Source organism: Hakea prostrata, chromosome 6 (genome assembly GCF_041222555.1).
Source record: "Hakea prostrata isolate BN-2017 chromosome 6, UWA_Hpros_2, whole genome shotgun sequence".
Taxonomy (NCBI): Eukaryota; Viridiplantae; Streptophyta; class Magnoliopsida; order Proteales; family Proteaceae; genus Hakea; species Hakea prostrata.
Genome location: NC_142605.1, coordinates 17,227,242 through 17,299,330, shown reverse-complemented (window position 1 = coordinate 17,299,330; position 72,089 = coordinate 17,227,242). Strand labels below are relative to the sequence as shown.

At 38.4% G+C, this 72,089-nt stretch overlaps 3 protein-coding genes and 1 pseudogene across 14 annotated transcripts; 1 reads left to right on the top strand and 3 right to left on the bottom strand.

The window, feature by feature from the left end:
• Positions 1–667: 667 nt before the first annotated feature.
• LOC149012397 (uncharacterized) lies at positions 668–4,838 on the bottom strand. Its single transcript, XM_089157595.1, has 4 exons — positions 3,117–4,838; positions 2,622–2,683; positions 849–2,454; positions 668–694 (listed from the first exon to the last, which is right to left on the bottom strand). Exons 1-4 carry the CDS (start codon positions 4,836–4,838, stop codon positions 668–670), a joined length of 3,417 nt encoding a protein of 1,138 aa, XP_089013721.1.
• Positions 4,839–30,869: 26,031 nt separating this feature from the next.
• Positions 30,870–55,065, bottom strand: LOC149012396 (uncharacterized). 12 transcript variants are annotated; one of them, XM_089159924.1, is made up of 9 exons: positions 36,634–40,124; positions 35,937–36,366; positions 35,789–35,845; positions 34,388–34,504; positions 32,190–32,335; positions 31,991–32,072; positions 31,826–31,904; positions 31,642–31,723; positions 30,870–31,540 (listed from the first exon to the last, which is right to left on the bottom strand). In XM_089159924.1, exons 1-2 carry the CDS (start codon positions 40,067–40,069, stop codon positions 36,005–36,007), a joined length of 3,798 nt encoding a protein of 1,265 aa, XP_089016050.1. In that variant the 5' UTR covers positions 40,070–40,124; the 3' UTR covers positions 30,870–31,540; positions 31,642–31,723; positions 31,826–31,904; positions 31,991–32,072; positions 32,190–32,335; positions 34,388–34,504; positions 35,789–35,845; positions 35,937–36,004. The 12 variants fall into 12 exon arrangements, 11 of the variants coding, with proteins under 11 accessions (XP_089016050.1, XP_089016046.1, XP_089016043.1 ...); XR_016174087.1 differs by lacking the exons at positions 35,789–35,845; positions 35,937–36,366; positions 36,634–40,124 and adding an exon at positions 55,027–55,065 and having other exon boundaries at positions 32,190–33,334; positions 33,625–35,583; XM_089159920.1 differs by lacking the exons at positions 30,870–31,540; positions 31,642–31,723; positions 31,826–31,904; positions 31,991–32,072; positions 32,190–32,335 and adding exons at positions 33,054–33,334; positions 33,625–33,701.
• Positions 55,066–55,418: 353 nt separating this feature from the next.
• LOC149012395 (uncharacterized) lies at positions 55,419–58,131 on the bottom strand (annotated as a pseudogene).
• Positions 58,132–68,730: 10,599 nt separating this feature from the next.
• LOC149012394 (putative peroxidase 61) lies at positions 68,731–70,470 on the top strand. The gene is made up of 4 exons (XM_089159358.1): positions 68,731–69,125; positions 69,246–69,425; positions 69,530–69,689; positions 69,817–70,470. The coding sequence occupies exons 1-4, from the start codon at positions 68,847–68,849 to the stop codon at positions 70,239–70,241; spliced, it is 1,044 nt and encodes a 347-aa protein (XP_089015484.1). The 5' UTR covers positions 68,731–68,846; the 3' UTR covers positions 70,242–70,470.
• Positions 70,471–72,089: the final 1,619 nt, after the last annotated feature.

The window sequence follows — 72,089 nt, the reverse complement described above, 5'->3', positions numbered from 1 at the left end:
AAGATTTGATCTGGTAAAATGTGAAGTCACAAACGGAATTGACCCGATGTCTATAGTGGTTATTGGTAGAACTTCTTCAAATTTGTGGAATGCCATGAACGATCAATCGGGCTTCCGTCTTCTATTCTCTTCAGTCGATATGATCCCGGCCTTGTTTCTTTTTCCACCAGGTAAGGCCCTTCCCATGTTGGAGCTAGCTTTCCTTGATTTCTTGGGTCTGAAGCCCCTGTTCGTCTTAAAACCAGATCTCCCGATCTATATCTTCGGTTGTTAACCCGAGAGTTGTAGTGTTGTGCCGCTCTCCTTTGATACAATAGATTCTTCTGTTGTGCCTTTGTCCGGGATTCTTGCAAAAGATCTAAATTCTCCCTGAGCCCTTGATCATTTTGTTGTTCGTTAAACGTATCATAACGTAATGATCCAGCCAATACTTCCACGGGAGCTAGGGCTTCAGTCCCATAAGCTAAACAAAAAGGGGTTTCACCAGTTGGGGTTCGCACCGTAGTTTTGTATGACCAGAGGACACTCGGGAGTTCCTCGACCCACATTGCCCGATTATCTTCCAACCTTTTTTTGATCCCATCGAGAAGTGTCCTGTTGGTGACCTCAACTTGCCCATTGCTCTGGGGGTAGGCAACCGAAGCGAATCGATGTTCAATATGGTACCTCATACAAAAGGATTTGAACCCGGCGCCTTCAAATTGTTTGCCATTGTCCGTCACTAATATCCGGGGTATCCCGAACCTATATATTATCTTCTCTTGAAAAAACTTTTCCATCTGTTTCTCCGTGATGGAAGATAATGGCTCAGCCTCGACCCACTTTGTGAAGTAATCTATTGCAACCACCATGTACTCCCGATTCTTAGGAGCTTTTGGTAGTTTCCCGACAAGGTCCATTCCCCACATCGCAAATGGCGTCGGGTTGGAGACGGATACCATGGGGACCGCTGGTAACTTTGGGACATTAGCGTGTTTCTGGCATCGTTCGCACTTACGGACATATTCAATCGCGTCCTTTTGTATTGTAGGCCAGAATATTTCCGACCTTAATATTTTTTGTGCCAACGCCTTCCCACCCATATGTGCACCACATATGCCTTCGTGGATTTCAGCTAGGGCGTAACTCGCTCGGGATGGCCCAACACATCTCAAGAGAGGATTCGTGAAGGACCTCCTATACAGGTGCTCCCCGACCATGGTGAACCGAGCGGCTTGATTCCGGACTCTTTTTGCTTCCTTTGGATCAGTCGGGAGAATGTCATCCCGAATATATGCAATCAGAGGTGTGGTCCAGTCTGGTTCCTTGCTGATCTCAAAGGTCTCTACTTCTTGGATACTCGGGCTATTTAATTCTTCAATGTAAACCGCCGAGTCCAAGTTTTTGTAACTTGCCATTGACAGTCGGGAGAGTTCATCTGCATTTTCATTCTCCTTTCTTGGTATCTGTCGGTATGTTACCCGTTCAAAGAAGGTTTGAAACTGTCCAACCTTGACCAAATATTTAGCCATTCTTTCATCCTTTGCTTCATACTCCCCCCTGATTTGGTTGACAACCACTTGAGAATCACTTCTTACTTCCAGTTCCCGAACCCTGAGGGCTCGGGCCACTCGCAAGCCTGCTATGACAGCCTCATACTCTGCTTCATTGTTTGAGGCTGGGAATTTGAATCTTATTGCATAGCTGATAGTGAAGTTCTCGGGACTACAGAGGGTCAAGCCTGCTCCCGATCCTGAAACACTACTCGAACCATCAACATGTAGAATCCACAACTCGGATACTCCATCCGTAGGCATTTGGTCATTCTTCTGTGGTATAGTGCTTTCGACGACAAAGTCGGCCAATACCTGGGCTTTTATGACTGTCCTCGGCCTGAGCTCAATCTGGTACTCGCTAAGTTCCATAGACCACCCGACCATCCTCCCTGCTACATCAGGTCTTTGGAGTATTTTCTTTAATGGGAAGTTAGTCGGGACTATTATCGGGTGCGACTGGAAGTAAGGCCTTAGTTTTCGTGATGCCACGAGAAGTGCCAACGCCTGCTTATCGATGTCCGGGTACCGCTTTTCAGCATCTATAAGCACATGGCTCACATAGTAGATCGGATTCTGAACGGTATCACCCCGAACCAAAACTGCACTGACCGCCGTTGGCGAGATTGCCAGATAGATCGTAAGAGCCTCTCCAGACAGAGGTCGGGCCAAAACAGGTGTTGTCCCGAGATATGTTACGAGATGATCGAAGGCCTCTTGGCATTCTGGTGTCCAAGTGACTGTTCCCGAGCTTGACGTAGTCTTCAAGGCTTTGAAGAACGTGTTACACTTTTCCCCAGCTCGGGATATGAACCGATTCAAAGCGGCCACCCTCCCGGTTAAACACTGGATTTCTTTTATGGTAACTGGTGGTGTCATTTCGATCAGTGCTTGAATCTTTTCTGGATTAGCCTCGATTCCTCTTTGGGAAACCATGAACCCAAGAAACTTTCCCGAGGAAACCCCGAAGGCGCATTTTTCAGGGTTCAGGCGCATTCAGTATGTCCTGAGAACATCAAATGTCTCTTCCAAGTCAGCCAAATGTCCTGCCCGAACCAAGCTTTTTACAAGCATGTCGTCTACATATACCTCCATGTTCCGCCCGATTTGCCTTTGAAAAATCCTATTGACAGCTCTTTGATAAGTTGCCCCTGCATTTTTTAACCCGAACGGCATTACTCGGTAGTAATAACTCTCCCGATCAGTCATAAAGGAAGTGTGTTTCTCGTCCTCCCGACTCATCAAGATCTGGTTATATCCCGAGTATGCGTCCATGAAACTAAGGACTTCGTGTCCAGCAGTGGCATCGATCAGAAGATCAATCCTCGGGAGAGGGTAGCAATCCTTAGGGCAGGCTTTGTTCAGGTCAGTGTAGTCGGTACACATTCTCCATTTCCCATTTGCTTTCTTAACCATAACTACATTGGCAAGCCAGGTCGGGCATTCGATTGGTTCTATGAAACCCGACCTCTCCAATTTTTCAACTTCGACCCTGATTGCCTCATGCTTTTCAATCGCAAAATTTCTTCGTCTTTGGATGACCGGGGTTGCATCCTTCTGTATCCAGAGTTTGTGCTCTGCTACCTGTCTGTCTATCCCGGGCATATCATTTGCTGACCATGCGAAGATATCCGCATTATCACACAAGAACCGGGTAAGTTCCTTCTTGAAATCGTCTGGCTGCTCTGAGCCAATAAACGTTCCTCGGTCAGGAAAGGATTGACTAAGTTGGATCCTTTCCAGCTTTTCCACGGGTTTCGCCCGTTGCATGCTTTCTTCATCACGATCATCCCGAACCTCGACGTTCATGGCCGTTCCCGAGCTTTCTGGCTTACGCTTTTCCTTCAAGTAGTTTGTATAACATTGTCGGGAAGCCGATTGATCTGAGCAACATTCCCCGACTCCTGATTCGGTTGGGAACTTTAACTTCATATGCCTGGGAGACACCACTGCTTCAAGTGCGTTCAATGTTGGTCGTCCCAGAATGACGTTATATGCCGATAGCTCCCTGACCACCATGAAGTTCACCCGAACCAAAGTATCTCGGGGTGACTTTCCAACTTTGAGATCCAGATGGATCGTTCCTTCTGCCACTGTAGATGATCCTGCGAAACCGTATAGTGGCGTTGATGATGGTGTTAACAAATCATCAGCCAACTTCAATCTTCTGAAGGCATCATATGAGATGAGGTCGACAGAGGATCCTGTGTCCACCAGAACTCGGTGAACCTCCCGGTTTGCTATTTTGACTTTGATGATAATTGCGTCATCATGTGGTGACGTGACACCATCTAAGTCCGCGTCCGTAAAAGTTATGGGCTCGGGACATACCGGATTTTGCCTTTTCTTAGGAAAATGAACAACCCCTACGAACCGAGCCTTTTGCTTTGCCTTTCTGATTGACTCCACAGTTGGTCCCCCCATAATGACGTACACAGGTGTTTCTTCCCGATCAACCTTCTCCTTTCCCTTGTCCGCTTTTTTGACAAGCTCCTTTGGACTTGGGGATCGGCCTCTTTTCTTTGGCGCAGGTGAATATACTCGACTCTTACCCGACTGACTTACATATTGACCCAACTTTCCCTGTTGAATCAATTTCTCTATTTCAAACTTTAGATTCCGACAAGCATCCGTATGGTGACCGTAATCTTGGTGGAACCGGCAATATTTTGTCATATCCCGATCCTCTGGAGGTGCACGTATCTTTCCGGGCCATTTCAACTCCTTTTTATCCCGAATACTCATCAGAATTTCTGACGGCTTTGAGTTTAAAAGAGTATAGTTTACTTGTTCACGCTTCCAGTTACTTTTTGGCCTCTGATGTTTGTCACTCGGGGATGGTTTTTCCACGTCCCGATCTGATCTTCTGTCCCAATCAGCCTTAACTCGGGCATCTATTACTTCATAAACACTGGCTTGCTTTTGACACCTGCGTAACAGCATTCCGTACGTTCTTGGCTTGTCCGTCAGCAAGACTTCCAGAAGCCTTTGGTGAGTAATGCCGCTCCAAAGTGCACTGTATGCTACTTGATCATCGAGCTCCTCGATCTCGATGGCAACTTCGTCGAATCTTTTCAGATAGTCCCGAATAGACTCATTTCGGCCTTGCCGTATGCCAAAGAGACTGTCAGACGTCTTTTTACTCCCGATCGCGCTTCGGAATCGGGCTATGAATTTCTGGGCCAACTCCCGGAAATTATTTATTGACGCCGGTCGCAGACTACTAAACCATTTAATAACCGGGCCCTTGAGTGACGCTGGAAAAGTTCTGCAAAGTAATTCATCCTCCCGACCTAGCACAGTCATCACTGATTTAAAGTAGCTGATATGCTCCTTTGGGTTTGTTTTTCCTTCAAAAGGGGTGAAGGTAGGCATGATGAAATTTCTAGGGAGAGGCATGTTCATGATTTCGTCTGAGAAAGGCTCCCGATCTACTACGTCAAGATCCTCGTCATGATCCCGATCTTCCAGCTTTCGTTCGACCTCGGCCACTCGCCTTCGTAGCCGGTTTTCCCTTGTACCATCCTCATCGGACTCGACACGTTCCCCCCTTGATCGAGGGGTTGTAGTCTCCTTCCTTTGGGATGGTGCCCGAGAGGTCGAAATTCTCGACCTTGAAGGTGGGGGTTGGCTTTCCCCCTCACCCTCCTTATCCATGATCTCCTCGACCTTTTCCCGACGGTCCCTAGGAGGCAATGATCCTGCTTTAGACGGCAACGAAATGCGCTCTAAAGCACTGATCCTTGTCCCATTAGGCGTGGTTTGGCGCTTGCTGCGATCGGGTTGTGTTTCCCTTTGTTCCCGAGTATTTCTGGTTCTCGGGGTACGCCTTGGATGTCGGGCTCCTCGTACCGTCCTGGAGGCTTTTATTAGCCTTCCGGACTGGGTATTACGCCTTGGCCCTTGTTCGACCCCAATTTGATGCACCAAACCACGTAATACCCCTTGCATTTCGAGCATACCTTTGCGTATCTCGTCCATATCTGCCATAATGGCCTGGTCCCGGGGACCTCGCGATGTTCCTTCTTCATTCGGATCTTCCAGAACCATGTTGTCTGGAAGTACATGTTCCTCATGAACCGACGGATTAATCATTTCTTCGGGAATGACCCGATCATCCCCGGTACTTTCTTGTCGGGAACGTCCGTTAGTTCGTCGCACCATGACTTTGTAGCTTTGTCGTTCCCACAGACGGCGCCAAACTGATGCAGATCAATTATACTTCTGGATCCGACTGAGCCTCCTCTCGTATCCGGGACAATGAATCCTGCAAGAAAGGTCAGATGCGGGCCGGCTGGTGTGCCGGGCAGCCGCCTCCGATGGCTAAGTCAGATAATGAGCAGAGCAAGGACTCGTGCAAAAGCTACACAAGATTATGCTCAAAGTGTATTGGTTCCTTACCGGAGGGGTAGATCTGTGCATTTATAGTGTGGGTGTTACCTTTTATGTATTTGGTAAGTTAGCCAAACAAGGGCTGATGTTTCTCCTCGGATCATGCTCCCTTGTCGTTGGTCCCATTCCATCAGCTGCTGAGTTGACCTTCTATAACAAGGATGATTGCTATATATGTGGCGTGTGTTACGCTTTTGGTCATGGATGATCGGCATCATTCCCGATTAACTAGCATGTGGAGCCCCATTCGGTATGGACCCGACCACATTTCGTCCTGCTAGAACCGGGTGTGACCCGCCTAATATGACAAGGTATTATATTCGGGTTGTACCCGTTTGGTTCTCAGCTTTCCGTATCAGGGTGCAAGAGTTAATACTAGAGTGGGTGCTCTATGTTTTGAACTAATTGAGAGTGGGTGCTCTCTGATCATTGTAGTGAAAAGTTTCACCTTCAAGTAGTTGCTTGTTAGGGTTGAATTGTTTGAGGTTGACGGCTTATATTTTTGTGGGTGCAAGAGTTAATACTAGAGTGGGTGCTCTATATTTTGAATTAATTGAGAGTGGGTGCTCTCTAATCATTGTAGTGATCAAAATTTTAGTTGGAAAGTATTGAGTAAATACGAAACTCTATTTAGGGCATTACTCCGTGGATGTAGGTATTTTGGCTTAACCACATAAATTTGGTGTCCTGCGTTTCTAGTTTATTTTTCATTGCATGTATTGGAGTGCTTTGATTGCAGAGTGGTGGTGCACTGCCTAGTAGACTCAGCTACATTGTGGTGTGTGGTGGACGTGCCCTTGTGTAATTGATAACTGCAGGATTATCTTGGCCAATGTTATCTTGACTTAAAGAACCGTCACATCAAAGAGAATTCTAGAAGACACTGATTCACCCCCCCCTCTCAGTGTCAATTGGGAATAACACTATTGTTAATCAGCATGTTATCATTTTTTTTTTAATTGAATTATACCTAATCAATAGTTAGGCCCCAAAGGTTCAAAAGTGATATTGGATAAATAAATACATTATCCTCGGATGGAGATTGAGGCATTACAGTGTTTTTCCTCCTTGTTTTGAAGAAAGTTGGAATTAAGTCAATTTGGTGCTTTTGTGGTTTCCGAAGGTTGAAAACATTGGATATTCTCAAGCTCTTTTTTTGTGATTGAGAGATCTCAACAGCTGCCACTGAGAAATTCTTTGTTCAATTCCAAATCTTAAGTTGAAACTGGGAAGTGTGGGAACCCCTCGAATCCATGGCCCATCCTTGGATGATTACCTCACCTAGTTATGAATGATCTTCCCACTTAGTCTTGTAATGAAACGTAGGAGGCCTTCGCTGTGGATTTTGAAGAGTAACATCCAAAGGCGTGTGGTCCTTGCCAATTTATGGCTATGATTTTGGACAATTTCAAAACTCACCACCTCTTGTTTAACCGCGAGTATCTGGGACCTAAGCATTCTAATTCATGCAAAGCACAATGGTATTACTGTAGCATATACTTAAGTATTTGCTACAGTAACCAATTACTGTGGCTAAAGAAAATAGAACCAATACTCACCAATCTCCGTTGCAAACCTTTACAACGGCTTTCTAACCAATGGAAAGTTACCGTCGGGTCAAACCATTTGCTACGGTAATTTTTCCTGGGAAATGCCCTTAATTGTTGTAGTGGAAGGACCTGATAAATCAAATTTATATAGAGAGAGTTCTATATAGATCAACATTTGTATCTCATACATTCTATGCTTTTTGGCCAATTGATTAACAATAGTAGTTCGAACTCCACCTATTGCATTGAAACAAGCTCTTTGACTCGTACTTCATTTCTTTTCTTGTGCTCTTGATGATCTGGATTAGAACACCCAGAATTTCGTTGTCATCTTCTCATAGTGTAGCAAAGCTAATGATATTAACTTGGAAAATGTGAACTCCAAACTTCGCAAATTTGTGGTTGTTTCTCTATGGTAATCTTTCATTGCCTTATCAGAGACACTCTAGTGGATTTTGATCAACAAAAAGTTTATAGATTGATGTAAGATATGTTTTTTTTTTTTTCAATAGAAGGATCAGACTAAAAGGATTACACACACTTAGGAACCACACACTCAACTTTTTAACAATAGTTGCCCCAGATACACCAAAACTCACTGGATCCTTTATCTGCGATAAAGCATGAAAGAAAGACCAACATAACACTAATTAACTAAACCTAAACCTTGGGAGTTGCATGGTGTCCCACTCCAACTCCCTCAGAATATGATTATGCCACTCTCTTATCGGAGTGTAAGTTTGATCCTTCACTTCAGATTTTGCATACTAGAGATAACAAACTTCACCAGCTCCACCCTTGCTGCTTGTGAGGGTAAATGACCTCTCCACCCTTGCAGATGAACTTTGATGCGGTCCATCATAGGTAGGAATGTATCTCTTATCATCCTCCCTGTACAAAGCTCCACTTCCAATTATTTTGTCGGCAAGGAAGTCTCTATTTGTAGCACCTTCTTCAGGCGCTTTTTTTTTTTACTTAAAGCAAGTTTCCTAAAGAAAACCTTGCTCTCTCCAAATTGATATATTAGAATGCAAAAAGTTGGTACTTCCAAGGAAAGACTACAAGTTTTTAACATACTTATTGAGGGCACCATTACAAAAAAATAAAAATGTCATCAACAAATAATAAAAAGGAAGGGACAATCACCCCCTAGGCCCTATAAAAGTCAAGCCTTGTTAATTATAAATCCCTCAATGAAAAGGTGAGCTTATTTGGTGTGGAAAGGGGGTTGAGACAGGAGCTTAAAGAATAACAAAATGATCTGTTTTACTTTACCAAACGCTCATCACATGTTCTTCCCTTCTCAGAGAACATAAAAATGCCAGAGAAGTTCTCTGAGCAGGCAAGAACATTATCAAAGGATGCACCGGCAACACCCTGGCTGCAGTGGCTTTTGCTTTTTTGTTGTCACTTTCCTACAAATGCACTAGCAAGTATTTGCTTGAAAGAGCATGAGATCATGTAGTTATGTAAAGTACTGAACCAAAATGAATCCCCTCATCCATACCTTCTAAAGGGTAGTTGTCCTTGCTTTCCGCTACTGCTACACCCATACCTTTTCATTTGATGGCTACCCTCCTATATCATGTTAAAGAAAGCACTAAACCTCCTCCATAACCCTTTTGCAAAGTCGCACTCTACAAAAACATGATAGAAAGTTTTCTGCGCTTTCTCACATAGATTACACTGTGATGCAACAATGATTCCTTGTCATTTCACTTCAGCGTCCACTAGTGATCTATATATAATTATTGTTGTCCCCTTGTACTATAGTTTTATTATTAATAGAGCCCTGCTCTTTATTAAATTACTATTGCCTCCTCCCTTTCAATGATGTTAAGAGGCTGTAAAGGTTGAATGTGTTGTTGAGTGCTTTTTCCTTCTTTGGTGGTGAGTGATGTATGCCATTGGGTGGGGATCCTAATGGGGGTTATCTTTAAAGTCGGCGTGGGAATCAAGTAGATAAAAGGCTGTTAAGGTTAGTTGGAGTTAGACAATTTGGGATTTTTACTTGCTGCTCAGGCAATCTCTTTTTGGATGGAAGTTGATGCACGAAGGGTAGCAGTTGATTCACTTTTGCAGTCCAAAGGACCATGATGGGCCCCCATTCTGACCTTGTTGCCAAGATTCTAAAGATCTAACACATTTGCTGCTGAAATGTTCATTTTCACGTGACATTGGACTCATTTGGCTAACAACTTTGGCATTCGGTCAGAGGTAAGAAATTCTATAAGAGAGGTGTTGAGATGGTGGTTGCAACGATCAAAGAGCTCAGACTCAGGCGCTGCTTGGCTGAATGGTTCTAGGTAATGCCATAGTGTAGGTAATACGTCAAAAGTAATTCAATTCAATTAATTGATGGGGAAAAAATTCCTTACCTGAATTCGCTTTCCCTTACTTGAAGTATTCACAGCGGAAGTTTAGATCCACGTTCTCGTTCCACCACCAAAGGTTTACCGGCGAGATTCCTCAATCACAGGGAAAGGGAATAATATCCACAACCCAAATGCCGTGGATTAATGGAATGGAGATCAAATACTAGCAAAGAAGAAAATCTAAGCCTGCGATTCTAAGAGAGAGGGAGAGAGAGATGGAGCCGTCCGGAGATTCGCCGGCGAATGAATTACCCGTACTTACCACAATGCGGTGGTTACTAAAATATATAACCTATTTTGTAACCGCCTAATAGTGAGTTTCAATATTGCCCTTGGGCATTAATTTATTAATCAAATTAATAAATTCCAACAGCCCCACGCACAAGGGCAAGTGTTAATCTCAATGTGTCCCAGACACACTTGTATATCCGGATATACACATCAACTCTTGCTATGTATCCGATACAAGACCTCTTGTGTCCGCGACACACATGCATATCACAGATATACATATATATTGATCTCTTCACTATGTATCCCAGATACATAGACCACTGTGCCGGACACAATATCCACAAGTCATACTGGCAAAATGGGTTGTGCGACCGGTGATATAACCCGCACGCGTGAGCCCCAAACTAGAAACCTTCCGAAGGCCGAATGGCACATCACCATAGAAACAAATCAAATAAGCATTAGTATAACACGTGTCCTAGGTTTATTCAAACTCACCGGACTAAAGGTATCCGATCCCCCGAGAGATCACCTTCTTGTCCTTAAAATGTTCACTACCGAACACAACAGTGGCGCCAAGCAAACACTTTTAGGGTGCAGTTGAATCAAACCTTTCCTTTCGCCGCACCACACTACACTTAGGATTGACTCCTTTCCGGAGTGCCCCTTTAGGTCGAATCTATCATGACCATAGGTAACACCCCAAAGTAGCCACATCAACCCTCGCTTCATGATGTCGTCGAAAGTCACTAAGAACACTAATGGACCATAAGGTCCAGGACTCACACAATGAGAGGAGCAGGGATCCATCCTCTCATTTCCAATGATCGCTAAGCACACATAGTATGATATATGTGCTATGGTGGAGCATTCATATACAATAGAATGTATGTCCATCCAACACCATACAGGTCTTAGTCCAGGCAACCCCGCGCCTAACCCGAGTTACTTTATTGTCGCCACCCTAGCGCCACATAAAGTACTCGCACTGCTCCTATAGGCAACATGAATAGTGGGAACATTCATGTCGATTCTCTTCACAATAGAGAAACTCATCTTGATTCCAAATCAAGGCGACATCATGATTATGAATTGACTTACACAAAGTCATCACAACCGCCTCATCTCTCGTCGCCTCCAAGGCGCGGAGGCGAATGCTCGTGTGAGTGAGCCATTCTCTTGCCTATTGACATATGTTGTTTTATGCTAGAAGAAACACAATCACACGAAAGTGAATAAGAATAAATGCTGGAATGAACTCATATTACTCATTAATAAGAAAGTCTCAAGACAAAAATAAGTCACAACTACGCAAGCCCAAGGATTTTACATGAGAAATAAAAACATCCTTGGCTATAGGTTTGGTAAGAGGGTCAGCTACCATCAAACAGTAGATATGTGCTTAAGTACAACTTTCTTTCTTGATGTAATGTCTCTAACAAAGTGATATCTCAACTGTATATGTTTGGTCTTCCCATGATACTTGGGGTCCTTGACATAGCTAAGAGCTGCCGACTATCACAAGAGACAAGGGCAGCCTCTTTGGATGTCATCACAATCCCAAGATGTCGAAGGAATCTCCTCAACCAAACAGCCTCTTGAACCGCAGCTGAGCATGCCACATACTCGCTCCATGGTCGAGAGGGATATACAAGCCGCTTTGCTACACCACGAAATGGCCCGCATTCAGAAGAAAGCATATCAGAGGTTGATTTGCGCCATCGATGTCTCCAGCAGTCGGCATCACTATAGCAACTAACCGCAAATCCGATCCTTGGTAACACAACATGTAGTTACTGCTCCTCCGAGATATCTCAATATCCTCTTGATCGTTTCGGTGCTCTATGCCCGGGTTTGATTGGTATCGACTAACCAAACCCACCGCATAACAAATATCCGGCCTAGTACACATCATAGCGACATAAGGTTACCCACCGCACCGGAATATGGAACTCTTTCCATCTTGGTTTTCTCCTCCGGAGTCTTAGGACCCATATCAAGGCTCAAATGCAAACCCTTCTCCACGGAGTATCAATTGGTTTGCAGTTGTGATTTGGTATCTCGTCAAGACATTGTCAATATAGGTCTCTTGAGATAAACCCAAGAATCTCTTTTGCCTATTTTCGACAATCTTGACACCAAGCACATAGCTTGCTTCACCCATGTCCTTCATATCAAATACGGAGGACAACCATTTCGAATGGTTTCCAATAGCTCCTTGCTATTGCTAGCCATAAGTATGTCATCTACGACAAAGTGTCGAATGACATAATTATTATCGCATCTCTTGGTGTAAACACAAGTGGTCTTCCTCAAGCATGGAAAAACCATTTTCCATCATAGCTTGGTGGAAGCGACATTCCACTGCCTAGATGCTTGCTTTAAGCCATATATGGACTTCTTAAGCTTGCACACTTTGCGCTCAAGTCCATGTGCTTCAAAGCCTTGAGGTTGATCCATATAGATCTCTTCCTCAAGTTCTCCATTGAGAAAAGCAGCTTTTACATCCATCCGATAAAGCTCCAAGTCCAACCGAGCAACAATGGCTAGTATGAGGCGAATTGAGGCAAACCAACCACAGGGGAAAAGTTTCCTCATAATCAACGCCTCTCGTTGGGGAGCAGAAAAAGGAAAAAGAAGGACGAGAAAGAGGAAGAACAAGGAAGAAAGAAACCGAACGAGGAAGAGAGGGAGCAGAGAAAAGGACAGAGAAGAGGACCAGGAAGGAGAGGAATAGCACAGGGAAGGATGGATGCTACCGGGAGCAACAGACCCACACAGAGAGAACCGAACAAGAGGAAGAAAGACAGAAGGATAACGAAAGAGATGGAAAATCATCCAAGAAGTGCATCCCAGACAGGCACACAGAAGAAGAAGGCTTGAGGGGAAATCCAAAAGAAACCCCGGGCAAGTAAGGTGAGAAGTAGAGGAAAAGGAAGAAAAGCGAAAAAGGGGAAGGAAGATGGTTGGAACGGAGGAAAGGGAGAGAAAGCATCCCAAAGAGTGGGTAGATTTGGGCACATGGATCCACCATGTCTAGCAAGGTCATCCCCCGAACCCCAGGGGAGTCTGGAAAGTAAGTTGTCAGATATCCCCTACACATAACCGAACAATCGAGAGAACACCACGCAAGAGTTTAAACAACGATCAACCAAGCCAGAATCTAAAACACGAGCTCGACTATGAGAAATTAGATAAATGTGACCAACCTGTATAGTCATCTATGAATGTGATGAAAATGACTGCCTTTTCTAGTATGCACATTCATGGGTCACACACACGAATGGATAAGTTCTAAAGGAAGAGAGGCTCAAAGCCTTTAAATGGTTTCAGTTGCTCGAGACATGACCACAAAGTTGGCAAATGATAGTGAACCTGGCCTAAGAGACCTTCGCCAATGTTCATCCACTAAGCAAAGTCCTAGTCTAGCATGCACAAATAAGAATCAATACACACAGATTTTGGCAAACAAAAGCATTACTAGAATTAAATGAATAATCAATTGTATCCAAACAATGAAACATTATCAAGAAAACAAACCAAAACGATCACCCAGATACAAAACCAAAGAATTGTTTTCAAAACAATCTAAAACCATGCTAAAAGATAAAAAGAAACAAGATTGGAAGCGAGCAAAGACATCATGGAGTAAAAGGGCCACCTCGAAAACAATTGCAGGAGCAGAACCCACGCAGGCCACGTTATCCGTCCTCTGAAACGACGGTATCCACGAAGCTCGAGCGTTCCCTTGTTATGTGTTCGTGACGAATCAACAATCCACAAAGGATTTAGTTCAGAAGCATAGTAGAACTTGTTACAAACAAGATGAGGTATAAACACAAGACAACCTCGCCGGGAACAGAGCAAAATGAAGCGCACGAAGCAAATCAAAGCTGATTTCTTCTGCGAAGTCCCCTGAACGCGGGCCCACTCTGTTTTGTTCCCACCGGTTACGCGGACCGCGAGGTTGAGCTGGCGAAGGACCTACAGTGCAGCAGAGAAACACACGTTTGAGGGGTAGGCAACATCGATCCCACAAGCTCAAGGTGCTTGGCAGCTGATCGAAAGTCTTGACCCACGATGAGTCAAGAAGATCTTATATGCCCAAGCTTTGGCAAGACTGATGACTGGGAGACGCCCCAGCGGCGCCACAGCGCCAACCACAATCAGTAGACATGATGGTAAGCGCCCATGGTGTGACGGGATCATAAGTCAAAAGTGAGTCGAGTGGCGGCCTCTTGTGGTGGAAGTCCCTCCAAGGAACCACAGCCCCAAAAGACGAGCAGCTCATAACGAAGCACGGTCATCCTCATGGAGCTCGGGATTGTAAGGCACGGTCTTCCCTCCAAGCAGATAACAAGGTCCGCGAGGGCAGGGTACCTTCCCAGTGGGCATGGTCTGGTTTATGGTCTCTAGCATACCCGCTCTTCCAGAGATATTGCACCCGGTGCAGAGGTCATAACCTCCATTCAGCTTATCTCCTTAGTGAGGTCAGAACAATGCTCTTGGAAGCAGCCATTTTTCTAGAGATATTACATACAAGAATGAGTTCAATAAATCTAGCATAAAATACAACTCATGCAACAAAAATCACACTAGCATAGTCAACCTATGGGATAAGCACTTAAACCAAAAGAGATGCTAAAAAAACATTCAATCAAATTCTCATGCAAACCCACAAGACTTATACACTAACTTCATTCGTGCAAGAAACATGATTGATAGACCCATAAATAAAAAAATAGTTTTATCAAAATAAAACATGCAATCATGTTAAAGCATGAGGTGGTTCAACGAACACTTCTACCTCATTAGCTCCCACTAGGCCCCATAGGCCCTTAATGCTCAAACATCACATAGATTGTGAGCAAGATGTCCAAAAATAGAAACACATTCAAAATGGACAAAAAATCAGAGGACGAGACGGACAGTGACAACCGTCGAAAGATTCAAGAGGCTCTCCATGGAACCACAGGAGGAGGCGCCACCGAGGAGTTGAGAGGAGAGACGGGACGGAGAGGGGAAACGGATCGAGAGGGCACCACCGAGAGTCGGGGACCAAACGGATTGAGATGGCTCACCCCGAGATCCGGCGGACCAAACGGATTCGAGATGGCGCACCATCCGAGAGTCCGTGCCGTGACCAAACGGATTCGAGATGGCTCACCTTCGATCCGTCGGTACACGACGTCAATTCCCCATTTAACGATTTTTTTTTCTTTGAACGAAATTTTTTCAAAAAAACGGAAAATCACGTTTTTTTTTTCTTACAAAAATTCATCCAAAAACACATGAAAAAAATCCAACAATAATTATTAACAAAAATTATCATCATGGATTATCAATTCATGCAAATCTTCATTAGGAGAATTCACGAGGATCCTCCCACTGGATCCGAATCAAAATTAAAGGTTTCCAAAAACCCTATCAATTCTCCCATGGGTTTCAGATAAACCCTTGATCCTCCCATTGGATCCATACAATAAAATTAAACAATGGGGAGGAACAATAAACGTGGGAACCAATGGCTCGATGCCAATGTAGGTAATACGTCAAAAGTAATTCAATTCAATTAATTGATGGGGAAAAATTCCTTACCGAATCGCTTTCCTTACTTGAAGTATTCACAGCGGAAGTTTAGATCCACGTTCTGCTCCACCACCAAAGGTTTACCGGCGAGATTCCTCAATCACAGGGAAAGGGAATAATATCCACAACCCAAATGCCGTGGATTAATGGAATGAAGATCAAATACTAGCAAAGAAGAAAATCTAAGCCTGCGATTCTAAGAGAGAGGGAGAGAGAGATGGAGCCACCGCTTTGGAGATTCGCTCGTGCGAATGAATTACTCGTACTTACTCACTAATGCGGTGGTTACTAAAATATATAACCTATTTTGTAACCGCCCTAATAGTGAGTTTCCAATATTGCCCTTGGGCATTTAATTTATTAATCAAATTAATAAATTCCAAACATAGAGTTGAAGGCGGACGAAAAGACAGAGAAGGCCCGGGGGGGGGGGGGGGGGAGGGGGGGGGGGGGGGGGGGGGGGGGGGGGGGGGGGGGGGGGGGGGGGGGGGGGGGGGGGGGGGGGGCAGCGGAAGGGGGGGGGGGGGGGGGGGGGGGGGGGGGGGGGGGGGGGGGGGGGGGGGGGGGGGGGGGGGGGGGGGGGGGGGGGGGGGGGGGGGGGGGGGGGGGGGGGGGGGGGGGGGGGCCTAGAATATAAGAGCTAGCAGGGGCTGGTAGTTTGTTTTGAGATGATATGGAAAAGGTTCTTTGGTCCTTCAAAGTGTACTAAGGGGTGCAAAAAAACTTAAAGTGGAGTTTGAAGCACTAATGCATGAGCTTGAATGGGCACAAAGGTTAAATATTCAAAGGCTCTGGGCTGAATGTTATTCGTGTTAGGGATAATGGATGCACAACCACGAACAGAGAAGAACACAAGCAAATCACTCAGGGAATTTAACGTGTTTCGGCAAAACCTTGCCACGTCCACCTGAGAGAAAAAGAAGTTCCACTATTTAAGAAAACCTCACACCACTGTCACACCCACAAAGCTTGCCCCCAATCTTATCCTCAGGATGGGTTCCCCAATCCCCTACAGAGATTGATTCCTATAGGTTATCCCATAAAGACTATTTATAGGGAAACCTAAAACCCTAATCTCAATGTAATTACAATTTTACCCCAGTATTAGTAATTGACCCAAACCCTATTTCAATTATAAATACAACCAAAACCATAATTACATGGACCCAATGAATACAAGACACCTAAACCCAACAATCTCCACCTTGGCTTGAATTCTGCAAACCACCTTGAAGAAAACCCTTGATGATGTCTCTTTGCAATCACTCGTCTCTGTGTATACCACACCTTACCGCATGCCCCACATCCCCTCAAGGGATGCTTTTGTTATCGCCATCACTAAACGAGCATGGCACACCCCCCCACCTGGGGTGTCCCGTACAGCTCATCACCACTATACACGCATGACCCACATCCCCTCCAGGAATGCTTTTGTTACCGCCATCACTAAACCAGCATGGCACACACCCCCCCACCTGGGGCGTCCCGTATTGCTCATCATCGCTATATGACGTGACGTGGCTCCATCTCTCCTGTCACAGCCGGCTCTGAGAGATCACTGCCACTCACCAAATCCAAAGCGAAAGTCACTCGCTTCTTTTCAAATTTGCCCTTGTTTTGCGCATGAACAACCTGCAAATTATGTTTACCTGTACCCCTTGCCAAAGTGTCAACTGGAGCTCCACCTGTTTCAACACTCACTGCAAGCCTATACAGTTTACCTAATATGTAGCTTTCGTACCCATCAATCAACTGAAAGAACCTCACCATTGATCTCCATACGAACTCACAAAATCAATACCAACGGAGTGAAATCTCCTCGATCCATCAGTTCCATTGAGTTCGAAACGCCTAAAAACCTTAGGAACACTTAACTCCGTACAAAAAACCTTCACACAAAATCCTGTGGAAACAACTTATACGGTACGATCCGATAACACAAAAACACAAAAAAACACAAAAAAAATTTCGTCTTTTTCACCACCGAATCTCTTCCACTTCACCTTTTTGTTTTTTGTTTTTTTCTCTACGGTTCCACTTTTCACGCCAAACTCAGATTCTCAACTTCTTTTTTTCTTTTTCAATATTACATTCAAACCACTTTAAAGAAAAAAGTTCAAAAAAAAGTTCAAAAGACCCACGGACAAACACCGTTCCTGACGGTCCAAAATCGGATCGCTCAAAACTTCTCTTTTTTTTTTTTTTTTTTCCCAACCAATCTAATTCAATCAAACTACAAGAAAAAAAAGATAAAAAAAAAACTTCAAGATTCTAATCGTACCTTCGAACAATTCGTCGAAGCCTTCTCAGTTCTCCTGGCACCTATCCTCTCCTTTCTGGATCTTTGCACACTTCCGACGACGATCCACCGAACTTTGCTCTAATACCACTTGTTAGGGATAATGGATGCACAACCACGAATAGAGAAGAACTACAAGCAAATCACACAAGGGGAATTTAACGTGGTTCGGCAAAATCCTGCCTATGTCCACCCGAGAGGAAAAGAAGTTCCACTATTTCAGAAAACCTCCTACCACTCTCACACCCACAAAGTGCTACCCTTTGCTTGCCCCCAATCCTTATCCTTAGGATGGGTTCCCTAATTCCCTACAGGGATTGATTCCCCAATCCCCTATAGGGATTGATTCCCCAATCTCTGTAGGAGATTGATTCCTATAGGTTATTCCACAGAGACTATTTATAGGGAAACCTAAAACCCTAATTCCAATGTAATTACAATTTTACCCCAATATTAGTAATTGACCCAAACCCTGTTTCAATTACAAATACAACCAAACCATAATCACATGGACTCACAGAATACAAGACACCCAAACCCAACAATTCGGCCACTATGGTTTCTCTTGTACAACAAAGGCATACCCACTGGTGCATACTATAGAGATGGAGAGGTATTGACACTTTCTTGAGGGACATTGAGTGGTCGACATCGCACTATTATAGAGCGATAAATGTAGCAACGGATCTTTTGGCTAGATTAGTAGTAACATCTAAAAGTTCAGACGCTAATCCACCTTGCTCACCTATGATATTGAAAATGTTGAACTAGGATGCTTCTGGCTATCCAAGGTTTTGATTCTAATTGAAATATGTGGAAGTTCTTTTTTTCCAAATTTTATTTTGTGTGCTTGGACAAGTTCTACACCTTAAAGTAACCAATGATTTTGGGTGTACTTGGGGCAACTAATGTTGTAGGGTTGAGTGGTATGGTTCCCTTGAACCGGTGTAATGATACTGCTATTGTATCTCTTTTTCACTCTTAATACAAATGACCTTTTAGTGAAACAAAAGAAAAGGATGGATGTGTATGTCCATTTTGCCTTCATTATAATTGAGAAGCCAAAAGACAAAATTTCCCTCCTTTAGAAAAGCCATATGAAATGCCGATTGTTGCCCTTGTATTCTTGTCATTTTGCTTTCAAAGAGTTGGATCTGAATTGATGAGACGAATAAATTGTAAAAAACCTTTATTGCAGGTTTTCAAAAAAATCCAGAGATGCCACATGATCAGTTGAAGAACAGAGGTTAATTGTAGGGACATCAATAATTTTAGGCAAAGTCTATGGTTAGATAAGTAATTTCGAAAACTGCAGTGGATAATCTAATAATTAAGCTATAGTTTTCTTTTCCTTGGGGGGGGGCATTAGTAATTATCCCTTGTAAAACCTTTACTATTTTTAGCAACAATGCAGGAGTTGAATCATGTATGAAGGAAATTTAAGTGGAACATAATCCCTTTCTGTTTCCAATGCGAGTTGCATTTTGATTTTGAAAATGGCAAAGCATGTCAAAGATGTTTTGCAAAAAACATTCTCAACCAAGAAAATTGGACCGGTTCGTTTTCTAAGAAAGATAGAACAATCTGATTTGCAAAATGCATTTTGGTCACTTTTCCATGCTTTGAGCACAATAGAATGCCAAAAATAGTTTCCTGGCATGTTACCAAGTGTAGGCTTGGTGTTTGATAAACTAGTTTTGGAATAGAAAAAGAACAGCTAAAGAACATTTCATTGTTTGATAAACTTGTTATAGAAAATATGTTCCTATTATCAAAATCTACGGTCAACACCAAAACTATGGCATGCACACCTCGGCACATTTAATATTGATACAAAATATCAATAAAAAAATTAACTTGGATCAAGAAAAAATAATGAAACGACCATTATAATATTATCTTTCAATAGAGAAGTCCATAAACTTAGGCTTTTTATTTATGATCTTTTAATAGAATACGTAACAAAGAACCAAATAAGTCAAATTTATACAGAGAGACTTCTATATAGATCTACATTTATATCTCATACATTCCGTGCCTTCTGGCTAGTTGTTTAGCAATACTAATCCTAACTATTCCTATTGCATTGGAACTAACTCTTGGACTCGTACTTTCATTTCCTTTAGATTTAGATCATCTAAAATTTCCTTGTCATCTGCTTATAGTATCTACTTGGAAAATCTGAACTCCAAAACTCCGCAAATTTTTGGTTGCTTCTCTATGGCAAGTTTCTTTGGTTTGTTAGATGTTCTAGTGGGTTATGTTCAACAAAACTATTAATGGTGATCATTTAATTAAGATATTATTCTTTAATAACCAATAATAGAATGAGGAGTTGGCTTTTCAACTTTTGAAAGGATGCGGAGGAGAGAGAAGTTCTAGGGTTCTGATGTTCCCAAGGAGTCGGTTTTTCTAAGGTTGGAACCACCTGAGGAGGTTCAAAGGGATGAGGAGGGGAGGACTGAAGAGGAGACTGGAGTTTTCAATGGAGTGACAGGGAATAAATCTTACGTGAATGTAGTTGGTGATTAAAGAATGCTAGAGATTGACTCTCTTCCATCTACTGTGCAAGCAGGGTCCTATTGGATTGTGATTTCACAAAAAGAATATGAGGTTCAATGTAACCAGTTTCGTTTTGCTCAAACTAGCAAAGCAAACTTTCATCTCACTACCATGGAGGAATTACGAGAAATTAAGAGAAAATCCTAGAAGTAGTCATGAGGTAGTGTTGCAATCTTTGGGCAAAGCTTTGTTTATCTTCCAGTTCAAGTGTGACGGTGATATGGTAGAGGTTTGGTGCCGGGGATGGTGGAATGTCTGATCCAATTTATTTGTTTCCAACATTGGCATCAAGATTTTTAACATTCATGCTCCTCAATTAGCTGCCAGACTTGTGTGGCTATGATTTCCAGATCTACCACTCTAGTATTGGCATGAGAAGGCCCTTCTCTTAATTGCTAAAACAGCGGGTAGACCAGTTACTTTAGATCGACGAACTTGGCATGGTTTGGTGAAGGTATTAAGGTCGCGTTTTGCTAGAACTAGATGATAGTTATGAGTGAGTGGAGGAGGTGCATGTTGAACATCTATAGCCTGACGCCTCTCCTGTATTTAGTTTCTTACAAAAAAGTGGTATACGAAGATGGCATTGTCAAATGTTGTTATGTTTTGACTTGAATTCTTGTACCCATTCTGGAAGATGGACCCGCACCGACATATTTTGTTGGGCGACCTGAATGACCCGTTTGCAGAGATCTGTGGAGGGATGTGGGGTCGATCCCCCATGGTACATTACAACCCGACCGATGGGTCAACCCATTTATATATATATATATATATATATATATTAAGAGATTTGGGATTTTTTTATTAGGGTTTTCGGTGAGAGTTCTTGTAATGTTGTTTTTGTATCGGTTGTGAAATCTTCTTTTGTTCTTCTTCTATATAGTGGAAGAACTCTTTTTCTTCGCTCATGGACGTAGCATACCACATCATATGTGAACCAATTTAAATCTATGTCTGTTTTTGTTTTTGTTTCTTTTTCGATTTGCTATTTTGTGGTGTTTGTTTTGAAAAACTCGTATTAGAGCTCTTGGTTGTTTTTGATCTGTACAATCATGGCTTCCTCATCAATGAAATATGATATTGAAAAATTCGATGAGAGCATCAGTTTCAGTTTATGGCAAGTTTGGATGTTGGCATTTCTTACTCAGCAAGGAGTGAGAAGGCCATATTTAGGAAGATGAAGAAACTTAAGGCTATGTCTGAAGAAAATTGGAATGATATGGATGATCAAGTCCTCACCAAAATTCAGTTATGCCTATCAAATGAAGTTCTGGCAGAAGTTCTCTTAGAGAAGACAATGGCATAATTGTGGTTGGTGTTGGAAAGTTTGAACATCAGGAAATCCCTCACTAACAAGTTGAGGTTAAAGCAACAGTTATATACTTTGCATATGGGTGAAGGTACTTCTCTCAAATCTCATATTGCTCCTTTTAACTCCATTGTTATCGATTTGCAAAAGATATATGTTAAAATTGAGGATGAAGATTTAGCCCCATTTTTGTTATGTTAACTGCCTCTATCATACAAGCACTTAAGACACACAATGATCTATGGTAAAGAGACAATACCAGTTGCAGATGTCAAAACGAATCTTTTGACTAAACAAAAAATTGATGATGAATTGACATCAACAAAATCTAAGCGTGATGGTTTGACGATTAGGGGTAGAACTACCGAGAGGAATTTAGACAGTGACAAGAAGAAGTCTGGGTCAAAATCAAAGAACAAAACTTGATCTGTAATTATTGCAAGAAAAAAGGGCATATCAAATCTAAATGCTACAAGCTTTAGAACAAACAAAAAGCAAGTGGTGGTGCCAACCAACCAAAGAAAGAAACCTCTATAGAGGCTGGTGTTTCTGAAGATGGGAGTGATTCTGAGATGCTACTGGTGTTTGACAATAGATTTAGATCATAATAAGGATGGATCCTGGATTCTAGGTGTTCCCACCATATGTGCCTTTACTTACAAATATTTTCAAAGTGGAGTTGTGTTGATGGGGAATAATTCTCCTTATAATATAGTTGATAAGGGAAATATTAGAATTAGGATGCATGATGGTTATCAGAATTCTAACTGATGTCTAGCAAGTTCTTGAGTTGAAGAAAAATCTCATCATTTTAGGCGCACCATTGATACAAACGAATGCAGATACACAGCTGAAGGTGGAGTCATGAAGGTCAATAAGAGTGCCCCCTTATTAATGAAAGGAAAGAAGGTTGGTAGTTTATATGTCTTGCAGGGTACTACAATCATTGGATCTGTTGTAGTAGCTTCATTGGTTTCTGATTCAAATACTACAAAATTATGGCACATGTGACGAGGTCATATGAGTGAAAGAGGGATGGATGCATTGAGAAAAAAGGGTCTATTGTGTGGTTAGAGTATAGGAAAGATGGAGTTCTGTGAGCATTGTGTGTGTGGGAAGTAGAAGCTAGTTAGTTTCAGTACTGCTACTCATAGGATCAAAGGAACTCTGGACTACATTCATTCCGATTTGTGCGGGACATCCAAGGTTCCTTCAAAGGGAGCTTGTGTCAGGTATTTTCTTACCTTTATTGATGATTATTTTTAGGAAGGTCTGGGTTTACTTCTTGAAGCAAAAAAAATCAAGTACTTGTCACTTTCAAGCAATGAAAGATTTTGATTAGGAAGCAAACTGGGAAGCAAATTAAAAGATTGAGAATAGACAATGGCCTAGAATTCTATGAAGGAGACTTCAACGAGTTCTACATGAATGAGGGAATTGCAAGACACCATACAGTTGTGAAAACACCTTAGCAGAATGGAGTTGTAGAGCGTATAAACGGAACCTTGTTAGAAAAGGCAAAGTGCATCTTGTCAAATGGCAAGGAGTTTGGGTGGAAGCAGCAAACACAACAACATGGTTGGTGAAAAGGTCTCCCTACATAGATATTGAGTGCAAAACTCTAAAGGAGGTATGGTCAGTAAACCTATTGATTACAATAATTTAAAAGTTTTTGGATGTCCTGTTTATGCACATGTGAATGATGGGAAATTGGAAGCTAGGGCTAAAAGTGTATTTTTCTTCGATAAGGATCTGGTGTTGAGGGATTCTGATTATGTTGTCTTGATCCACATAATCTTAATTTATTATTAGCAGATATATAACTTTTGATGAGATTGCTATATTGAATCCTAGAAAAGAAACACATATTCACAGTGATGAAAGTTAGAATTTTTTTGAGGAGAAAGTGGAATTTGAAGTGGATGATCCATCTCCAAAGAAAGCAATCAACATCAGTTTATTCACCCATTCTAAATGAAGAAGAAGGTGCTCCAAAGAATCAGGAAGAAGAGGAGTACAACATTGCCAAAAACAGGCCACCACAAAAATATGGGCATGTTGAAATTGTTGCTTGTGCATTGTCTATTGCATAAGTAATTGATAACAGTGAACCTGCAACATATTCAAAAGCTATTTCTTAAGTTGATTTTTCAAAGTGGTTGTTGGCCATGAATGAGGATGTTGACTATCTTCATAAAAATCAAACATGGGAGCTTGTCAAACCGCCTAGAGGGAAGAAAATTGTTGATTGCAAATGGGTCTATAAGAATAAAGAATCGACCACGGGTAATGGAGCTGCTAGATACAAGGCATGATTTGTTGCAAAAAGTTACAGTTAGGTATAAGGTGTTGACTTTAATGATGTGTTTTCACCTGTTGTTGAGCATAGTTCCATTCGTGTTTTGTTTGCTTTTGTTGCTATACATGATTTCGAGTTTGAGCAACTTGATGTGAAAATTGAGTTCTTTCATGGTGAACTAAAAGAACAGATTTATATCCATTAGTCTAAGGGTTTTTTTACGAAGGAAAGAAGGACCAAGGTTAGCTTGTTGAAAAAAATTCCTTACATATATGGCTTGAAACAGTCTCCTAGACAGTAGTATAAGAGATTTAATTATGTCATGGCTATTTTAGGTTACATTAAGTGCAAGTATGATTGTTTTGTATACTTTAGAAGACTTTTTGATGGTTCATTCATATATTTGCTATTATGTTGATGATATGTTGATTGTTGCTAAAGATATGGATGAGATCATCAAGTTGAAGCAATAGTGAAGCACTGATTGAGATGAAAGACTTGAGGGCAACAAGAAAGATTCTTGGCATGGAAATCAAGAGGGATAGAAAGGTAGGGAAGCTATGGATATCTCAACAAAAATACATTGAGGAGGTGTTAGAGCGTTTTGGCATAAAAGATGCAAAATCTATTAATACTCTAATTGCATCTCATTTTAGGCTTTTAGCTGCTCTATCACCTTAGATAGATGAAGATGTGAATTACATATCATGTGTTCTATACTCTAGTGCAGTTGGTTCCATTATGTATGCTATGGTATGCACTCGACCTGACATTTCCTAGGTAGTCACTGTGGTGAGTAGATACTTATCATGTTCAAGTAAAACTCATTGGGAAGCAATGAAATGGATACTTAGGTATCTGAAGGGGACCTCTGGTGTGTATTTGGAGTTTGGGAGGAATGATGACAAGTTGACAAGTTATGTTGACTCAGATTATGTATGTGATCTTGACAAAAGAAAGTAAGTCATAGGGTATGTGTTTACTTTGGGAGGTTGTACGATCAATTGGAAGGCTACTCTACAAGATACAATTGCATTATCTACTACAAAAGCAAAGTATATGGTGATGATTGAAGTAGTTAAAGAAGCTATTTGGCTTAGAGGCTTGTTTGGAGAACTCAACATGGTTTAGGAGGAGACTATTGTCCATTGTGGTAGATAGAGTGTTGTTGTGAAAAATAACAATGCAAGTATACACTACCGTAACAAGTAATATAATGATGAAAGAATCGTTCCCTTGAGGACTATAGAGTAAGTACCAAACTAATTATACCAATTGTATTCGAACAAATAATAAGAAAGAGAATTATCCTAGACTAAATTGCAAATTTAAATTTAAATTGAGATCTGTTAATAGCTAAAAACCTAGGGGTCATAATTCACCATAACTAATCCTTCACACCCTTTGATCCATCTTTATAATCTGAAATATATTTTTCTGATTGATAGTCGAGATTCCCTTCCCTATCTACTCTCTTTCTCTCTCTCTCGAGTACTAATAGAAATTTGCTCAATTGCTAACCCACTATATTTCTATGTGGATTAATACAACTAATAGATTATTAAATTCTATGGATTCCCCTGTAACAATTACACAAACCATGTAAGTGTATTTCTATCCTACATGTAATTCATGACATTTACTCCAACGCAAGGTACAAAGTTTTGCAAAATTTCAGCGATATTATGGGGTGTTTTGGCCAGATTTTGACCTCCCAAAATTTTGGTCATTTTGGGCCCAAATTTGGTGTCTACCCTAAATGATGCCAATACTTAGTAAATGTGAATTATTTCCTATAAATTTTATCATGTAAATTCTCATTCTTTAGCCACATTTAACATATATATTACATTCTAAGGCCTAAATCATTGGGACATAATTGAAAAGATTTCCCATTGACCTCGAAGATTCCATTACAGAATCCTTTGATAATTTAAATTGTTTTCATAAATTATTTCATGTATATACTCTTCCCTAACCACATTTGGCACATTGCCTTTTGAGACCTAAATCACTGGGATATAATTGTTAAGATTTCTCATTAATCTTGAAGATTTTGCTACAAAATGTCTTCCTAATTTGAATTATTTTTAGGAATTATTTTATGTAGATTCTCCTCCTTAACCACATTTGGCACATTGCCTTTTGAGGCTTGAATCATTGGGATAGAATTGGTAACATTGTCCATTGACCTTTTCCGCTATAGAATTGTGAGATAAATGGCTTAAAAATCGTGAGAAATCTCCAAGATATAGCAAAAAATCGAGATTTTAACGATATATCACGAAATTCAGCGATATATTGGTTGATTCAGTGATATATCACCAAATATGGCCGAATTTTCCGCGATTTTTGGACCATCTTGGTTTTGCCCCCAAAATCGGTTTGTCGACCGCCGAAACGGCCAAAATTTAGCAAATTTTGGTAAAATGTAGCACTATGCTCCAACAAACTAAACACATAAATCCCCTATCAGTTCATTATGATTAATAAATTAGTTGATTTGGCCAATTAATCAAAAGTATTAAGAATATGAGTAAATATTCAATCAATAAAAACAATATTCATAATTATATTGATGGATTCAAGAGTGGAATTCAAAGTTAGGCTACATCTAATCCCTAGAAAAATTAAATTAGTTCATTCTAGAAATTAAAAACATCATAGAAGAGTTCGAGAACATTGAAAGAAGATGAAGAAAAACTTATTCCCAAGCTCCAAGTCTCCAAAGCCAACCAATGTTTCCAAAATTTGTCCTCTCCCCTTCTCAAAATGTCCTCCAGCTGTGTTGTTCTTCTTTTTCTTACCCTTGACTCGATTTGGTACAATTCTAATCTCCTAATTTGACTCAACTAAGGAAGGATTTGGAGTAAAAATTGTATTGAAGAGAGCTCAGATGCAAAATTCCACCGTTGGATTTGAAGAATAAGATGTTATGAAGCTCCTGTCCAAAAATAAGCTTGATCAGACACCGGATGACCATCCAATGAAGAACGTGATCGAAACTGGACAGAGAAACTCAAAAACGGGATTCCCCCCCCCCCCCACTTCCTTCTTTGATCTAGTCCCAAATAGGAAATAAAACCCTAGAGTATACACAAGAATCCTTCTCTCCATGTTTTTTATTTGAGAATACTTTTAGAGTCTATTCTAACTTATGAAAAAGACTTTCTTTTTTTGAAATGGAATAAAATCCAGCTTGGTTCTTTAGATTCTTTTCACAAGATTTCCTGCCGGTTTGGTTGATTTCTTGCAAAATTTTAAATAAAATTTGCTAGAAAATATATAAAATCACCAAAATTATAGAAATAAAAACAATTAATTAGTATACATAAAATCTACTCATCCAGTGCTATTCACCATCTATCATGAGAGGACGAAGTACACTAATGTTTGGTATCACTATATTAGAAAAGTATTTGCAAGGCAATATCCATGTATTGAAGATTGGTATTGAAGAAACGGTTGTTATGTTGACAAAACCATATGTACTAGTAAGTTCAAGGGATAATTATTGTTGCCCCCCTATACTTTGATTTTATTACTAATAAAACCATGTTCTTTACAAAATTACTGTTGCCCCCCTTCCTTATAACGGTGTTAAGTATCCGTTAAGTTTGAATATGTAATGTCTAATTTTCCCTTCATTAAAATTAAGAAATCAAAAGATGATACTACCCCATTTATAAAACCAGATTAAATATCAATTTTACCCTAAACTTCATTTATTTTGAATTATGAAATGGGCAAAATCCAAATCCGATTTGGTTTCCCACCTTCACTAAACTTCATTTATTTTGAAAATATTTTAGGCGATATTCAGTTTCCAATTTGAGTTGAATTCGATTTTCCTTCCTCTTCGGTTTCTATTTGAGTTTTATTCAATCATTCTTTCTTTATTTGGTGGTTTTTGTTTTTAGAATAAAATAGATTATAGTTTTCTCCACATAAGTTGACAAAAGGGTAAATAAGTAAAGAGATAATTATAAGGGTATTTTGGGGTTTATGAAAAAATATATAGATGCCGCATCATCAGTAAACTAACAGAACTTAACGGTAGGGGGGCAATAGTAATTGTAGACAAAATTAAAGGTTAGATTAGTAATTTTGAAAAGTACAGGGGATACAGTAGTAATAAAATCAAAATACAGGGGGCCAATAGTAATTATCCCTAAGTTCAAACATTGTTTGACAAAACCATATGTACTAGTAAGTTCAAACATTGTTTCAACTTGATTGGAGTTGGTCGCATTAGAGCTTAGCCCATGAAGGGGCTTTTGGAGAAGATGAAGATGATTCAACTTTGTGGGAGAATTCAGGTCAAGGTGGAGATTTATTATTTTTTTTATCCGAAATCTTGTACCCAGTTTGGAAGATGGACCCGCCCCGACATATTTTGATGGGCAACCCGAATGATCTATTTGAGGTGATCTATGGATGGGGTGCAAGTTGGGCCCCCGCAGTACGGTACGACCCAACCCGATGGGTCAACCTTTTTACCTGACTAGAGTCTATAAATATGTATCTTATGTTCGCCTACCATATTATTTGAAAGATTTGGGATTTTCGATTAGGGTTTTGGGTGAGAGTTTTTGTACCGTCATTTTTGGCAATTGGTTGTGAGATTTCCTTTTATTCTTCTTCTATATAGTGGAAAAGTCTTTTTCTTCACCCGTAGACATATCATATCATATCGGTGTGTGAACCACGTTATCTCTGTGTGTTTTCGTTTTTGTTTCTTTTTCGATTTGCTCTTTCTGGTTTGTTTTAACAAAATGTTCATTGTGATGGTGAGGGATACATGAATAACCAATGTAAGGGAAGTCAAAGATCTCTGATTAGGAGGCCATGGAATTGTTGGGAAATCTAAGTGAAACTAGGAGTCTGGGTGCATTGGAGAAGGCTGCTTCTTTGAGTAATTCAAATTCAAATGAGCTGGTGACTCGCAGGATTCTCAATTCAACATTCAAGTTGTGGATAATTCTCTACAGATGACCCCACTCAATCACATATGCATAACCAAATTGTAGAGTTGGATATTAATAGGAGGCTGAATTTGGAGGACTCTACAATTCAAAATCAAAACGGTAGTGAAATCTAATGAGGACGACCTCTCATCCTCAAAACGTGGTAGACTTTACCAAGGATTTTGTGGACTCCACTGACTTGGTCTTTGCTAAGAATTTGAATGAATCTGAAGTGGGCGTAATCAATCAATTCAAATCCAACTGTGGAATGTGCATCCCATGAGGTTTCTCAGTCCCAGTTGGAGGTGGTGTTGCCTTTTACCATCCAAAGGAACCTAATGACAATCCTCTCCCAAGGCAGGTGGAAGGAGGAGGTTAAGGTCAACGGGAGCTTGGTAGCCCAAGGAAGAATAAACACAATCTAGATTTATCTATTGAATCTAAAAGGAATATTATGAGATCTTGGTTTTGACTGATTTGCAAGTTGTTGCTGTTTCTTTCTTTTGAGACCAAACTATGTGATTTCTTGAGTGATTTTCATTTGTGAGGAATTGGTTAGGATGGGTGTATTGGAGCAACTGTTGTTGCAAGGTTGAGTGATTTGGTTCCTTATAACTAATAAAGTTCTTTGGATGTTGTATTTCTTTTTGCTTTTAGTAAAAATGACCTGTTGGGGTAATTGAATTACAAATTTGTCAAACACACAAAATTGAAATTGCAATACAATTGAGAGATGAAGATCTTTAGCAAATCCAGAGAGCTTGAAGTTTCAACCAAACGAACCACCGATCGATGAGGTTGAGTCACACCTTGAGTGCTGTCTTTAAGGTAATTGATGCACCCTACTACCAAGGGTTCTTCGCATCACCACCTCCAAGATAAAGCAACCTCCAATTAGAAGAGGAGGTAGTTCTTCTAGTCCCTTCAAGGAGCCAAAAGCTAGAGCACAACACTTAGACAACTCAAGAAAGAAATGAACTTTGTAAAACAAATAATGTGAGTGAGGAGTGTCTCTATTTGCACACAACATGCAAGGAAGGGTTGGGTTTATATAGGCCCAAACCACACCTCCTCACAAGGGGAGAATCAATTCTCCACTAATGGAGAATCAATGGCTTGTCCGTCCTCCACTAATGTGAATAAAACCCCTTGACCTAACCTCCCCACTACTAGGGGAAGTAACTCTTATATTCACTTATTTGGAATGAATAGGATTTAACCCATTCAAAGACCTTAACCCCACTCATGGTAATGGCCATGAATGGTCATGAAGTTGAAATGAGAAATGAAAGTCAAGAGTTAGAATTTGAGTAATTCCACCATTCAAGTAAACCCACCTAATCACCATGATCAATACCTTTAAGACCCATGACCAATGTCATGAAGAGTCTCATAACCAAGGTCATGAAGGGCCTCCTTTACTCATGGTGCCTCATTACCACCCTTACCTCATGGTTCCCACACACATGCAAAACAATTAAATAAAGGAATACAAAAACTAATTTTGAAACTTAATATAGATTTTAATAAGAAAACCTAACATGACCTTTAGTGAAAGAAAAAAAATTCATATCCTCTGCGCCCAAGTTGACCAAGCCCTTCATCCCCCCCCCCCCACACACACACTCATGGGGGCATGGTTAGCTTGGCGGTAGGAAATCTAAATTCAAAATTTAACCTATAACAGAAACTTGTGTACTTAAAAAAAAAAAAAAAAAAAAAAAGTAAATGCAGTGGCTCTATTGACACTTGGAGGCAATGGAATAGAGAATGGATAAATAATTATGATTAATTTACACTAAAACCATAGTGTCTTATTATTGCTCACAACTCAACACACCAAAGATTAAACACATATTGAGACTCTATTAAAGGAAAGGAAAATAAATAAATAATAGTAAGTACATCAATAGCTCTGCATTGTAACCACTATCTGCTCAATCATCTTTGCTCTGCATTGTACTACAACCACATTCATCCAACTAAGAACAAGGAGGATAGTACAAATGGCTGAAAAAACCTATTTGAAACTACTAATTAGGTGAAGCTCTCCTTTTCAAAAAGGGATTTATGGTAAGCTTAACTAAAAAGAATTATAGCATCAAAATAATGACACTAGGTACAAGGAACCAAAAACACTCATCCTGCAACATTAGTTGCCCCCAGTACACCCATCCTCACTGGTTCCTTTACAGTTTTAAAACTAAAATCTGAATTTTGGAAGGCCTGATGCATTCCAGTCTAGTTCTTTCACAATCATCATTGTCCATGGTGTATTTGTAGCCGAAGTTCCAAAGATGCCACCATGCCTGCCAAGTAACTTACTGCCATATTCATCTCCCTAGGAAAATTTTCCATTCAATGCTCTCTAAGAAGGATAGTAGGCCTCTCCATGCCAAATGTTACTTTGTAAAGATCATATATACTTGCTGCAAAAATATGAAATCCAATCAACATAACAACTGCTCAAATTTGAAGGATCTTATTTTTATTTTATTTTATATTCTTTTTTGTGTAGGGGAAATCTTACTAGAAGTATGTGAAGCCATTTAAGATTCTCAACATTTTCTTCATTTCACCAGATGTTTATATGCACTAGATTTATCGTAAAGCTGCAAAAAGATAGGTTAAAAATTCTTTTGCAATCTAATGGACCATTAGAAACTTACTACATTTATATAGTTGAATAATATAGTTTAACATAAAGTACTTACAAAGTTCCTATAAAAAGAATGGTATTGAATGATGAGTCAGAGCAGCTGAAGGTAGAGTTGTCTTATTCTCCTTGTCTACCTATAGAGGGAATAGAGTTAGTTTTTACCATTGTCCATTTCATCAGAGTTATTAATGCCATACAGTAGATTTAGATCCAAACATACACCAAAGTTTGGCAGACATTGTACAAGAAGGGGCATGCTACTTCTAAACTGCACAACCTTCAGTTGAACTTTATCTACAGGACTTGATGAGAAATAGTACCTCAGAATAAACCAAAAAACAAAAATTAAGAATAAGAAGTTTGAAGTTGGCAAATCGTTAGTCTTCAGAAACCAATATTTAGCATCAAAGATAACATACCTGTTGTCATAGTTCATGGGTAGGGACAGGGCACAAAGTACAATTCTTCGTGAACCATCCAAAAAGAGCTTATGAAGTAACAGTAGGAGGTAAGCAATTGTCTCTCCAGAGCCAGTTTTTGCCCGAGCAACAATATCCTTGCCTTCCTATACAACGTCATGTAGTGGAAAATAACAAAAATAAATTAGGAGAAGCAATAGAGAAGCATAAAAACCCAAATTTCAACCCAACCATCTAATAGATGAAGTCAAGGTAGCATTGTAAAAATATGGTAATGGGGCTGATCAAATTTGGATATCATAGGCTATTTGAAGGTTTAAGAAACAGAACAATTTAACAACTAACCTACAACACTAGAGCAATAAAGGGAAGCACAAAGCTTGGCAATGTTAATACAATGAAAACATGCGATCAATAAGACTGACCCAGAGAGAACCTATATTTCGAGTTTCAAATAAAGGGAGAAAATGAACCAAGCCTGAAACTACAAAAACACAAACATAAGAGACATCAAAGAGAAGCCCTATCAAGATGAAGTCCTAGAATACCAAAATTTCTTGAACCCTACCAACAGCAAGTGACATGATCATACAGAGATGTTTGATTCAGGAATGAGAAGTTTGAGGAGGACAACATTCAATACTTCTAACTCTTGATTCTTGAAGGCATCACTAGCTAAATGAAACCGCATCTACAAAGCAGAACAATTCTTTGACTGATTAAAAATTGAAAAAGAAATAACATTCAATTTTAGAAGATAAAACACAAAGAGTTACTAAAATACCTTTGCAGCTAGTATGGGAGACCTCTTTAGGATTTAATGTCAGTATGAAAAGAGGTTCTAGTTCTGAAATATCATGACTGCTTTCTCCTTACTCTTTGTTCTTCCTACAAAACATGTCTAACATGTTCTTACAAAGGTGTTGACAACACTTGTTATTGGCTCGTTGTTGAAGAATTCAAGAATGAAGCATTTTACCAAATGCTCATCACATGTTCTTCCATTCTCAGATAACATAAAAACACCATAAAAGTTCTCCCAGAAGGCAAGAATGTTATCATACAATGCACCTGCAACACTGTGGCTGCAGTGGCTTTTGAATTTCCATTATCATTTTCCTACAAATGCACTTGCAAGTATTTGCCTGAAAGACCATGAGATCATTTAGTTAAGAATGGATATGAAACAAACAAAAGGAAAGACTACATAAATTGCTAATGATGAGTTGATTGTTTTTGTTGGTGAGAAAGATTTCCAAGCAAAGGAACATAAATACATTGAATGAAATTTGTGATTCAAAATGAATGCTATCTTAGTTTCAATTATCAAGTTTTATACTATGTCAAAGAAACGATCAATATAAACTTAGTGGATCCGATCCATCTCATAAATATTTAACTGTGGTGCTTTTGTCTAATTAGAAACACCACGTACATTAAAATTTGAGTTCTTAGTACTTCTCACCAACAATAGTTGTGGGTTTCTTACCAATCAAGCATTAACCAATCCACCTGCAAGAAGAGTGTTGTCAACTAGACCTGCAGACAAATCTAAAATGCAGCAATTGGAGTTGTGAATCACAAACTAAGCAAGAAAATAAGTCTCATAATGGATTACAAAAAGTGAATTCATCACTTAGAAGTAGTTTATGAAGTTTTTCCTTTTCTTTTCAACAAAAATAAGTCAGAATATATACCAAGAACACCAAAAAAAAGGAGGACTTGTGAGAAAATGAGAATGAGAAATGCTACCAAAAAGGCCCTTAGTAAAAGAGTTTAAACCATTCTAATTGAATTGGTAAATAAAGTATTAATTATTTTTGCTGAGAGGATGTTTCGATGCCTTGAGCTCAAGCTATGACTGTGAATTACACCAAGGCCCATCCCTTTGGTCTTCCTTTAGTCCTAGTAAATACACTTCTGCTGCTAGTACATTGGTATGAACAAATTTAATTATTTGAGGTAAAACATAACTAACTTAAACATTATGGAAAGAAAGGAGGGTCCTCAGATGTAATTTATTGAAAAGAAATAGAATCCCCAATAGAACTTCAAAAGTATATTTTACTCTTTTAAATGAACATGTTCGGCATGCACACAAAATCATTGACACTACTGAATAGCTGGAAACTGTTTAGTTCATCGGCGAAAAACAAGTGTGATACAATACACATCTTTCAAAGTAGGTGATCACCTACCCAATTGCAAAGCTCAAGATCCACAATGGGGGGAGGAACTAGCTTGGCTTTCACATGTCTTGACCAGCACGGATTACCTCACCAACAAGAAACATTAATTGGGAAGTCGTAATAGGCCTAGAAAACGAAAGGAACTATTCTGGTTAGAGAAGTGCATTGTAAATAAACTACACTAAGGAATGGCATTGTAACAAGGTCTACATAGACAAAACTCATATTCACAACTACCCACAAGTATTCACATAGACAATTAGGTATCCTTGGGATCAGGTTGAATTGCTGATGTTACTATAGCAAACTCAAGTAAAATGACGCTTTTGAGAGAGAAGTGACCTTGTAAATTTTGCAAAGTTCTTAGCTTTGAAGAGTTTCCTCACCAAAAAAGTATAGACAATTTTTTTGATGGGGACAAATAAATTTGTGGTTCCTATAAAATGTGACATTTTGAAAGAGATTCTTCAATTCATCTCTAGCCAACCAAACACAGATAATTTGAAGATATAAGGAAAGAATATAAAATATACTTTCTTTTCTCTTCTTTTTTAGTAATTTCTTGACAACCAAGCACAACATTTTAAGGTAGTTTGAATGGAAATAAAGACCCAATTGGAGTAACTTAAAGAAAGTACTATGACTGCTATTAGTAATCATGTAGGGTTTAAGAGCCTTCTATGAGTCTCCTACGTCTAAAATGTGGCTAGACGAACTGCTTTGTTAACAAAAGGGAGACAGGATCAAATCTCACTTTGATTTAACTACTTATAAATTCAAAAGAAGAATAATTGGCAACACTCAAAATTGTTACTATCAATGGACAAAGGTTTGATGATGTTGGCCTCTAGGATAGGCCAAAAATAGGTAATTTCGGTCTTATGGGTTATGTCCAATTTTAGGTCTAACTCTTTAATTAAACAAGATTAATCTAGGTTTGACCCATAGAAAACAATTTATTTTATTTGAACATTAATTTCATCATGTTTTCTTTGTATATCACATAACCCTAACAAACTATAAAACTAAGGCAACCGAAAATGAAAAGTCTAATTATAATCTATAACAAACCACATTTTATAAAAATCTTATAAAATAAATGTTTGAGTCTCTATATGGCTATGAAAGAGAAGTGATTAAATGTTACTTCGTAATCTTGTATAGAAGTGTAAAGATAACCCCTCTGAGTTAATTAAGCCTACAACCTTTGCGACTTCCTTCAACATCAACTATGTTTTTTAAATTTCAAAATAAGAAAGGGAAGATTATTCAAATTGATATCTAAAAAATCTCATATAATAAGATTAAAACCAAATAACTATTAAAGCTTAGCATACTATTTAAAGCAAGAAAAGTTATAGATAATTCCTTTTATAGAATAATTAAAAAAAAATTCCATAAAATAATTACCTTCAATGAAAGAAAACCACTTTGTTGTTTACAATGAAATCTTCAATCGTTCAAAATCTATGAATGCCAGAAAAAAAAAATGATTAGTTTTGAGACTAGATTGAAATCAAATAATGTAAAATAAAAGGTTGATCACAAGTGCTTTTACCTAATTTAAGGAGTATTCTCAAATGAATAACTTTAATCCCCATTAGTCAAATGATTTATCAATCAAAACTAATGGAGTTCAACATCATGCAAGTCACCTAGAGTAATCGTCTGAAAATGCTCCATAGATATTGGTCGAGAAACAAGTAACTCATTTGATATTTGATGCATTGTTGGACGAGATCGTGGATTATTGCATAAACATGCAATTGCTATTCTCACAATTGAAATTAAATCCTTTGCAATATTCTGATTTGATGGAATGGTGAGGCGTGGGTCCAATATGTCCCTCAATAATATCTTTTGACCAAATGATGACGTTAGAGATGAGATGAGCTCCATTGGATGACTTCCCATAATTATTTCAAATGCCACTACTCCAAAACTATATACATCACATTTATCAGTTAATTCCATGGTGTAGGCAAGTTCTGCAAGAGGGGAAAAAATCGTGGTAAAAATGTCCAAAAACAAATTTGAAAAACTATTTATTCAAGAAACATTTAAGAACTTATTACTAAACATAATATGAAAACGTACAATAGAACATGACAATTCTAAAATCATTTGAATATGAAAATAAATAATATGTATATATATATATATATATATATATGTATATATATATATATATATATATATATATATATGAAAAATGACAATAAGAACATAATATAAAACAAAGATAAATTAAATACCTGGAGCAATATATCCATGAGTTCCTTTAAGTAATGTCCAATTGGATGAGTCTGGATTCAAGAGTTTGGCAATACCAAAATCAGATACGCGAGCCTCAAGTTCAAAGTCTAGCAATATATTTTTGCTTGAAATATCCCGGTGAATTATTGGTGGAGTACAATCATGATGCAAGTATAACAAAGCATTCGTGATACTTTTGACAATGTTTACTCTTTTGATCCAGTCCAACTCTTTTGCCTCTGCTTCAATGCTCAAGATATGTGCCAAGCTTCCTTTTTCTATATACTCATAAACAAGAAACATGCATCGTGGATGTGAACAAAAACCATAAAGCTTGATAATGTTTCTGTGCCTAATATTTGACAATACACGCATTTCATTTTCAAAGCTTTCATTAATTATCACCTTACTTTCACCTTCCAATGAATAAAACTTCTTCAAGGCTACTACATGACCTGTAGGTAGGACTGCTCTGTAAACGTTCCCATAAGTTCCAGCTCCAATACAATATTTGATGTCAAAATCTTCTGTTGCTTGGATTATGTCCTCATAAGCAATGTTGCCGTCAAAGTTCCATATTGACAATATATTACCATGATTTCTCCTTGTTGATTCCACATGTCTTTGTTGATCTTTTTTTCTCAAGAAGAAACCAACAAGAATAATTGCAAATGCAAGGAATACGATTCCTATCAAAGAAGCAGTGATGGATATGAGGATTTTGTGTCCTCTGTTGCTATATCCCTCATTTGTATGAGATCGATTGCATGGTAGAAGACCTTGAAATTCACCACATAATCCTTTGTTATAAATAAATGTTTGTGGCGAAATAGCACGTTGAAAAACCTTACTATTAGGAACTACACCAGTCAACTGATTATAGGACAAATCAAGGAATTCCAAGCTGACCATCTCTTCAAGAGAAGGGGGTATAGAGCCCATGATCATGTTGTGGGATAAATTCAAAACTTCCAACGACTTCAAGTTTGCAAGTTGTGTTGGTATTGTTCCACTTAATGAGTTATGGCTAAGATCCAATTGTATTTGTAAGGATACTAGATCACCAATTTGAGATGGAATGCTTCCATTAAATGAATTACAACTCAAATTTAATAACAACAATTTAGAACATTGACCAAGTTGTGCTGGAATTGATCCAATTAGTCTATTTGATGATAGGTCTAAATGATCCAAATTGATTAACTTGCCAATTTCAATCGGTACATTCCCTGAGATCTGGTTTCCATTTAAATATAGCTTGAGCAAAGTGTATAGGCTACCAATTTCTTTTGGTATTTCACCAACAATTTTGTTGTAAGAAAAGTCAAGTTCTCCTACTTGAGTTAATTGACCAATCTCAATTGGTATCTTCCCACTGATATTGTTTTGAGAAATCTTTAGAGTCGATAAATTCTTGCATTCTCCCCAATTTTCTGATAGCTCTCCATATAGTTTGTTGCGACTCATATCAAGGTAGTAAAGATGTGGATGTACACCAAAACTATTGCTTATATTTCCTAGAAACTGGTTGTGATCAAGTCTGACTCTTCTTAAACTTGTGCAGTTTCTCAAGTCTGGAATAGGACCCGTGAGACTATTGTTACAAACCACTAACAATTGAAGTGATTGCCCCTGGCATATTCGTTGTGGTAAGCCTCCAGCTAAGAAGTTGTCATATGTTGCAAATGCTACAATGGAGGCTTGGGTACCCAAGTCTTTAGGTATGGGACCAGATAATTGATTCCTATCCAAATATAGCTCCTCTAGTGTGCTTAAATTAGCAAAAGAATTAGGGATTGAACCGATGAATTTGTTTCCAGACAGTATACAACTAATAAGATTTTCCATGTGTCCAATCTTTGAAAGAATTGGACCGGATAATTGATTCTCTAACAAATGGAGGATCTCTAATCTACTTAAATTAGCTAGAGAATGAGGTATTGGACCACTGAGTTTGTTTTTAGACAAATCCAAATTAATTAGATTTTCCATATCTCCAAGCTTTGAAGGAATTGGACCGGATAATTGATTGCTATACAAGTAGAGTGTCTCTAGTCTACTTAATTTAGCAAGAGAATGAGGGATGGAACCACTAAGAGTGTTTCTATAGAGATCCAATTCGGTTAGATTTCTCATATCTCCAATCTCTGAAGGAATTGGACCAGATAGTTGATTCCCATACAAGTAGAGCTTCTCTAGTCTACTTAAATTAGCCAAAGAATGAGGTATTGGACCACTGAGTTTATTGTCAGACAAAGCCAAAGCAATCAGATTTTCCATATCTCCAATTTCTGAAGGAATTGGACCAGATAATTGATTCTCATACAAGTAGAGTATCTCTAGTTTGCTTAAGTTAGCTAGAGAATGAGGGATGGAACCAGTGAGGTTGTTGGTGGTTAGCTCCAAGTCAACAAGATTTTTCATTTTTCCAATTTCTAATGGTATTGGACCACTAAGTTCATTATGATGCAGGTATAGATACTGAAGGTTGCTCAAATTAGCCAGAATAGGGGGGACCGTACCAGTCAATTTATTCCATCCTATTGAGAATTGAATCAGATTTTCCATATCTCCAATTTCTGAAGGAATTGGACCAGATAATTGATTCTCATACAAGTAGAGTATCTCTAGTTTGCTTAAGTTAGCTAGAGAATGAGGGATGGAACCAGTGAGATTGTTGGTGTTTAGCTCCAAGTCAACAAGACTTTTCATGTTTCCAATTTCTAATGGTATTGGACCACTGAGTTCATTATGATGCAGGTATAGATACTGAAGGTTGCTCAAATTAGCCAGAATAGGGGGGACCGTACCAGTCAATTTATTCCATCCTATTGAGAATATAACCAGATTTTTTATACTTCCTATCTCAATCGGTATCGTCCCACTAAATTTATTGGCATCAAGGTCTAAGCATTGCAGGCTGCTCAAATTAGACAAGGTGGGAAGTAGAACTCCAGAAAGACTATTGTTGGAGAGGTCAAGGTGAGTGAGTTTGGATAGGGCACCAACATCCAATGGTATGGGTCCTATGAGTTGATTGACACTGAGATTGAGAAGGAGGAGATTAGGAAAGGAAGAGAAGGTGAAGTTGTGAAGCGTACCTTCCAGCTGTGTTTGGAAAAGGTTAATCTCAACCACGCTTCCAACTTTGTTGCAAGTTATGCCAAACCAGTTGCATGGTGACGCTGATGATGATGAGGAGGAAGTGAGGTTCCAAGAACCGAGAGCTGCAAGAGAGTAGTTCTGAAGGGCGGCTTTCCATTTGAGGAGAGCCTCAACCTCAACTTGGGTTGATGAGTGAACAGATGAAGATCTGCTGCTTCCCGCAGCAAAAGCAGATGAAGAGAAGAGGAGGAGAAGGCAAAGAAACACTAGGACAGTTGGAAAGAAGAAGAAAGAGGATGATGGAGTAGTAGTAGTGGAGTAATGAGCCATTTGTAACTTGGTTTGCTGGTTGGTTATTGGTTTGCAGGTTGGTGGTGTGGTGTTACGCAGCTATTCCTTCCAGTGTGTAATTTATTTATAGTTAGTACAGCAGGCTATGGATGTCTTGGAATGGAATGGATTGGATTGGATTTGAGTGGTCATGTTTTCTGCCCCCATCATCTCCTACGCTCTCCTTATTTGTTATTTGTTTGGTCTTCGATCAGTAGTTTCTCCCCCCCCCCCCCCCCCCCATCTCCCACGGCAAGCGACTTCAATAATAAGTCTTCCACCATATATGCACCCATCTTGAAGATTAAGCAAATGGGGTCCACTTTGGTTTGTTTTCTCCAGAGGCAATTTCCTCTCCTTAATTTCAATTTCAATTAAAAGCTTCAGTGCTGAACCACTGGATAGATAATTGGAAGTCGATAATTAAATTAACGAAAATAATTAAAGCGTCAAAGATTAATTACATGAGTCTGTTGTTGATTTTTACGTAGTAATAATAATATATAGGAGCGGCTGCTGCTTCAGTAGGAGTGTAATATCGGTTCATATCGTACTATTTTGGTCGGATGCGTATTCGTATTGCAAGCCAATGACACGATACGATACAATACAATCCAATACATATCAGATTTACTAAGAGCGAGATTTGACTTCAATCGGAAAAATAAATAAATTTATACGGCAGGTTTAGCCGATCGCATACATACGTAACATTTGGGAAAGAGAAGAAGAAGTTGATTTTGGAATAGGAGAGAGGAGTAGAGCTTGTTGGGTCATGTAAGAAGTTTGGATTAAATCAAAATGTAACGAGTGTTCAATGAGTTCGACCAAATTGAACGGGCAATTGTCACAACATTTCTTTCTTTACTGATTTAGAATGAATACATCCACGTCTAATATAAATCAAGAGGTTAATTACAAGCTTAATTACCATCTCAATGAAAAAGGAAACCCAACCAAATAATTAGTTACAGGTACGTACCAACTGACGAATGGGAGAACTAGTTACTTACAACCCCTTTAACAGAAATGAGGAAAATTCAAAAGTTCTCAAATTTGAATTTTAAATTTTAACTTTTGTTGTTGAACTTTAACTCATTCCTTATTCACTAACTAATATATATATATATATAGAGAGAGAGAGAGAGAGGCTTGGGGGAGGTGAACGTGGAATCACATAGGAAAGTGAAACCCCGTTCACATGGCCAGTTTTTTGCGCTACTGGTGGCGTGCATTAAATTTTTACAAATGCTAATCTATATGTTAATCTATATGCATGTAATGCAAAAAGGTATATAAGGGCCTAAGAGATGGTAGAGGCACGATTGTAAGCATGCCATCTCAAATCCTTCCTCTATGAAATTAAGATAAGAAAGAGAAAAACAGGCCATTTCATCTTACATCATTACCTTGCTTGAGTTCCCTTTCGGGTTCCTGAAAATATTAAAAGAACTTAAGAAGAAATAAATAAGGCACTTAACATTAAGAAAGCTTGCTTTAATAATTCAAAGGGAAGTTACAAAGAGAGCACTTAGTATAAAAGGAGAGCACCATCACTTGAAGGGATGTTCTTCACAAAAGCGAAGTTGGGAGAGGAGTTCACATAAGGTGCCTCCCTTACACTAGTCCTACCTATTTATAGGCAAGTGGATAACACTATGCCTTACTACACTTGGCATTGTTACAATGAAAGTAAAGACAAAGGACTAAATGACATATTTTAGGGGAATATAATACCCTTATCCTTTAATAATATTTACATCTTTGTCTTCTGAGGTGTCACTTAAATTATTTAAGGAAATGATTCCACGCAACACCCTCTATGCATGCAGCTGTGAGATCTGTTGAGGACCGTAGATTTGGTATTTCTTCAAGAACCGCCCCGTGACATTCTACGTAGTATGAAACGACTGTTTTCCACATTGGTTTGGTTCAGGAGATTAACCCATGTTTTACAGGTAGGGTTTTTGTCTGACATACTTTTATCCTTAGCATGCTCAAGTGTAATAAACACTATGTTTTATAACCCAAGAAGAATAGAAACAGGGGCACAATTGACAAAAGAGGAGAGTGATAGAGTGTGTTTCTGTTCAAACACAAATGCTCTAGATGCTAAAGAACGCTCGTCGAAGTGGATGTTGAACTTGCAATTTAAACTCAATTCCATCATTCTTTCTGTAATCCATGCCTTCAAATAAATTCATTTCATAACCAAATAATGTATTAGAAGAATCTCATAATTAATTAAAAATTAATTCATACTAATATTGCTCCTTCAGAGAAACAATCGAAATGGCCACAATGATTCTGGAAATGAAGAGATGGGTATGAGAAAACAAAATAAACATAATTTATAGAGACCGATCTCATATCTAGAACAATGTCCGAGGATTCATATCCCAATAATTTACTTCAAATGTTTTCACCCGACATCAGAACAATTGGACTTCAAGAGCAAAGTTAAGATCGAGACTTGTTGCTGTAGATTCACAAAAAATTACGTGACCGTTCAATATCTAGCATTTTGTAGCAACTGTAATTCAAAAAATCTAGTCACACACAATCGTCTAGAATCTTTAGACGAACTGGTACTTCTACACTTGCTCATGAAGGAATCTAATCTGTTCTATTTGATCAGCCCCACTCACCCTCACCCTAAACTAAATCGCAAGGAGAGTATGATTTTCATTGTAAATTTGTCAAGTTGTGGGGATCTGAGCAGGCAAAATGAAATGGGAATTTGGAATAAATGAGGGGTCTGATTTGGTAATTTAAAGTGTAAAAATAAAAATAGTATTTACAAGTAAAACCCTACTATTTGATTTTCAACTGTTCGATCTTATTTTGATTATGTGGTGCGATCATTACCATTGGCAGCAGCTAGCAGCGACTGCTGCAAATAAAAATCCCAAACCAACAAACTAGCTATAAAGAGTTCCATCATCAGCAAGAGTCCCCATAGGTGTACAAATGGGCAGTCATACCAACTTGAGTTAGAAGATTCAAAATGTATTTGTGCTGGACCACAGAAAGCCCATCAGCTGTACGAGAGATTTCACTGCCAAAAACATAAGAAAAATGGGCCTAAGTCCTTAACAAGAAATTCTCCAAAAAGGGCTTTAATTGAATAAGTTATTGCGTGTCAAGATAAGGTCGTGTACACATGTGAGGAAATACAGAGTGATCCCATTACCTCAATAGATAAAAGGAGAAACAGATCAAGTGAACCAAAACATCACTGTGACCAAGTTAATAGAAAAGGATGGCGTGGGAAAAGTAACATGCCATTTAGTTGTTCATCGCACTTTTCCACCTCCATTGAACCAAACAAGTCATACTTCGAAATTTCACAGAAAACTTTACTTTTTGAAAATATTTCTCGCACCTTTTTTCCACCCCCATTTCATATTTAGCAAATAATGATGCCTTAGAGATTTGTGATAATTCAAGACTGCCATGGATTCAGTTTCAAAATCATTAACCAATTACATGTCCATAAAGTACTACCACGAAGAAATCACCAAGGCCTTGTAAGGACGAACACAGATGAAATACATGACAATAAAAATAAAAATAAATTAAGAACATGTAAATGGAGGGAATCTTGAGTTAGCAGAGGCCATTTAAGCTTGCTATATCCAATTTATTCTCAACACATCTTGATATTCATGTGTATGTTTTGAAACCGAAGTAGTGATTTCTTGACTTGAATCGAATTGAAAATATAAAAATTTGTTCAGAAAATACGGGTCCGAAATAGAACAAGTGAAAATGGAGATTTGATGCTTTCAGGCGTGTAACCACGTCACTTTACTTAAGACTTTATTCACCCCGCCATTGTGTGCAAGAGGGTTACAACGAATAGTCTTCCAGGATATAAGAAAGCCCCCAACAAAAGTTTTTTTTTTTTTTTTTTTTTTGTGGATAGCCCCAACAAAAATTGTTCTTCATATTTTGTTATCTTCCTTGCACTTACTAATCTGAATACACAATATTTATAAAGAAAGAAGAGCTCGTTTTGTAAGGAGGAGGTACCAATTAGTGGAGATGTACCCATTATGGAGGGGGGGTTACCCTTAGTACAGGTACCTATTTTGAGGGAAGGTCAAATCTGAGCCGTCAGATCATTCGGCAGCACGATCCTATGGTCCAAATTGATCAGAGGTATCAACGTCAATACTCCTTTATTAGGGCTAGATTACTCATGCTAATTTAACCATTGGATGTACTTGGAGACACATGTATTATTTTATTACATACAAAATAATACAACAAAAATAAGAGTGATCCATTTGAAAATATTGTTCTCTTCTCTTATTTATTTGTTTATTAGGCTCTCCATACTATAATTTATGGAGGCTAAGTGTGAATTATTTACAATGAAGAGGGGTGGGATAACCACCACTCTCGGTTAAGTCTAAACACCTTTGCATAGTTTTTGACATATAATCAGCATAGTCATTAGCAGTTCTATCTACAAACTGAAAACTCAAAGGTGAAAAAGTGGATTGAAGGTTCTGAATTTCTCAAGAAATCCACTACTAGCTCATTCCAGTGAATGGGACAGCCCACGAAGGGCAAGGATTGCAGCCCTGCAATCTGAGGAAATTAAGACCTTTTGAACACCTCTCATTGCTTCCATCTCATCTTCTGTAGCTTTTTCTTTCTTTTCTTTTCTTTTTTTTTGGATCAGATCTCATCTTCTGTAGCTGAACCATTAATATTTGGTGATGCTTTAGATAAAAATCTTTCTAGTCAAACATATTCGATAGAAAATTATGCTGAAGTAAATCAAAATTGGATGGTTGACCATGACTCCGATAACCCTTTCAGAGTGGTTCTTTGATATGACAAAGCAAACAAAAATTGGATGGTTGACTATAAATCCGACAACCCTTTTAGATTGGTTTTTTGGCCATCATTTAACATTTGGAAAACAATTAGAGTTTATGCAAATGTTGATCTTAACGACTTAATTCTGATTACAAATCCTCTCCACCCAACTGCGCGCCCATCTTTTCATCCCTCCACCCTCATACATGGGCCTGCCTGTGTACCACCACAGGCAGGCTTGTCTCAGACCCATTGTGAGGGTGAGAGAAAGGTGGATAGTCCCCTGGGTGGAGAGGATATGGACTCTATTATTGCTCATAGATCAAACATATAGGAGAGTAAACACGAATTGATACTCTACTAGATAGAGAAAAGAAAAGTAAATAAATAAAATCCACTGCTTTGCATTACAGCTACTATTTGCTCAATTTTGCTTTGCTCTGCACTGACCAATATTTGTTCAATCAACTTCTGAAGTTAAACCATCAAATCTCACCATCTTAGCTTAGCGGGTGGTACTACAACCACAATCATGTAATTAAGAGCAAGAAGGAGAGAACAAATGGCAAAGAATAAACTAAGAATCGTATATTCTTGCTGCAAAAATATGAAATCAAGTCAATGTAACAACTACTCAAACTTGAAGGGCTTTTTATTTTATTTGGGTAGGGGAGATCTTACTTGAAGTATGTGAAGCCATTTTAGATTGTTATCATCTTCTTCATTCATCAGGTGTTTTTATGCTCAAAATTTATTGTAGAGCTGCTAAAAGATATGTTGAAAACTCTTTTCAATCTAGTAGACCATTAGAAAAATTACTATGCTTATATAATTTTTTATTACTAGGCTTATAAAATTAAATAATACAATTTAACCTTAAGTACTTATGAGTAATGGTAGAAGGAATGGTATCAAATGATGATTTTTTCCCCCGGTAAAAGGGCTATTTTATTAAAAGAAAAAAAAGTATAATATTGATCATACAAAAGAGAACCAACACTCATTCCCCCAACAATAGTTGCCCCAATACATCCAACTTCACCGGTTCCTACTCACATATATGCAAGAGAAAAGCAATTATGATTTCAACCTAGGTTGTTTAGATGCATTAAAACCTAGCCCACTCTTTATGGTCGTTGTCCAAGGGGTATAAATCTTGGAATTCCCAATCTGACAACACTATTTGCCAAGAAATCAACAGCCTTGTGAGTTTCCCTAAAAGCAATGGAAAATCTTCCAAATGATGCTGGCTAAGAATGACTCTAGGCCTCTCCATAATTGTAGAATGATCCAAGGGATTTCCCTTTATTGTATTAGCACAATCACAAACACTAAATCACAATCAACCTACAGCCACTGCTTCAATCTTTTCTCCCATTCCAAACCATGCATGAAGACCTCCATCTCAGCTTCAAAATGGTTTTTACCCCTAAGAAAGCTCTGAATACCACTGCAGCTGACTCATTTCTAAATACACCCCCAGCTCCTGCAACTGCAAGGATTACCCAAAGAGCAGCCATCTATATTCAGCTTTACTCACCCATAATTTGGGGGCATCCAATAAAGTTCTTGAATATGGATGGATCGCTTAATGTGGAGTTTCAATCCTAGTGCTCTAGACCAAACAAACATGTCTTGCCTGATTGTCGTTCCATCAATGACATAATCATTATGAGCAAGATCAAAGAAGATCTTCTCAAGCTTACATTTATTTCGGACAATCCATAGCTAATACAATAGGAGAAGAAAACCATTAAGCCAAGAAGCCCCTAAAGGAGATGTTATTGCTTGCTGTCTCCACCACTTATAGCTGTCATGAAGCAAGAGTGAACCACCTAGTTGCCAACTTTTGCTGCCAAGCTCTTCTCACAACTGTGAGCAAAGGGACAAAGAATCACAATATGATTCAAATCCTCTGAACCCCCCCCCCCCCAGCACAAACTACAGCGGGAAGCCAAGAGGATTCCTTTGGCCATGACCATGTCAGCCACAAGGATTTTCCCATGAAAAAAATGCCAACATAACAGATGCTGCCTAGGTAGCAAAGACAACTTCCAAACAAGATTTGCTCAATCCACAATCGAATGATGAATAGTGTTGCTAAAGGCGGAGTTGTCTAATTCTCCTTGGCGTCCTACATAGGGAATAGATTGACTTGGTTTTTACCAATGTCAATGTAAATCTGATTAAAGTTATTAATTGCCATACAAACATACACCAAAATTTGGCACACATTGCACAGGAGGCTGGCATGCTACTTGTTAACTACATAACCTTTAGTTCAACTCTACAAGACCTTATGAGAAATAGTACCTCAAAATCAACCTAAAAATTAAATTGTATAAAATTTCAAAGCTAGCAACATTTAGCACCAAGGATATGTGCCTATTGGCATAATTCATAGGTAGGGACAAAAACCAAGGCACAGACTGCAGCTTTTGGTGAACCAACATCCAAAAAGAGCTTTTAGAGTACTGTAGGAGGTAAGCAAATGTCTCTCTGGAATCAAGTTTTGCCCGAGCAACAATATTCTGTGCCAAACCATCTAATAGATGAAGTCAAGTCAGTATTATAGAAGTATGGTAAGGGGGCTGATCACATTTGGACATCATAGGCTATTTGAAGGTTTAAGAAATAAAGGACAATTTAACAACTAACCTACAACACTAGAGCAATAAAGGGAAGCAAAAAGCTTGGCAATGTTAATACAATGAAACAATGCAATCAATAAGATTGACCAAGAGAGAACCCATATTTTGAGTTTCAGAAAAGGGAGAGAAAAGAAGCCTGAAACCACAAAAACACAAACCGGAGAGACGTCGATGAAGTCCTAGAATACCAAGATTTCTCGAACCCTACCTACCTCTGGCGATATGATCATCTAGAGATGTTTGATTCAGGAATGAGAAGTTTGAAGAATACGACATTCAATACTTCTAACTTCTTGATTCTAGAAAGGCATGATTACTTGGAAGAGAGAGAAATTCTACTACTCCCACCACTAGATACAATCATAAATGAAACAATGTCTGCAAAACTAAATGATTCTTAGACTGATTAAAATGTGAAAAATAAATAACACTTATCTCTAGAAGATGAAACACAAGAGTTACTAAGATACTTTTGCAGCATGTACAAAAGACCTCTTTAGGCTTTAATGTTAGCATGAAGAAAGGTTCTAGTTCTGACTCTCTATTTTTCTACAGAACATATCTACATTCTTTCAAAGGCGTTGACCACATTTGTTACTTGTTTATTCTTAAAGAATAAAAGAATGAACCATTTTACCAAATGTTCATCACATGTTCTTCCATTCTCGGAGAATATAAAATTGCCAAAAAAGTTCTCCGAGAAGGTGAGAACGTTATCAAACGATGCACCTACAACACCCAGGCTGTAGTAGCTTTTGTTTTTCCATTATCATTTTCCTACAAATGCACTTGCAAGTATTTTCCTAAAAGAGCATGAGATTAGTTAGTTAAGAATGGATATGAAACTTCTCTTTTTTTGGCTAAAAGGATCATTATATTAAGCGAAGAAGAAATATTAAAAATACATCAATTAATACCTTATAAGGAACCAACCTCCCTTACCCGCAACAACTGTTGCCCCCAATACACCCTTCCTCACTGGTTCCTACTTAGATTAGAAAACCACTAACTCATAAAACGAAACCTATGACGTCTAGAGGCATCCACATCAAGTTCATTAAGGATTGAATTTGACCAAGGAATGTTAATATCAGAAGTTCCTGTCTTAGCTGCCGAATTTGCCAAAAAATCTGCCACTGTATTAGTTTCACGATAGCAATGTGAAATCTTCCAATCTATAATCAGCAAATATTCTTGTAACTCTCTCCACATATGAAAGATATACCAAGGTATTTTCTTTTGCTGTATTAAAGTCACCATAGCTTTTGAATCACTTTTTAGCTAAAGCTTTGTAATTTGTAAATGTCTTGCCCAACGTAATCCGTGAATGAAAGTTTCCAATTCAGCCTCAAAGTTGGTTTTAACATCTAAAAAAATACTGAAATTGAAAACCACTACAGCAACTTCATTTCGAAATACTCCTCCACCGCCAGACCTTCCTAGATTGCCTAAAGAAGACCCATCAATATTTAGTTTAACCCATCCTACAGCAGGAGGACACCAAAAAATTTCTTGTGGAGGAGCAGCACTAAAGACAGAGAAGTGAAGGCCCAATCTTCTTGCATCCAAAAAAATGGTAGGAGTTACTTTTCTCCCATCCATTTTAAAGCCAAATTGTACTAAGTTTGAAAAAATTAAACTCACCATCTCATCAGTCCTGAAATTTAAATTTTCAAACCGGATTTGATTGCGAACCATCCAAAGAAAGTATAAAAGCAAACAAGATCCATTAATCCAAGCAATATGTAAAGGAGACTATGAAACCTAGTGTTTCCAAGCCTTGAACAACTCTACCATCGAATCTTTTATTGTCTAGCTATAACCAAACTTTGCTGCAAAAGCTTCTCCACATCCACGTGAAAATGAGCAGTGAAGAAAGAGATGTCCTATGCCCTCTAAAGCTTTACCACATAGATTACAACAAGAGGCCAGCATAATCCCTTTCTGAGTCAACGAGGCATCAACAGGTAGCCTATCATGAAAAAGTCTCCAACAGAAAACTTGTCGTCTAGGCTGCAAAGAAATCTTTCAAATACTTTTAGCCCATTCTAGTTGTTCTCTTTTTTTACAATAGAGATCCCATGCCGATCGAAAACTAAACTCTCCCCCCACCAAACCTTGCCAATGACAAACATCAACAAAACCAACACAAGGAATAGGATATAACATAATAAGAGAGATTACCTCTTGAAATTTGGCATTGTCCACTGACGGAAATATCCACTCCCCTTGCTGTAAACAATCTGCAATAGTCAATTTCAAATGACCCTCTAGATCTAGAGGAATACCAACATAGTCTGCAATGGTAAAATTCCCCAACCATCTATCAAACCAGAAATTTATATTATGACCATCTCCAATTGACCACCGTTCATGAGCTTGAACAAAACCCCAAACCTTCCTCAATCCCAACATCAAAGATGACTGCTACTCATAAATCTATAAATTTCCCCTTTTGTCCACCATCTTCCCCTTTAATAAGTGAGCAAAACCAAAGTATTTATGTTTAATTCTCCAAGCCAATTTGCATAAGGATGCAAAATTGACATCTCTTAATCTCCGAATACCTAAACCACCCTCACATTTTGGAGTACATAGTTTTGCCCAAGACACAGTAACCTTCTTCACAGCCTCTATACTCCTTGTCCAAATGAAGTTACGCATCCAAGCCTTTGCTTGAGAAATAATAGAGCTAGGCCATCAGTACACTGAAAAATTATAAATCAACATACGAGAAATAACTTAATGTACCAACTCCACTCTACTTACCAAAGATAACAGCTTTCCACACCACCCTTGTAGCCGATTCTTAATCTTGTCTAAAACTGGCAGCAATCTGACACGAGTAACTCTTCCTTTAAAAATATCTACCCCCAGATATCAAGTAGAAAAGAGAACAATTGGGATATTTAATATGTCCACAATTTTCTGTTTCTGACTAGGAGGCACACGTCCAAGAAAAAGCTTACTCTTCTCCAAACTGATATGTTGACCCGAAAATTCTTGATACTTCGATAAGAAATTTATCAAAGCTTTAACAAACATAAAGAAGCATTTGAAAAAATAAAAATATCATTAGCATACATCAATACGGAAGGAACTTCTACTCCCCTGGGACCTGGAAAAGCTCTCAATCTACCAGCAACTATCAAAGAATGAAAGCCCCTGCATAGTACCTCTTATGCAAGAAGAAAAAGAAGAAGAGATAAAGGGTCCCCTTGCCGAAACCCTTTCTCAACTCCAAAGAATCCAACTGGTCCCCCATTCAATAAAACTAAGATTCTAGTACACTGAAGCATCTCATGAATCCAACCAACCCATCTATTTGAAAATTAGAAAGCCTTCAAAACCAAGAATAAAATCTCCCATGAAAGAATATCATAAGCCTTCATAATATCAATCTTAATTCCCATCCCTCCCCCTCTAACAAAAGAATGTAAAATATTTGTAAGTTCAGAAGCTATAACAATATTTTCAGAAATCATCTTACCTTTCTGGAAAGCTCCTTGCTCCTCAGAAATAAGCTTAAGCAAAAGAGGACTCAGCCAAGAAGCCATTATCTTTGACAATGCTTTGCAAAACAAATTCCCCATACATAGAGGCCGAAATTTGTCCAGTGTAACTGCATTCTCCACCTTGGGAACTAAAGTGAGGAAACGATTATTTACCCCTTTTGGAAGCTTCCCTTTTCAAAAGAAGGATCGAACTGCAGCCCCAAAATCAGCAGAAACAATATCCCAACATTTGCGAAAAAAACTTCCCGGAAAGCCATCTGGTCCTGGAGAACTATCAGGATCTAGGTCCCATACAACTCCTTTGATCTTCTCATTAGAGGGCAAACCTTCAAATAATAAACAATCATCATCCATCCGCACTTTTGGAATCACAGACAACAACTTTGGGTGACCCAAGTAGGAACCAGTTTTATGATAATTTTCAAAGTAAGTCACCACATAATCCTGTAGTTCAACCGAACTTGATGTCCAAGTGCCATCCATTCTTCGCAAAGATTTAATAGAGTTTTTATTCCTTCTAAGTTTAGTAGAGAGATGGAAAAATTTTGAATTCCTATCTCCCTCCCACAACCACCGGTGCTTTGCTTTCTGCCGAAGAAGAGAGTGCAAACGATCCACTGCATGTACAAATTTTGACTTCAAGGAAGCCTCTTGATCAAAATATTCATCTGTCATATCAAATTGATCAATATTAGTTTGAAAGGATTCTAGATCTTTCTCCACTTGCTGTACTTCAATAAAAAGATTAGGAAAGGTCATTTTTGCCCAAACTTTAAGACGCTGCTTAACATTCTTCAATCTATGTACTAGTAAAAAAATGGGATCACCAACAACCAGTTCCACCCAAGCCAAACAAACCACCTCCAAAAAGGAATCATTAGTCATCCAAAAATTATTGAATCTGAAATGAGAGTTTACCGGTTTGACACCTTTGTCAACAAAGACACAAATCGGAGAGTGATCTGACAAGTGTGTCGGAAGAGTGATCTATTTAGAATCACCAAACAACTCTAACCATATGGCATTGAAGAAACTTCTATCAAGGACCGAACGAACATTACCAACTTTGTGTTGATTTGACCACGTAAATTTCCTACCTGAAGATGGAACTTCAAAAAGCTCACAAGCATCAATGGTAGCCTGAAAATCAGCTGCTGCACCCAGCTGGAATATGCTTGAACCCCTCCTTTCAGACACCCGTAACACTGCATTAAAGTCCCCCATAACAAAAAATGGTAAGCTGGACAAAAGAAGAGCAATAAGATCCTCCCAAAGCCGTCTGCAATCAGATCTATCACAACAAGCATGAACCATTGATATACCAAATTGCACACCTTGCCACTTGAATTGAAGAGAGAGTTGTTGGTCAGATGAAGAGAGAATAGAGGGCCGCTGCAACTCTCTCTTCCAAAAGACCCAAAGATTTGGAACTTTCTCCAGCCACAAATTATACACAAAATTAGAAGAATATCCCAATCTATTAATAAAAAGAATTGAGGATTTACTGACATCCACTTTTGGTTCAGCGACACAAAAAAATGTCTGGATATGAAACTAAAGAAAAGAAAGACTACATAAATTGCTAATGATGAGTGGCTGCTTTTGTTGGTGAGAAAGATTTCCAAGAAGAGGCACAGAAACATATTGAACAAAATTTGTGATTCAAAATAGATGCTATCTTTGTTTCAATTATCAACTTCCATACCATATCAAAGAATCGATCAATATAAAATTGGTGGATCCGATCCATCTCATAAATTTTTAACTGTGGTGCTTTTGTCTAATTAGAAACACCACTTACATTAAAGATTGAATTCTTAGTACTTCTCACCAACCAGAGTTGTGGGTTTCTTGCCTATCAAGCAATAGCGGATTCACTTGCAAGAAGAGTGTCGTCAACTAGACTTTGCAGCAGATCTAAAATGCAACCATTGGAGTTGGACCCTGGCATTGCAACCATTGATGCTATCAAGGTAACACAAAATGTAACTACAATGATCGACATAAGGAGCAGAAAACTTGGTTGCAAGTACAAAAACAAAGTAAAACAAGGGTCCATTGAAAGCACAACAATAGAAAAACTGAATTCATCATTTAGAAGTAAATTTAGTCATGGAATCACAAACAAAGCAAAGAAATAAGTCTCAAAATAGATAGCAAAACCTGAATTCCTCATCTAGAAGTATTTTATGAAGTTTTTTCTTTTCTTTTCAACAAAAATAAGTAATAGATAGATACCAAAAACACCAAAAAATGAGGTATAAGAAAATGAGGATGAAAATTGTTGTCAAAAAGGCCCTTAGTTTAGTTAGAGTTCAAACCATTTCAGTTGAACTCATAAATAAAGCGTTAATTACTTTTGTTGAGAGGCTGCTTCGATGCCTTGAGTTTAAGGTATAACTGTCAATTGCACCAAGGCCCACCCCTTTGGTCTTCTTTTTATTCCTTGTAAATCAGCTTCTGCTGCTAGTACACTGGTATGAACAGGTTTAATTCTTTGAGGTGAAACATGACTAAAACTTTATGGAAAGAAAAGGGGGGGGCATTCGGATGTAATTTACCCAAAAGAATTTTGAAAGAACAATTTCAATGACTGTAGAATCCCCAATGGAACTTCAAAAATCTATATTTTACATATTCTAGATGAATATGTTTGGCAAGCATACAAAATCATTGACACCACTAAAAAGTTGGAAAATGTTTTAGTTCATCAGCAAAAGACAAGTGCAATACAATACCCATCTTGCAAAGTAGATGATCACCTACCCCAGTTGCAAAGTTCAAGACCCACAATGGGGAGGAACTAGCTTGCTTTCACATGTCTCGACCAGCACAAATTACCTCACCAACAAGCAACATTAATTGGGAAGCCATAATAGGCCTAGAAAATGCAAGGAACTATTCTGGTTAAAGAATTACATTGTAAATAAACTACACTAAGGAATGTTAGTGTAACGAGATCTACATAAAAACTCATGACCAAAACAACCCACAAGTATTCACACGGACAAACAGGTTTCCATTGGGATCAAGTTGAATTGTTGATGTTACTATAGTAAACTCAAAAAAATGGAGGCTTTTGAGAGAGATTTGGCCTTGTGAATTTTGCAAAGCTCTTAGCTTTGAAGAGTTTCCTCACTTAAATAGTATAGACAATTTTCTAGATGGGGACAAACAGATTGCAGTCCTATAAATTGTTTTGAAAATAGAATTTCTAGCCAATCAAACACAAATAATTTTATGATTTAAGGAAAGAATACAAAATATACACTATTTTCTCTTCTTTCTCAATCATTTCTAAACAACCAAACACAACCTTTTAAAGAAGTAGTTTAATGGAAATAAAGATCCAATCAGAGTAACTTAAAGAAAGTACATGATTGCTATGAGTTTTCTTGTAGGGTTTAAGAGTCTTCTTTGGAGTCTCCTAGGTCTAAAATTTTGGCTAGACAGACTGCTTTGTTGACAAAAGGGAAATGGGATCAAATCTCACCTGGATTTGACTACTAATAAATTCAAAAGACTGTTGTTTGCTAGCACTGAAAATTATTAGCCCTCAATGGCCAAAGGTTTGATGATGTTGGCCTCCAGGATAGGTCAAAAAAAGTATTTCAGCCTTATCAGTTACGTCTAATTTTAGGTCTAAGCCATTAATTAAACAAGATTAATCTAGATTTGGCCTATAGAAAACAACTCAATTTATCTTAACATTAATTTCATCATGTTTTCTTTGTAACTCACATAACCCTACCAACTATAACTAATGCAACAAAAAAAAAAAAAAAAAAAAAAGGATTATTGTAAAGTATAACAAACTCTCATTTAATAAAAAATAAAAAATTATAAAATAAAAGCTTGCGTCTCTATATGGCTATGAAAGATAAATGACAAAAGGTTGCTCTAGAATTTTACATAAAAGTGTAAAGATAAGCCCTTGGAGTTAAATTAAGCCTATGACATAATCTTTGTGACTTCCTTCAATTTCAACTATGTTTTTTAAGTTCTAAAATAGGAAAGGGAGGATGATTCAAGTTGATATTTAAAAAAACTCATTTAATAAGATTAAAATAAGATTACTCCAAAAGCTAATCACCTTATTTAAAGCAAAGAAAGTTAATGTTAACCTTCTTTTTTTTTCATAAAATAATTACCTGCAATGAAAGAAATTACTTTGTTGTTTACAGTGAAATCTTCGATCGTTCAACAACTATAAAATGCCCCCCGGGAAAAAAAATATTAGTTTTGAAACTAGATTGAAATGAAATATTGTAATTTGTAGAGGGTTGACCATGAGTATTTTTACCTAATTTAGGGAGCAGTCTAAAATGAGTTACCTTTAATCCCCATTAGTCAAATGATTAATTGTGCTTCAACATCACATACGTCACCTATAGTAATCTTCTGAAAATACTCTACAAATATTGGTCAAGAAACAAAGAACTCTTTTGATACTTGATGCATTGTTGGATGCATCGTGGATTACTGCATAAATATGCAATTGCTATTCTCACAATAGAAATTAGATCCTTTGCAGTATTATGATTTGATAGAAAGGTGAGGTGTGGATCTAATATGTTCCTCAATAGTATCTTCTAACCAAATATGTCGTTAAAGATGAGATGAGCTTCACTAGATGGCTTCCCATAATTATTTCCAATACAAATACTCCAAAACTATCCACATCACATTTGTTAGTTAATGCCATGGTGTTGGCAAGCTCTACAAAAGGGGGGGGGGAACCTGGTGAAAATGTCAAAAAATTAATTTAGAAACTATCTATTCAAGAAGAATTTAACGATTTATTAACATAATATGAATATGAAAACGTACAATAGAACATGACAATTCTAAAATCATTCTAATCTAAAAATAAACTAAAATTTATATTCTATCAAATTTTGATGATTATAAAATATCAATATTTCCAAGTTTAGGATGCATATAAGATATATAAACCTTATCTTTTCCATTTTCAATATTAATATATACATAGAAATCCAATGGCCCCATCCAAGAAAAATGCAACAGGTCTTCAATATTAAAACATAAACAAAGAAACTTTTGAAAAAAAATGAAAATAAGAACATAATATAAAACAAAGATAAATTTAAATAATTGAAGCAAGATATCTATGAGTTCCTTTAAGTGATGTCCAATTGGATGAGTCTAAATTAAGAGTCTAGCAATACCAAAATCAGACACACGAGCCTCAAGTTCTAGGTCAACCGATATATTTTTGCTTGAAATATCTCAATGAGTTATTGGTAGAATACATTCATGATGCAAGTAAGACAAAGTATTTTGATACTCTTGATGACATTTACTCTTTTGAGCCAGTTAAACTCTATTTCTTCTATTTCATTGCTCAAAATATGTGCCAAGCTTCCTTTTCCCATGTACTAATAAACAAGATATGTGCATTGTGGATGTGAACAAAAGTCATAATATTTGATAATGTTTCGATGCCTAATATTTGTCAATAAGTGCATTTAATTTTCAAAGCTTTCATTAATCATCATGTTACTCTCTAGTTAATGGAACTTCTTCAAGGCTACTACATGATCTGTAGGAACACTCCCATAAGTTCCTATTCCAATACAATATTTAACGTCAAAATCCTCTGTTGCCTAAATTATGTCCTCATAAGTAATGCTGCTGTCAAAATTCCATATTTATAATACGTTGCCAATTTCTCCTTGTTTCTTCTACATGTCTTTTTTGAACATTTATCTTCAAGAAGAAACCAATAAGAATAATTGTAATTGCAAGGAATACGATTCCTATCAAAGAAGGACTTTGTGTCCTTTGTTGCTATGTCCCTCATTTTTTATGAGATGGATTGCATGGTAAAAGACCTTGAAATTCACCACATAATCCTTTGTTATTAATAAACGTTTGCAATGAAACAACACATTGAAATACCTTACTGTTAGGAACTACATCATTAAACCGATTATAGGACAAATCAAGAGATTCCAAACTAACCATCTCTTCAAGAGAAGGGGGTATGGAGCCCTTGATTCTATTGTGGGATAAATTCATGACTTCAATGACTTCAAGTTTGCACGTTGTGTGGGTATTGTTCCACTTAATGAGTTTTGGCTAAGATCCAACTGTATTTGTAAAGATACTAGATCACCAATTGAGATGGAATGTTTCCCTTAAATGAATTACAACTCAAGTTTAATAACAATTTTGAACAGTGACCAAGTTGTGCTAGAATTGATCCAATTAGTCTATTTGTTGATAGGTCTAGATGATCCCGGTTGATCAGCTTGTCGATTTCAGTTGGTACATTCCGTGAGATCTGGTTTCCATTTAAATATATTATGACCAAAGTAGATATGCTGCAAATTTACTTTGGTATTTCACCAACAAGTATTTTATAAGAAAAGTCAAGTTGTCCTACTTGAGTTAAGTGATCAATCTTAGATGCTATCTTCCCACTAATATTGTTTCTAAAAATCTTTAGCACTGAAAAATTCATGCATTCTCCCCAATTTACTAACAACTCGCCATACAACTTGTTGTGACTCATATCAATGTAGTTAAGATGTGGGTGTACACCAAAACAATTGCTTATATTTCGTAGAAACTGGTTGTCATCAAATCTGACTCTCCTTAAACCTATGCATGTTCTCAAGTCTGGAATAGGACCATTTAAACTATTGTTTTTAACAAGTAATTTTTGAAGTGATTGTCCATGGCATATTTGCTTTGGTAAGTTTCCAGATAAGTGGTAGTTAGACAATTCAATTACTACAATGGAGGCTTGGCTACCCAAGTCTTTTGGAATGGGACCAAATAATTGATTCAGATCCAAATATAGCTCATCCAGTATGCTTAAATTAGCCAAAGAATGAGGGATGGAACCAATGAGCTTGATGGTGTCTAGATACAATGCTACAAAAAATTTCATTTTTCTAATATCTGATGGTATTGGACTGGATAATTGATTCCCATACAAGTAGAGCACCTCTAGTCTACTTAAGTTAGCTAGAGAATGAGGGATTGGACCAGTGAGCTTGTTTATGTAGAGTGTCAAGACAATCAAATTTTTCATACCTCCGCAATTGATTCTCAAAAAATTCGAGTTTCTCTATTCTACTTAAATTAGCCAGAGAATGAGGGGATGGAACCAATGAGCTTGTTGGTGCTTAGCACCAATTCAACAAGACTTTTCATGTTTCCAATTTCTGATGGTATTGGACCATCGAGTTCATTGGTATGCAAGTATAGATATTGAAGGTTGCTCAAATTAGCCAGGACAGAGGGGACTATACCAATCACTTTATTCTATCCCATTGAGAATTTAACCATATTTTTCATGCTTCCTATCTCAAACGGTATTGTCCCACTCAATTCATTTGCTTGGAGGCATAACTATTGCAGTCTACTAAAACTACACAAGGTGGGAGGCAAAACATTGGAAAGGTTATTGAAGGAGAGCTCGAGGTGGGTGAGTTTGGTGTGATTACCAACATTCAAGAGTAGGGGTCTAGTGAGTTGATTTGCACTGAGATTGAGACGGAGGAGATTAGGAAAGGAAGAGAAGGGGAAGTTGTGAAGTGTACCTTGCAGCTGTGTTTGGAAAAGGTTAATCTCAACCATGCTTCCAACTTTGTTACAAGTTATGCCAAACCAGTTGCATGGTGGTGATGAGGATGAAGCAGTAAGGTTCCTAGAACCAAGAGCCACAAGAGAGCAGCCCAGCCTCAGCCCAGCCCAACGGGTTACGACGAAGAGATGAAGATCGCACCCCGCAGAAAATGCAGATGAAGAGAAGAGGAGGAGAAGGCAAAGAAACATTATGAGAGTTGGAAAGGAAGATAGAAACATTATGAGGAGGATGGAGGAGGAGTAGTAGTAGTGGAGTAATGAGCCATTTGTAACTTGGTTGGTTGGATGGTTAAGTTGGAGTTTGGTGGTGCAGTGGTACGCAGCATCCAGTGTGTAATTTATAGAGTTATCACAGCAGGTTTATATGGCTCACGATGGAAGAGAAGGTCTTGGATTGGATGGATTTCAGTGGTCTTCTTTTCTGCCCCATCTTCCACGGCAAGCGACTTAGTCTTCCACCGCCCATCTTGAAGATAAAGCAACTGGGATCCACTTTGGTTTGTTTTATCCAGAAGCAATTTCCTCTCTTTAATCTCCATTTCATTTAAAAGCTTCACTGCTGATCCATTGGATAATTGGAACTCAATAATTAGAAGAAAAAAATAAAGCATCAAGATCACAAGATTAGTTGATTTTTATGTAATATAGGAATGTCTGCCTCGGGAGGAACTTCAGGAATGTAATATATGATCAGTTTATATCGTATTGTTTTGGTCAATGCGTATTCGTATTGCAAGCCGATGATAAGATACAGGTTGACACATTTGTGAATTACGCTTTCTCCCGTCAAAGTAATATTTCTGTTTCTTGCTTTTCACTGCTGTTGATAACTCAATTCAAGTCTTCGTGGTCCTCATTATTATATGTTGTACCTTCCATGGTACTGCTTGAAAAAAAAATAAGAAAAATGGAAGAAGAAGAAGAAGCTGAATGTGAAAATCTCCGTCAACCATCCATTGATAATTCATTACCCAGAAAGAAAAAAATAACTATTTATAATTAGGTGAGAGTTTGGTGTTTAAAACACAACACCATTTGGACAAGTAACAACTACTCAAACTTGAAGGGCTTCTTATTTTATTTGGGTAGGGGAGATATTAATTGAAGTATGTGAAACCATTTTAGATTCTTATCATTTCTTCATTCATCAGGTGTTTTTATGCTCCAAATTTGTTGTAGAGCTGCAAAAATATATGTTGAAAACTCTTTTTCAATTTAGTAGACCATTAGAAAAATTACTATGCTTATATAATTTGTTATTACTAGGTTTATGTAATTAAATAATACAGTTTAACCTTAAGTACTTACGAGTTATGGTAGAAGGAATGGTAGCGAATGATGATTTTTTTTTTTTTCGATAAAGGGTTATCTGTATTAAAAGCAAAAAAGTACAATATTGATCATACAAAAAGGAACCGACACTCATTCCCCTAACAATAGTTGCCCCAGTACAGCCAACCTCACCAGTTCATACTCACATATAAATGCAAGAGAAAAGCAATTAGGATTTGAACCTAGCTAGGCCGTCTAGATGCATTAAGATCTAGCCCACTCCTTATGGTCATTGTTCAAGGAGTATTAATCTCTAAATTCCCCAGTCTGGCAGCACTATTTGCCAAGAAATCAACAGCCTTGTTATTTTTCCTAATAGCGATGGGAAATCTTACAAAGTGATGCTGGCTAAGAATCGACTCCAGGCCTCTCCATCATTGTAGAATGATCCAAGGGATTTCCCTTTATTGTATTAGCACAATCACAACCACTAAATCACAGTCAACCTACAGCGGTTGCACTTCCAACCTTTTCTCCCATTCCAAACCATGCATGAAGACCTCCATCTCAACTTCAAAATTGGTTTACCCCAAGAAAGCTCTGAAATTAAAGACCATTGCAGTTGGACTCATTTTGAAATACACCCCCAGCTCCTGCACTACAATGATTACCCAAAAAGCAGCCATCTATATTCAGCTTTACTCACCCATAATTTGCGGGCATCCAAAAAAGTTCCTGAGTATGAATAGAGCTCTTACATAGAGCTCTTACAGTGGAGTTTCAATCCCAGTGCTCTAGGACGGACAGCAAACACCTCTTTCCTTCCATCAATGGCATAATCATTATGAGCAAGGTGAGAGAAGATCTCTCACGTAATACCCAATCTTGTGAGAGCATCACTTCCTCAAAACTACATTTTTTTTTCGAACAATCCATAAGTAATACAGTAGGAGAAGACAACCACGAAATGCCTGACAAGAAAAGAAAATAAATTAAGAACATGTAAAGGGAGGGATATTGAGTTAGCAGAGGCCATTTAAGCTACATTTGCTGTCCAATTTATTCTCAACACATCTTGATAGTCATGTGTATGTTTTGAAGCCGAAGTAGTGATTTCTTAACTTGAATGAAAATATTAAAAATAGGAGTAATCCATTTGAAAATAGTGTTTTCTTCTGCGTTTTTTTTTTTTTTTTCCCGTCAAAAAGGAAACTATATTGGACTCTCCATACTGCAATTTCTGGAGGCTAAGTGCGAATAATGAAGATGGGTAGGGATAACCACCACTCTCGATTAAGTCTGAACACCTTTGCACACTTGACAGATAGTCAGCGAAGTCATTAATTGTTCTATTTACAAACTGAAAACTCAAAGATGAAAAAGTACACTCGATGTTCTGAATTCCCCCAGCAATGCTACTATTAGCCCGGTTTAGTGACCGGGACAGCACCATGAAGGGCAAGGATTGCAGCCCTGCAATCTGAAGAAATTAAGACCTTTTGAAGCTGAGGTTTAATGGCTAAAAAGGGTCCTTCTCTTATTGCTTCCATCTCATCTGCTGTAGCTGAACTATTAATATTTGATGGTGCTTTAGAGAAAGATCTTTCTAGCTGAACATATTCGATAAAAATTACTACTGATATGCTAAAGTAAACCAAAATTGGATGGTTGACCATAACTTCAATAACCCTTTTAGAGTGGTTCTTTGGCCATCGTCCAACCTTTGGAAAATAATTAGAGTTCACGTCAATTTTGATCTTAACCACTTAAGTCTGATTGCAGATCCTCTCCACCCACTGCCTGTCCTCCCATTCCTCCACCCTCACACATAGGCTTGGCTGTGTACCACCACGGGCAGGCTTGTGTCAGACCCATTGTGAGGGTGAGAGAATGGGTGGATAACCCACCTAGATGGAAAGGATCTGGACTCTATTATAGCTCACAAATCAAACATATAGGAGAGTAAACACATACTGACACTCTGCTAGAGGGAAGAAAAGTGAAAAATAAATAAATAAAACATAGTAATCCACTTCTCTACATTACAACTACTATTTGCTCAATCAGCTTTGCTCAGCATTCTGACCATTATTTGCCCAATCAACTTCTGAAGTTATTTTAGCGGAAAGTATTACAACAACAATCATCTAATTAGAACAAGCAGAAGAAAACATGCAAATGGTAGAGAATAAACTATTTGAAACAAGAAATTAGGTGAACTCACTTTTTCAACGAGGGATTGACGCTAAGGCTTGAGTTTCTCGACATCAACCCGTGCGCACTTTACTTTTTTTGTGAACTGTTTGAAACAAGAAATTAGGTGAAGCTCACATTTTCAATGAGGGATTGATAAAAAGGCTTGACTCTCTCAACATCAATCCACACTTTACTTTTGCCATAAGAATAGTACATTATACTGCAAAAATATGAAATCAAGTCGATGTAACAACTACTCAAACTTGAAGAGCTTCTTATTTTACTTGGGTAGGAGAGATCTTACTTGAAGTATGTGAAGCCATTTTAGATTCTTATCATCTTCTTCATTCATCAGGCATTTTTATGCTCCAAATTTATTGTAACGCAGCAAAAGACATATCAAAAACTCTTTTTCAATCTAGTGGACCATTAGAAAAATTACTATGCTTATATAATTAAATAGTATAATTTAAACTAAAGTACTTACGAGTTAAGGTAGAAGGAATACTATTGAATTAAGAAAAAAAAAATTTCTGTTCGCGAAAAGGGTTATCTATATTAAAAAGCAAAAAAGTACAATATTGATCATACAAAAAGGAACCATCACTCATTCTCGCAACAGCAGTTGCCTCCAATACACCCAATCTCACTTGTTCTTACTCTCATACATGCAAGAGGAAAGCAATTAGAATTTAAACCTAGGATGTCGAGATGCATTTAGATCCGGCTCACTCTTTATGATCGTTGTCCAAGGGGCATTAATCTCTGAATTCCCCAGTTTGGCAGCACTATTTGCCAAGAAATCAGCAGCCTTGTTAGTTTCCCTAATAGCAATGGGAAATCTTCCAAACAATGCTGGCTAAGAACGATTCCAGGCCTCTCCATCATTGTAGAATGATCTAGGGATTTCCCTTTACTATATTAGCACAATTAAAATCACTGAATCACAGTCAACTTACAGCCGTTGCACATCCAACCTTTTTTCCCATTCCAAACCATGCATGAAGGCCTCCATCTCAGCTTCAAAATTGGCTTTCACCCCCAAGAAAGCTTTGAAATTAAAGACCACTGCAACTAACTCATTTCTAAATACACCCCCAACTCCTGCACTGCAAGGATTACCCAAAGAGCATCCATCTATATTTAGCTTTACTCACCCATAATTTGGGGGCATCCAATAAAGTTCTTGAGTATGAGTAGAGCTCTTAGTGTGGAGTTTCAATCTCGGTGCTCTAGACTGGACAAACACCTCTTACCTGACCGTCGTTATCAATGGCATAATCATTATGAGCAAGATCAGAGAAGATCATTCTCAAACCATCATTTATTTCGGACAATCGATAGGTAATCCAATAGGAGATGACAACCATTAAGCCAAGCAGCCCCTAAAGGATATGTTATTGTTTGCTGTCTCCACCACTTGTAGCTGTGAAGTGAGAGTGAACCACCTAGCTGCCAAATTTTGCTGCCAAGCTCTTCTCACAACTTTGAGCAAAGGGACAAAAAAGCACAATATGATTTAAATTCTCTAAACCCCCGCACAAACTACAGTGGGAAGCCAAGGGGATTCCTTTGGCCATGGCCATGTCATCCACTGGGATTTTTCCATGGAAAATATACCAACATAATAGATGTTGGCTAGGTGGCAAAGATGACTTCCAAAGAAGATTCCCCAGTTCACAATCGGATGATGAATAGTGTAGTTGAAGGCAAAGTTGTCTAATTCTCCTTGGCGTCCTACATAGGGAAAAGATTGACTTGATTTTTACCAAAGTCATTGTGATTAAAGTTATTAATACCATACAATAAATCTAGATCCAAACATACACCAAAATTTGGCACACATTGCACGAGAGACTGGCATGCTGCTTGTCAACTGCATATCCTTTAGTTCAACTCTACCAGGCCTTATGAGAAATAGCTCCTTAGAATCAATCTAAAAATGAAATTAAGTATAAAAATTTCAAAGCTAACAACATTTAGCACCGAGGATAACATGCCTATTGGCATAATTCATGGATAGGGACAAAAAACCAAGGCACAGACTGCAGTTTTTGGTGAACCAACATCTAAAAAGAGCTTCTAGAGTACTAGTAGGAGGTAAGCAAATGTCTCTCTAGAATCAAGTTTTCCCTGAGCAACAATATCTATGCCTTCCAATACAACGTCATGCAGTGAAAATAACATAAATAAATTACAAGAAGCAATAAAAAAGCATAAAAATCCAAATTTCAACCAAACCATCTAACGAAGTCAAGTCAGTATTATTAAAATATGGTAATGGGGCTGATCACATTTGGACATCATAGGCTAATTAAAGGTTTAAGAGACAAAGAACAATTTAACAACTAACCTACAACACTACAGCAATAAAGGGAAGCAAAAAGCTTGGCAATTCATGTTAATACAATGAAACAATGCAATCAATAAGACTAACCCTCGACCTCCTTCCTAGGTGTTTGAATCCCAAGCAAGTAACATCTGAATAGATTTTAAAGCAAATTTTCACTGGTGATAGGATCTGATAATGATGGTGAATCCTATATTCACAGCTTTTAAAGATATACAAGTTGAAATGTCATCTAAAAGTTTATCCAAAGAGACCATAGCATGAGAAATCGATGGCAAGATGCCATTAAACATAAGCGAGTTCCACATGTTCCCAAAATTATAGCACTTGAAATGCTATAAATCCACTCCAATTGGTTGGAGTTGCCGAACTGCACATCCAGGAAGTCAAACCATTTCTTTAAACCATCCCACTGAAAATGGTTGTACCCAACCGTAGAGGGGACATTCTCTAAACTTGTTGGGGGATACACACAATGAAAAAGCATATGGATGGGGTTTTCAATACACAAGCCACACAACAAACAAATGGTACATTCCAATCAAACAGAAGTTTCCAAACTGGAATAGAATCATGGGCAAACCTCCATAGAATACTTTGTATCTTGGGAAGTGACCAAGTCTTCCAAATTTTGACCCAAACAGATTGGTCAAATGTTGTGCTCGAAGATCCTCCTTGATGAGGCTAGTGATGCGAAGAAGCATAATATGTAGATCTCGCACTAAATTGTCCACTCTTACTAAGCATCTTGTTAGGTTTTTTAATAAAATCTATATTATCTATATATTAAGTTTCAAAATTAGTTTTTGCATTTCTTTTATTTAATTGTTTTGTTTGTGTGTGAGGCACCATGAGGTAAGGGTGGTAATGAGGCACCATGAGTAAAGGAGGCCTTTCATGACCTTGGTTAAAGGAGGCCCTTCATGACTTTGGTTATGAGGCTCTTCATGACATTGGTCATGGGTCTTAAAGGTCTTGATCATGGTGATGAGGTGGGCTAACTGAATGGTGGAATTACTCAAATCTAACTCTTGACCTTATTCTCATTCAACTCATGACCATTCATGGCCATACCATGAGTGGGGGCTAAGGTCTTTGAATGGGTTAAAACTATTCATTCCAAAGAAGTGAATATGAGAGTTACTCCCCAAGAGTGGGGAGGTAGGTCAAGGAGTTTTATTCACATTAGTGGAGGAGGGACAAACCATTGATTCTCCATTAGTGGAGAATGATTCTCCCCTGGGGGAGGTGTGGTTTGGGCCATATAAACCCAACCCTTCCTTGCATATTGTGTGCATTGTGACTCTCCTCACTCACATTATTTGTTTTACAAAGTTCATTTCTTTCTGAGTTGCTAAGTGTTGTGCTCTAGCTTTGGCTCCTTTAAGGGACAGAAGAACACATCATCTTCTAGTTGGAGGTTACATCTTGGAGGTGGTGGTGCGAAGAACCCTTGGTAGTAGGGTGCATCAATTACCTTAAAGACAGCATCAAGGTATGACTCAACCTCATCAATCAGTGGTTCGTTCGGTTGCTACTTCAAGCTCTTCAAATTTACTAAAGATCTTCATCTCTCAATTGTATTGCAATTTCACTTTTATATGTTTGAAGAATTTGTAATACAATTACCCCAACACATCTACACTCATGCATCCGAGGTGTCCCAAGGACAAGATAGGGAGAGTTTGAATGGCCAGACTTTCCTTTTGGGTGAAGAGGGAGCTGAACAAATGTACCTTCCATTTGCTTCTATCCCAATCAATTAGCTCATTTACTAATAGAGGGCTAGATGGAGGGGTCTCTTGAAGGGAATGGACAGGGAAGACCTGGGATCCAAGGGTCTGAGTATACTCTAGCGGTTAATCCATTCTCCACTCTTCTTAACAGTATTAGTTTAAGAAGATCCCAGCTGGCAAACTCTTCCATTTCACATGATGCCCCTAGATGTCAAAGCATGAAAAAAAGAGTGAGACTGAAGATACATTGCTCTCAAAGTCCTAGCCCCCAAGGGAGGAAGGCTGAGATGAGAACTTCCACCCCTTCTTCTTTTTTTTGGCCAATAAAGCCTTATTAAAGTTGTGGACGTCCTAAACCCCAAACCCCCTTGCCTCTTTGGGAGATATATCTTTTCCCCACTAACCCAATTAATTTCTATGTTCTCCCCCTTTCTTTTCTAGAAATTTCTAATGAGTCTGTTCAATTGGGTACATAATTCTTTTGGAAGGAGAAAGTTTGACATGAGAGAAAAGTTTCTCCTTCCACAACTTGTTTGAAGTCTTTCCTTAAGATTTGCAAATAGTTGAGTCTTAGACTTACCAAAGGTGGATGGCAGTCCCAGAAACATACAATGTGAGTTAACTTCATTAATAGCAAGCATGGAAGAGATATAAAGCTGAAGTATGTGTCTAATCAAGAATGCATTACTTGCCTCGGCAAGAATAAAGAGCATATCATCTGCAAAAACTAAATGGTTCATATTAGAGGTATATCTAAAAATTTTAATGCCATGTAATCTGGAAATCCCAATAGAGGAGATTAGCCTTCAAAAGAGTGCCTCATGGCATAGGATAAATATGTGGGGGTAATGATAAGCCACTCTATCACTCTTCTAGAGACTAATGAGTGAGTATTGAATTATTATTTATATCAAAGAAAGCATGCAGATTGGTTGGAAATTTTTATCTACATGTACGTAGTTAGGTAGAGATTCGAAACTCTTAAAAACCATGACAATGACCTTAAAAGGATGTATATTGTTGGCAAAATAATATTTTCAGAAGAATGTGCATTATTATTAGCCCATGATACACTTCAATACATTAGAGGAACCACCAAATGTAAATAGATTGGCAAACTCTAGTTACATACATCGGATAAAAGCCCAACCTCTGCTTAATTAGCGTCCAAACAAGAATCAAAATTAGGCTCAAGTTCAAGGTAAGAAATCCAGGTTAGGTAGGCTTAGGTCGGGTCAAAGCAAATATTCAACCTAGAGAGACCACCTTAAACGAAGCCCAATGCCAGAATATTCTAACCCTATCATGCTTTCAAGGCCGATATCTTAATTTCAAAAAGTTTGAAATTTCTTCACGGATATTCCTTTGGCCTTCTCTCTATGTGTACAATATCAGCACTTGTCCCCTCCTATTCCCCGATTTTTTGAAATTTTTCTATAGAAACCCTTAGGGCCCTCTTTTCATATGTGAATACCAGCACTTGACTTTCTCCCCCCCCCCCACCCCCGAAAAAAATTTAAAAAAAAAAAAACCTGATTTGATGTATTGGACAAATTTGTAAAAACCAAGGTTACTATTGCCCCCCCCCCCCCCACCCTCCATTCCATGAGGGTAAATCGTGGCTTCGCCGCTACTTGAGCTTATACTTATTCGGTTTTAAGGCAGATAAAATTACCTCGGGTCATTAGGTCGAACTTGCACCCCTTACTGTAATTGTATGTATTTTGATCCTCAAAGGCCTTAAGTCATATTGTCATTTGTTGCCAACCATTCAAATCATGCCACATAAAACGACGGATACTCCAAGAACTACATGGATATAGGTTTATTGGTTTAGTGGATCAAACCAATGGATGTAGGTATAATCTCAATGGATTTATTATTATTTTTAGATTACATATTTAAAATGTGATAATATTTCTGTTTTTTTTTTTTATCATCTTTTCCATTCTCCTAGAGTCCTAGTAACTTGAATTGAGATTATTTACTTTTCTTGGATGGAGGAATATGAAGCAAATTTTCTTACCAAGAAAATAAAAAATATATGATGTAAATTCTTCTAGCGTAGGGGGGAGAAACCGTGGAAGATCCATATTGAAGTAACTTCCATTCCTGGTCAACCAAATAGCAGTGTAGGTGCAGCCATAAAATACAAACTGATTTTGTCCGCTTCCCACTTCTCCTGCCAAGCAAGCGAATTCCTTAATGAACAAGTAGCCAGCCAGAGCCAGCCAGGGCAAGAATTGTTGAAACCGAGGCTCACGTGAACAGCCTTAGTTTTCATCGCATATCCGTCGCACAAGCCACTGCAGCTCCTGCGCTGAGTGGAGTGGGGGGCGAAGTTCCAAGAAAATCAAATTTTAAATTTATAATGCAACTAGTAGGGTCTTGGAATTCTCCAATGCCAACCTGGGCAATTTAATGCCTTCGCTCGCCTATATATATAACGGTTTACTTCTCTTCTCCAATCCATTATTGTAGAAGAAGAGAGACTCTCTCGTCTACAAAACCAAAAAGGGCTCACACAAGAGGCTCTTTCTCTCTCTCTCTCTCTCTCTCTCTCTCTCTCAAAAGGGTTCTTCAGTTCGTTCTTCCTCTGTCAAGATGATGATGAGATCACAACGTAATGGTGGTGGTAAGGGTGGTTGTGGTACTTCTTTCTTTGTATTAATGACTCTTGTAGTTATTACTACCAGCTGTTTCTTCGCAACTGTGGACGCTGCAACCACAACACAGAAAACAGGTTTGAGAAGGAAGTACTACAATCTCACGTGTCATGATGCCGAGCAATATGTCCGGCATCAAGTTGAAGTCTTCTACAAGAATGATGCCACAATCACTCCCAAGCTCCTTCGCTTGCTCTATTCCGATTGCTTCGTAAATGTACGTGTTTTAATTCATTTTTTTTATATATATATACCATCTTTCTCACATTATTCTATTAGTTTCTATCAGTTTCTTTCCTTATTATCAGTTTCTTTATTACATTGTGATATGATGTAGGGCTGTGATGCATCGATCCTCCTTGATGGTCAAAATTCTGAAAAAAATGCATCTCAAAATTCTGGACTAGGTGGGTTCGTTCTTATTGACAAGATAAAGCAGGTCCTTGAATCAAGGTGCCCTAGAGTTGTCTCTTGTGCTGATATCCTCAACCTTGCCACCAGAGATGCCGTTCATCTGGTATTTTATTTCTTATATGTTTAGTTATTGTTACACTTTTATTTTCAGTTACTAAAATCTTCAGAATGGCATGTATTTGTAATGGAATGAATAAATACAAACAGGCAGGTGGACCATCTTACCCGGTTCTCCTGGGAAGGAAGGATGGGTTTTCATCAAGTGCAGCATCGGTGGACCTTCCATCACCATCCATTTCACTGGACACAGCGCTTTCATACTTCAAGTCGAAAGGCTTGGACGTTTTGGACATGACTACTCTTCTTGGTAAGAGCTGAGGCTAAAACATTGAGTCCAGACCTTGTTCAGATTATAACTTGTAACGTTATTGTTAAGTTTGGTCACTTAGATTGAATATTATAGCTTGCTTGACTTAACTAAATGATGTTAACAGGTGCACACACAATGGGAAGAACCCACTGTAGATATATTCTGGATCGACTCTACAATTACCAAGGCAGTGGAGAAGCAGACCCAAGCATGAACAAGGCATTACTAGCTGATCTGAAGAAGCAATGCCCACCCAAAACCCGAAAGGGACAAACTGATCCACTGGTTTACCTGAACCCAGAATCAAAACTCAATTTCTCCGACTCTTATTACTCACGTGTGTTAGAAGATCTTGCAGTTCTCCAAGTTGATCAAGACCTGAAATATGGGAATGACACACTATCAATTACGCAAGAATACGCTGCCAGCTTACAAGACTTCAAGTTAAGATTCACTTTGTCCATGAACCGGATGGGAAGCATTGGAGTCTTAACAGGGAATAAAGGGGAGATTCGAAGGAATTGTCGTAAAACTAATGCAAATAAATGATAAGGGCAAGGGCAAATTCTTCATTGTAAAAGACAAATATTATTTTTACAAATCAAGGTTATTAAATTTAATGCCCTAAAATATAATTAACATTCATATTTACAAATAAGGCCATTAAATGTGTCATTTTTTTACCCCGTACTGTAAGAAGAATATATATTCTCTGTAATGTACTCTTTTGGTAATTATTGTCTGCAATGTTTTGAATCACAAATAGATGGAACTGCAAGGAAGAAAAAAATCTGGGGGGGGGGGGGGGTGGAATGTAGCTTATTAGAAATAAAGGAGAAGATTACATCCTTTATAGTATACTATCCCATTAATTGACATTGTTCCTAGACAGATGCGTCAGCCTAGGGATAGTATCACTTCCCCACCCAACGACAAGTGGCCAATGAGGATGTCATCTCCACCCAGCCGGTATCCATCCACCCGAATACCTGAAGGAGTAATCCATAATCACAAGATCCAGGTTTCAGACAATCATAAACCATTCCACACAGCAAACCAATCACGAGCAAGAATAAATCAAAGTCATATATATAATAAAGAGAATATCAAATAAACAAGGATCTCAGGAGGATCTCAAAAACTATATCAGAGATCAGAAGTGATGCAAACACTGAAATAGTCAAATTGGAAAGAGAATTAAATCAAAACTCTTAAGGTTTACATCAGATAAGTCTCCTTAATTAAATGGTAACTACAAATCTCAAAAGTTTCCGTATCGCAAATAGTATTGATCAACTCATGAGTTGCGCTAATTCTGGTACACACAGTCGTGACATGTACATTCATCACCGTGTGTCATAATCCCCGTAATCTAGTACATTGTAAGGATTGGTAGTCGTCGTGCATGCTTCATAATCTTGGTATGCGGCATTAGAATCTATAATAAAATCTAAAGCAACAAATCCTCGAGGGGTGAGATCAAAAAAAACTTAGCAAGTAGTCCACAACCATAAATCACAACATAAGCCAAGATATCATTTAATGAGACATGATATGAAATGCAATGCAGTAATGCTACAATATTGTAACTGATGCAAGTCTCTATATGGTAAACACACATTAAGGTATGACACCAGCCTCCTCTGGGTATGTCTTGTCACTCTGAACTCTCATGGGTTGGTTATCGGTCTTGAAATCCTAAGGGATAAAGTCATCCCTCTCGGATCATCACCATGGTTAGGGCTTAAGTCACCACTCTCTCACTACACCATTGACATGAGTACTGGCACATGTCAAGGGTATACCTAGCTCAATGTAGGTCAACTACTCAATCACATCATCCTATGTTCAGATACCTCCCCTCATGCATCTCACACTCTTGGTTTAGTATCCTCCCTTATCTAGAGTCAATGTATCCTATGGCTCCAACCAATTCGGATTACGCCTCCTCTTAACCCTATTGGTCATCCACATATAATGGGGAGGAAGTTCTCTTGTCCTCTCACGTGTTGGTTACCGGTCTTAAGCAGCCATGAGCCCAAGCCTGTTATACACAACCCTACCAATGAATGACCCCCCACAATTTGATTGTGTCCTCTCACGGGTAGGTTATCAGTCTTGAACACACACCGCCCCCACACTAGTGCCATGCGTCACTCAGCATCAATTCACCCCCCCCCCATAGGATGCAACATGATAGGGTGCCTAACCATGTTCTTCTAGACCTCCTAGTCATGAAAAATAGCAACCGTGAAAAGTGCTCGGGTCATTAGATGACAACAGTGTTCCATACCACAACCCCTGATTTCTCAAGCCAAGAGCACCAAGTAAAGTATTCCCCAATTCACACCAAACAACAACCTCCCACAAAAGAAATAAAATGCACTAAACATTGTT

What these genes read in the sequence shown, in the direction of transcription:
- LOC149012397 (XM_089157595.1), bottom strand. Translation starts at nt 4,838, where the DNA reads ATGACTGTGCTAGGTCGGGAGGATGAATTACTTTGCAGAACTTTTCCA. An exon ending in TGCCCGGGATAGACAGACAG is followed by an intron (nt 2,684 to 3,116) that starts GTAGCAGAGCAC and finishes TAAAAAATGCAG; the next exon opens with GGGCAACTTATCAAAGAGCT. An exon ending in CTAAGAATCGGGAGTACATG is followed by an intron (nt 695 to 848) that starts GTGGTTGCAATA and finishes AACAATTTGAAG; the next exon opens with GCGCCGGGTTCAAATCCTTT.
- LOC149012396 (XM_089159924.1), bottom strand. Translation starts at nt 40,069, where the DNA reads ATGGCTCATTACTCCACTACTACTACTCCATCATCCTCTTTCTTCTTC. An exon ending in TCATGGATATATTGCTCCAG is followed by an intron (nt 36,367 to 36,633) that starts GTATTTAATTTA and finishes CCCCTCTTGCAG; the next exon opens with AACTTGCCTACACCATGGAA.
- LOC149012394 (XM_089159358.1), top strand. Translation starts at nt 68,847, where the DNA reads ATGATGATGAGATCACAACGTAATGGTGGTGGTAAGGGTGGTTGTGGT. An exon ending in CCAGAGATGCCGTTCATCTG is followed by an intron (nt 69,426 to 69,529) that starts GTATTTTATTTC and finishes AAATACAAACAG; the next exon opens with GCAGGTGGACCATCTTACCC. An exon ending in GGACATGACTACTCTTCTTG is followed by an intron (nt 69,690 to 69,816) that starts GTAAGAGCTGAG and finishes TGATGTTAACAG; the next exon opens with GTGCACACACAATGGGAAGA.